Here is a 62,974-nt window from a genome sequence, read left to right as displayed (position 1 = left end):
ATTGAAATTAATTATATACAAGGCACAGTGTTTTTTGTGTCATTGAAGATAGATACAAAAAATGGTTCAAAGGCAGAGCCTGCCATGAAGGAGCTTATAGTCTAGTAAATAATATGAATCATAAACGGAAGACAAATACCTAATATGTATAGTACAATGTGCTAATTTGCATAATAATATTACCATTATATCTTGACATGAAGAGAATGGAGAAAGAAATCAGACTGAACAAAAATTAGACAGCTATTTTGAGACAGAAATGATTTTGGCATTCAAAAATGAAGAGCAACTGGACAGACAGAGAAATACAAAAATGCGCCATGGTGAGGGAAAAGTATAAATAAATGTAGGGAAATAGAAGTGCCTCAGGCATAGCTAAATTTGAATAAAGGACATCAGCCTAAGATTATGTAAAATCTAGATATTTTCATTCTTTTTGCTTTAAAATTAAATTTGAAAAATTTCATAATGGTATTTTAACTTCTTAACAGTGAGATTTCACTGCCTTCCTCCCTTGTGAAGCTAATAGATGTGTAAGTTTGTTTTTGTTTTTGTAATTGTCCACAATCATATCAAGTGCAGGAATCAAAGTCTGCCACCAATGTGGTGACTCTTGATGCCTTCCCTGCCTTCACTACTGTCCCATTTGCTGTTTGAGAAATTGAAATAAAATATTCCATTCTGCAAAAGGATCAACATTTTGGCATCCCCTGGAAGCTACAACTAGGCATAAACCAGTGAGTGATCCATGCATGCAGATGGTTTCTGCATTCATAAATGCACATAGTAAACCTATTTTATTAGAATAAGGGGATAGAACTATAACATATATATTAAGAATAAAAATATGTTTTACTTCCCACAATAGAGTCATAAGACTTTGTAGTATTACTTTGAGAGTCAATCACCATATCCCTTTTTTAAAATTATTTAATGCACAATTTTTATCCATTATACTTTATTCCTGGTATTCATTGTTGTAAAAATGTATGTTAATTATAATAAAAGGCAATATAATAATGTTTTTACACATTTGACTTATGTAATAGTTGCATAGTTAGTTCATTCATAATGGTTATTAAAAGTAGGTAAAGAGAGAAATTATTATTTTTCTGTAGGCAAAAAAAATTTATAATATATTTGTTAGAATTTTTCTTTTTTTCAGAAATAGAAATGCTAAAATCTAAGAAAAGAACTAGCAGATTGTTAATTATTTATATGGATAATTCATATTATATTTATAATTTTCTTCTTTTCTAATACTATGAAATAATACAGAAAAAGAATTAAGCCTTTCTTTCTTTTGTAAATACACAAATGTGGCTCCTAAGTCTTGTGGCAAAGTGCACAGTGAATGGTACATTTATTAAGTATATGTAAACCAAAAATTCAACAAGTTATTATATGGTTTTGCTTACCTTTTCTCCTTTTGGCTAATGATATATTTATTGCTGTTATTTACCTTTATCTGAGAGTTAAGAGTTAATATTTAAAATTTGCTAATTATGCTCCTAATTAAAACTTATAGTAAATATTTTCTGGAAAAGGAGCTAAAACTCTTAGTTCAAATAGAAAAATTCAGATTTTCTTTAGATTATGATACTAAATCACAGGGGTCCCAGGAATATAGTAATGTTACTTTCCAATAATTCTAAACATTCATTTGTTTTCATAGCCTGCTATTCTTTAGTGGATATATTATTTTTTCCAATTCCTCAATATACACTGGTGTTTTGTTTTAGAATTCTCTTTTGTTTTCTGGCATATATTTGTTTCTTCTTTGTTCAGCAATTTTTATATATCTTAGTCTTCTGTTTTGTTATATATCTGGTAGTCTGAGTTTATTCATATTTAAGAAAGGAAGATGGCTAACTGTTTTCATTTTCCCCTTCTCTTGTATGCTTATTTCTCTGCTAGCTCCCTCCCACCTGTAGGACTAGGATTAGAAGCTCAGAACTAGGGCGCCTGGGTGGCTCAGTTGGTTAAGCAACTGCCTTCGGCTCAGGTCATGATCCTGGAGTCCCTGGATCAAGTCTTGCATCGGGCTCCCTGCTCGGCAGGGAGCCTGCTTCTGCCTCTGACCCTCCCCCCTCTCATGTGCTTGCTCTCTCTCATACTCTCTCTCTCAAATAAATAAATAAAATCTTAAAAAAAAAAAAAAAGAAAAGAAGCTCAGAACTAGATAATGCCGTCACCCTTAGAGTGAGCTGATGGGGAAACTACTTTGAGTGCTAAAATGAGGAAAGGTTTACTTTGTGGCACTAGAAGCCATCTCAGAAATATTAGAAATCATATGCTTATGTTATGCATTAATTAAAATTATTCAAGTGCTATTTTTGGACACCTGAAAATATGATACTGGGCTGCATGCTCAATAAGCATAGGGGAAAGGGATGGGTTAGAAGTGAAGTGAGCGTGGGGCACCTGACTAGTGTAATATTTCAGTAGACTTTCAATTAACTCTGTTTTTAAGGGGTTTCTACTTCCACCTTGCATGACACTGCTCTTTGAGCCAGGTACCTCCATGGGATATGGCCTTTTCTCCATTATAGACTGTTCATGCCTTTTGTTTATTCTATTTTCAACCAATATCTTCATTTGCTGTAATTTTATGAGACACTTAGGAGAAAGAGGAAATAAGTTCTTATTTTTAATTATTTTGAACTGGAAGAGACATTTTGAGACACTTAAAAAAAAAAAATCATTGTATCCATAATATGGAGAATGGATTGTAGGAAGGAAAGGCTGATGCCAGGGACATAAGTGGGTTCAGAAAAAACATAGTGACAATAGAAATGGAGATGAAGAGAAGTAAGAGGTAAAAAGAAGATAGAATTTGTAGCATTGCATTTCAGCTTGTCACTGGCTATTGTGAATACACCGGAAAAATAATTTCTTCCTTTTGCATGACCAGTAGACATAATTTTCAAATAAAAATGGTATGTAGATCTCCAGGCTACATGTCTCTCCAGAATTATTTTCTAACTGTATACAAAATTAGATTCTAAGTAATTAAAACTTGATCTACTGACTTTAATTGATACATTATATTTTCTGTAATCTAATATGGAGCCAAGATGTTTGGATTTACATGTAAAGGGTATGGAGCAATTCATTGAAAAGCAGGAAGTCCTCTTCTAATTTTTCACTGTTCCTCATCTTCTTTCTATAATTTTATAAAATAATATCTGGGGCTCAACCTTTTAACTCATATTAATCAAACATTTATGGTTTTGATTCTGGAAGAACTACCTCACTCTTTTCAGAATAAGAAGTTTATCCCCCTGTTTTTGGTGTATTATTTTTGGTGTATTATTCTATGGGCTTTGCTTACATTGTTACTTTCCATAATGCTTCTGCAGGATAATAAGACCTCCCTAACAGACCTGACATTGTCACCCTCTTCCAGATCCTCATGGTTGCTGATATTTGCTCTCTGTATTATTTCCAAGTTACCTCTGTTGCATTAAAAAATTCTTCATTTATTTTCTCTGTTTCCTTTATTTTCATTATGCCCAAAGGCACTAATTTAGGACCCTTAACAAAATTCATTTAATACTACCTACTTTAAGAGCTGATAATATTTGAAGAACTAGATTCAAAGAAAATAACTAAACATGTGGGGGTTTTTTTGTTTTGTTTTTTTGGGGTTTTTTTTTTGGTAACTCACTATAGCATCGAGCATGCTCAATCACTACTCACCTCATAGGAATCTTTTTTTCTCTTAATTTTTATAGCATCACACTCTTTTTTCCTGCTGCTCTCTAGGCAGTTCCACTCTGTCCATTGTGGACTCTTCTTTCTCTTTGCAGTTTTGAAGTATGGCGTCCCAAGGCTTTCTTCCACTTTTTTTTTTTTTGACTTTTCAATGTTTGTTTTATTCATTTTTTTAAAATTTTTTTATTCTTATGTTAATCCCCATACATTACATCATTAGTTTTAGATGTAGTGTGCTTTCTTCCACTTTTAACACTCTTCTCTTTATGCAATAGAGTTTCCATGGGTTAAGTCATGCACTCATGGCTTCAGTCCCCAAATTTATTTATTTACTTTTTTAAGAGTTAAACATTGGAGGTTTAATCTTAGACTGTGCATATTATATAATGTTTCTATTTTATTTTATTTTATTTTATTTTATTTTATTTTATTTTATTTTATTTTATTTTATTTTATTTTGTTTTAATTCCAGTATGGTTAACATACAGTGTTACATTAATTTTATATGTACAATATAGTGATTCAACACTTTCATACATCATCCGGTGCTCATCACAAGTGCCCTCCTTAATCCCCATCACTTATTTCACCTATTCTCCCACCCACCTCCACTCGTAACCATCAGTTTGTTCTCTGTCATTAAGAGTTGGCTTGTTGGTTTGTCTCTCTCTTTTTTCCCCCTTTGCTTGTTTGTTTTTTTCTTAAATTCCACATATGAGTGAAATCATACGGTATTTGTCTTTCTCTGACTGGCTGATTTCACTTAGCATTATACTCTAGCTTCATCCATGTCTTTGCAAATGGCAAGATTTGATTCCTTTTTATGGCTGAATAATATTCCATTAGATACACATACCACATCCTTTTTATCCATTCATTTATCAGTGGACACTTGGGCTGCTTTCATAATTTGGCTCTTGCATTTTTTCCCCAAGTTTTTAAATTCTAGTTAGCATACCGTACAATATTAGTTTCAGGTGTAGAAATTAATGATTTCATCACTTACATACAATATCCAGTGCTCATCACAAGTGCCCTTCTTAATACCCATCACCTATTTAACCCATCCCTCTTCCCACCTCTCCTCCAGCAACCATCAGTTTGTTCTCAATAGTTATGAGTCTATTTCTTTGTTTGCCTCTTCCCCCCCATTCATTTGTTTCTTAAATTCCATACAGGAGTGAAGTCATATAGTATTTGTCTTTCTCTGACTGATTTTGCTTAGCATAACACTCTCTAGCTCATCCATGTTGTTGCAAATGGCAAGATTTCATTCTTTTTGATGGCTGAGTAATATTCCATTGTATATATACCACATCTTCTTTATCCATTCATCAGTCAATAGACCCTTTGGCTGTTTCCATAATTTGGCTATTGTAGATAATGCTGCTATAAACATTGGGGTGCATGTATCCCTTTGAATCAATATTTTTGTATCCTTTGGGTAAATACCTAGTAGTACAATTGCTGGATTGCAGGGTAGTTCTATTTTTAACTTTTTGAGGAACCTCCATACTATTTTCCAGAGTTGCTGCACCAGTTTGCAATGGGCAGAAGACATGAATAGACATTTTTCCAAAAGAACAGTTGGCTATTGTAAATAATGCTGCTACAAACATAGGGGTGCATGTATTCCTTTAAATTAATGTTTTTGTATTTTTTGGGTGGATACCCTGTAGTGCAATTGCTGGATCATAGGGTAGTTCTATTTTTAAATTTTTGAGGAAACCTCATACTGTTTTCCATAGTAGTTGCACCAGTTTGCATTCCCACCAACTGTGCAAGAGAGTTCCTTTTCTCTCCACATCCTCACCAACACTTGTTGTTTCTTGTGTTTATGATTTTAGCCATTTTGACAGGTGTGAGGTAGTATCTCATTGTAGTTTTGATTTGCATTTCCCTGATGATGAGTGATGTTGAACATCTTTCATGTCTGTTGGCCATCTGTGTGTCTTCTTCTTCTTTTTTTATTATGTTATGTTAGATCTCAACTCTCCACTCTCAGCAATGTACAGATAATCTAAGCAGAAGATTAACAAAGAAACAAGAGCTTTGAATGACACATTGGACCAGATGAACTTAGTAGATATATACAGAACATTCCACCCTAAAACAACAGAATACTCATTCTTCTCGAGTGCACATGGAACTTTCTCCAGATAGACCACATACTGGGTCACAAGTCAGGTCTCAACCGATACCAAAAGATTGAGATTATTCCCTGCATATTTTCAGAACACAATGCTTTGAAACTGGAACTCAATCACAAGAAAAAATTTGGAAGGAATCTGTGGGTCTTCTTTGGAGAAATGTGTTTTAATGTCTTCTGCCATTTTTTAACTGGATTATTTGTTTTTGGGGTGTTGAGTTGTATAAGCTCTTTATGTATTTTGGATACTAACCCTTTATTAGATATGTCATTTGCAAAAATCTTCTCCCATTCTGTAGGTTCTCTTTTAGTTTTGTTGATTATTTCCATCACTATGCAGAAGCTTTTTATTTTGATGTAGTCCCAATAGTTTATTTTTGCTTTTATTTCCCTTGCTTCAGGAGACATATCTGGAATAATGTTGCTATAGCTGATGTCAGAGAGATTACTGCCTGTTCTCTCTTCTAGGAGTTTTATGGTTTCAGGTCTCGCATTTAGGTCTTTAATCCATTTTGAGTTTATTTTTTTGCATGGTGTAAGAAAGTGGTCCAGTTTCATTCTTTTGCATATAGCTGACCAGTTTTCCCAACACCATTTGTTGAAGAGACTATCTTTTCCCATTTAATATTCCTTCCTGCTTTGTCAAAAATTAATTGCCCATATACTTGGATTTATTTCTGGGTTTTCTATTCTGTTCCATTGATCCATGTGTCTATTTTTGTGCCAGTACCATACTGTCTTCATGACTACAGCTTTGTAATAGAACTTGAAGTCTGGAATTATGATACCTCTGGCTTTGCTTTTCTTTTTCAATATTGCTTTGGCTATTTGGGGTCTTTTGTAGTTCCCCATAAATTTTAGGATTTTTTGTTCTAGCTCTGTGAAAATTGCTGTTGGTATTTTGATAGGTATTTCATTAAACATGTAGATTGCCTTGGATAGTATGGACATTTTAACAATATTTGTTCTTCTAATCCATGAGCATGGAATGTGTTTCCATTTCTTTGTGTTGTCTTCAGTTTCTTTCATCAGTGTTTTATAGTTTTTAGAGTACAGGTCATACATCTCTTTGGTTAAGTTTATTCCTGGGTATCTTATGGTTTTTGGTACAATTGTAAATGGGGTTGATTCCTTAATTCTCTTTCTACTACTTCACTATTGGTGTATAGAAATACAACAGATTTCTGTGTGTTGATTTTGTATATTATGACTCTAGTAGTATATTCATTCATCAGTTCTAGAGTTTTTTTGGTGGGGCCTTTTGAGTTTTCTATATATAGTATCATGTCATCTACAAATAGTGCCAGTATTACTTCTTCCTTACCAATTTGGATACCTTTTATTTCTTTTTCTTTTCTAATTGCCATGGCTAGGACTTCCAGTATGATGTTGAATAAAAGTGGTGAGAGTGAATATCCTTTTCTTGTTCCTGATCTTAGGGGAAAGCTCTCAATTTTTTCCCATTGAGTATGATGTTCACTGTGGGTTTTTCATAATGGCCTTTATTATGTTGAGGTACACTCCCTTTAAATCTACTTTGATGAGGGCTTTTTTCATGAATGAATAATTTGACAAATGCTTTTTCTGCATCTATTGAAATGATTTTATAGTTTTTATTTTTTTTCCATTGATGTGATATATCATTTTGATTGATTTGCATATAGCTAACCACTCTTGCATCCCAGGAGTAAATCCCACCCAGTCATGATGAATGATTTCTTAAATGTATTGTTGAGTTCTGTTTGTTAGTATTTTGTTGAAAATTTATGCATATATGTTCCTCAGAGATATTGGCCTGTAGTTCTCTTTTTTTGTGTGTGATGTCTTTATTTGTTTTGGTATCAGGGTGATACTGACCTCATAGAACAAATTTGGAAGTTTTCCTTCTTCTATTTTTGGAATAGTTTGAGAAGAATAGGTATTAACTCTTCTTTAAATGTTTGGTAGAATTTGCCTGTGAAGTCATCTGGTCCTAGACTTGTGTTTGTTGGGAGTTCTTTGATTACTGTTACAATCTCCTTGACGGTCATCGGTCTGTTCAGATTTTCTATTTCTTCCTGCTTCAGTTTTAGAAGGTTTCTATGTCATTTATTTCTGTTCTAATCCTGATTATTTCCTTTCTTCTGCTGGTTTGGGGTTTTGTTTGTTGTTCTTTCTCTAGCTCCTTTAGGTGTATGATTAGGATATTTATTTGATATTTTTCTTGCTTCTTGAGATAGGCCTGTATTGCTATTAACTTCCCTCTTTGAACCACTTCTGCTGCATCCCAAAGGTTTTAAACTGTTGCGTTTTCATTTTTGTTTGTTTCCATGTACTTTTGATTTTTTCTTTGACTTATTGGTTGACCCATCCATTGTTGAGTAGCATGTTGTTATCTTTCATTTTTTGTGGTCTTTCCAGATTTTTTTCTTGTGGTTGATTTCTAGTTTCATAGCGTTGTGGTCAGAAAATATACATGACATGACTGCTTTTTTTGAATTTGTTGAGGCTTATTTTGTGACCTAATATGTGATCTATTCTGTAAAATGTTCCATGTACACTTGAAATTAATGTGTATTCTGCTGTTTTAGGATAGAATGTTCTGAATATATGTTAAGTACATCTGGCCCAGTGTGTCATTCAAAGCCACTGTTTTCTTGATTTTCTGTTTGGATGATCTGTCCATCAATGTAAAGACCCCTACTATTATTGTATTACTATCACTTAGTTCCTTTATATTTGTTATTAACTGTTTTACGTATTTTGGTGCTCCCATGTGGGGTGCATATATATTTACAACAGTATATCTTCTTGTTTGATTGTTCCCTTTATTATTATATAGTGTCCTTCTTTGTCTTGTTTCACAGACTTTGTTTCAAAGTCTATTTTGTCCAATATAAGTATTGCTACTCTGGCTTTCTTTTAACATACATTTGCATGATAAATGTTTCTCCATCTTTTCACTTTCAAGCTGAATGTATTTTTAGGTCTGAAATGGGTCTCTTATAGACAGCATATACATGGGTCTTTTCTCTTTAAAGATTTTGTTTATTTGACAGAGAGAGAGAGAGAGAGAGAGAGCATGAACAGGGGAAGGGGCAGAAAGAAGAGGGAGAAGCAGATTTCCCACTGAGTGCAGAGCCTGACATGGGGCTCAATCTCAGGACCCCGAGATCATGACCTGAGCCAAAGTCAAGACACTTAACCAACTGAGCCACCCAGGTGCCCCGCGTCTTATTTTTTTTTTATACACTCTGTCACCCTATGTCTTTTGATTGAGCATTTAGTCCATTTACATTCAAGGTAATTATTGATAGATATTTATTTATTGCCATTTTGTTACTTGTTTTGTAGTTGTTTTTGTAGTTTTTCTCTGATCCTCTCTTTTCTTTCTCTCTTTCATGGTTTCCTGGTTTTCTTTAGTGATATACTTGGATCCTTACTCTTTATTTTTTGCATATTTATTACTGTTTTTTGATTTGTGGTTACTATTGAGTTTATATATAACATCTTATGCATATAGCAGTCTATATTAAGCTGATGGTCACTTAATTTTGAACTCATTCTTTACTCTTCACCCCTCCATGTTTCAGATATTTGGTTATTCTATTTTACATCCTTTTATTTTGTGCTTCTTTGGACTGATTTTTATAGATATACTTAATTTTGTTTTGCTTTCATGCTTCCTATTTTTCTTACTTCTACTTATGGTTTCTGTTTTTCACTCACAGAGTCCCCCTTAACATTTCTTGTAGATCTGGTTTAGTGGTCATGAATTCTTTTAACATCTGTTTACCTGGGGACTCTTACTCCCCTTCTATTCTGAATAATAGCCTTGCTGGATAGAGTATTCTTGGCTACAGATTTTTCCCTTTCACCACTTTGAATATATTGTGGCACTCCCTTCTGGCCTACAAAGTTTCTGCTGAAAAATTAGTTGATAGCCTTTTGGGGTTTCCTTTATGTATCTGTCTTTTCTTCTCTTGTAACCTTTATATTTTTTTTATTTTTAAATTTTTATTTATTTATTTATTTTTAAAGATTTTATTTATTTATTTAACAGAGAGAGACACAGCGAGAGAGGGAACACAAGCAGGGGGAGTGGGAGAGGGAGAAGCAGGCTTCCTGCAGAGCAGGGAGCCTGATGCGAGGCTCGATCCCAGAACCCTGGGATCATGACCTGAGCCGAAGGCAGATGCTTAATGACTGAGCCACCCAGGCGCCCCCCCCCTTTTTTTAAAGATTTTATTTATAAATTTTTAAAATCACTATTTGTTGTTATTTTATTTATTTATTTATTTATTTATTTATTTATTTTTGCTATTATAATTACTATGTGTCTTGGTGTGGACCTCCTTGGGTTGAATTTGTTGGGGGATCTCTGTGCCTCATAAATCTGGATCTCTGTTTCCCTCTCCAGATTCAAGAAGCTTTCAGCTATTATTTCTTAAAATATATTTTCTGCCCCTATTTCTCTCTTTTCTCCTTCTGGGATCCCTATAATGTGAATGTTATTGTGCTTGATGGAGTCACTGAGTTCTCCATGTCTATTCTCCTTATGCAGTATTTGTTTCTCACCTGTTCAACTTAATTTCTTTCCATTACTTTATCCTTCAGGTCACTGATATGTTCCTCTGATTCCTGTAGCCTACTCTTTATTCCATCCATTGTATTTTTAATTTCATTTATCAAGTTCTGCATCTCTGATATGTTATTTTTTATCTCTTTGTCAAGGATCTCACTGATGCCCTCCAACCTTTTCTGAAGTCCAGTGAGTATTTTTATGATCATTACTTTAAACCTCTATCAGGTATATTACTCATTTCTGTTTCACTTAGATCTCCTGCTGTGATTTTTTCTTGTTCTTTCATTTGGGACATATATCTCTGTCTTCTCATTTTTTTCTACCTCTCTGTGTCTATTTGTGTGTTAAGGAAGTCAATTACATCTTCTGCTCTTTAACATAATGGCATTATAAAGAAGATGTTCTGTAGTGCTCTGCAGTGCAGTGTCCCCTGTTCATCAGAACCTGGCACTTTAGGGAAGTCTCCTATGTGTGTTGTTTTCATTTGCTATTATGTCTGAGTCACTTTTCCTTTTAGTCTAGACACTTGCATGGACTTTCTGCCTGTTGTGGGCTGTGTTTGCTCTCTGTGATGTTAGTGAGACCCAGGCCAGCTGGCTCTGAGGGGACATGACTGAAGGAGAACTCATGAGTGGGATAGTGGTATTAGCCAAATTTGCACTGAGCCACTAGTCCTTGGCAGGATCCCCTGAATCATGGTGGGTACAGGGTGTGTGTACAGAGTTAACAAAATGTATGCTGAGCCCAGGGCCAGTAGAAGAACTCCTGGGTGGGGCGCACTGCTAATGGGTCAGTTAGCAAGTATCTGTGCAGTGATGCCTCTCAGAAGGTGGCCCTGTGTTTATGCTTGGGGTAGGGGGAGGAAAATGGCACCTGCCAACTCCTTTGTTCCTGGAGAATTCCCCGGTGTGCTCTGAAGTCAGTGTAAACAGATCTCCCTTCTGTTGTGCAAGCTGTCACTTCTATGTTGCCTCTCCTTGGGCTGTTGTCTCTTTAAGGGTGGGGACCCAGCTATCATTTGTCCTCCAGGTTCACCCAGCGCTGAGTCAGCTGACTTTTAAAGCTCCAAGCTCCAAGTCCAGCTGGTTATATGAACTCACAGAATTCAGCCCCTGTGGTTTTCAAGGCCAGGCATTATGGAGACTCATTTTTCCCAATGTGGGCTCCCTGGTGCTTTCCTCTCTTTGTGACTGCAGTTCTCGCCCTCCTTTAGGCAGCTCCCACCCACTGTTTCTGCCCATCCTAACCTCTCTGAGGCAGCTTCTTCTTTACATTTAGTTGTGGAGTTTGTTCTATCAGTCTTCAGATCACTCTCCAGTTTGTTTACTCAGGTGTGAGTGACATCTATTTATAAACATGGGACAAGGTGAGATTGGAGTCCTACTCTGCCATCTTCACAAGTATCTTCAGGTCCCAAACTTAAACCTTTGAACTAGAGCTTTCTCCTGGCAGATACCTATCCATATTTTTCACTTCAATGTTCCATAATCACCTCAAAACTAATCCAATAAGAGATGAACTTCCTTTCTTCTCTTCTGTTTGCATTCTTATGTGGATAGAGTATAAACTAGTAACAAAAAAGTTTATAATGTATACTAATGATAAATTAGATACAAAGTTATTTCAGAGTGTAAGTTTTGTCCTATTTAGTATTTTGACCCAAGGATATTTCTTTCTTTCTTATATCAAATGCTCACATCATTGATGTCATCTCAAATCAGATTATTATTGAATTATGTAAAGGAGAATATTGACAAGCTGGAATTTAAATATGTTGGGTAGTGTCATAGATCCCAGAAAATCTGATATATGTTTATAGGTTGGACATTATGACAAATAAATCAATAAAAAAAATTGAAATAGATATGCGTAAAAGATGGACTCATTTTGAACACAATTGAAAAGATTAAGAGTAGTCATAAAGAAAAAAGAGTCTATTGTTCTTAATTTTAATCCTTAATATTTTTGTTGTATAAATTCAAAAAAATGTCACTAATTTTCTCTTTGAGGCAAATCTGAAAATTTTCTTTTAGAGAGAGTTGCACTTTAACCATTGTGTGTGTGTGGTGGGGGGAGGTAAGTGTATGTATGTATGTATGTATGTATGTATGTATGTATGTATGTAATGGGTTTTGTTCAAACATTTCAGAAATATATAAGGTAATAATTAATTCCCTCATTATGCTGGTCCCAACTCTGAAATAATCATTATTAAAAATTAGTTTTTATATAGACGTAAGTCTATAAGATAGACCTCCATTCTGGCTGTAATGTTTTTTAAACATATAGCTAAAAACATTTTGTATGACCTTTATGATTGCATACCTGTGCTTCTGCTATAGCAAATAAACTTTAAACTTTTGTACTTCTCTCTCTTTTGTCTTTTCATGTACACCCCACATGTAATTATTTTTGATTTTACAAAAAAGTGATCATAATTCTGCTTACTTTTGCAAAGTAACTTGCTTTTCCTTCACCTACTATAATATAGATATTTTCTATCCTATCTGTCCATGTATCTATGTATTCTATCATCCATCATATTTACAATTTAATTTTTAAAAAAGAGAATTCCATTCTGTGTGCACACTATAATCTATTAATTTATCACTGTTGAGTATTTTACATATTTATTAGTAGTCTTTTTAAGGTAAAATCTGGTGTGATAAAAAGACCTGTGGACATGAAGTAAAGAAAATCATTTAATTTTTTTCTTTCATTTTCTATAATTTTAATATAGGGGAGTTGTACCTGGTCATCTCCTAAGTTATGCACAACTAAAGTCTTCTGTTTTCTGAGGCCCAGCTCAGGTCACTCATATGTGTGGAATTGTTTTGAAATACTCTAAAGAATTCTACCAATATATAGCTAATATTACTACTGTTATTGTGATTTTGCAATCACTCAGTGAATTGGAAACTTAAGTTTAAGACAATAGACCACGGATCTGCCCAGGCATCCCAGAGAAACTCGGCTGTATGCAAAAGGACTCAGATTAGTGGTAGGTTTATATAGTAAGTAAAGCCCAGCCAGATTACTGAAGGTTTTGAATGCCACATTTGGGATTTGGACATAAAAATAAAGTTTATAATATTTTGTTAGCTTTGAGTAGGAAGCTGTTTGCAACACTGGTTGCATATTTGTACTACAGGGAAGACTTTTAATAAAGAATACATCACCCAGAAGACATGCCTAGGGATTTTGGTCTAATTGGTCTGGAATGAGGCCTGGGCATTGGTACTTAAAAAATTCTCTCCACATTGGTATTTTTAAAAATGTGATTTGTACATTCAGACTGGACTGAAAATCGCCATGATAGGATAAAGTTGGTTTCTTCATATTTTACACTGCATTATCCCCACTTCTGTCCCCCCTCCTCGCACCATTCTGGATAGAATATTCATTATGGCTTTTGTGTTCCTATCACTTTATTATCTGAAAAGCCTATTTAAAAATGGTGGGATATCCTTGATCAGACTTACTCACCCTTGTCTGATGGTCTGGAATCACCAAAACTTGAAGAGATTTAGCTCCATGTATGTGCCACAGCTTTACCTATACATTTCCTGTGAAGATGATCAAGATGCAACATACAAGTGATCAAAGTGAAAGATTTCCTGCATGATTCTAAACCATTTTAGATTTTATGTAATGATTGTTTAGCTTTTAAATGAGGAATAGCAAATCAGATTTGGGAATCTACTTTCAAATATATGCTTAATCTTCATGGTTGCCTTTATTTAACTATTTGATAAGAGAATGTTACTCAGTTTCCTTGGAAATATAGGAATATATGCATTCACTGAATCGATTGAAAATGTATTCAGTCTGTTCATCAAAAACAGTAACTAGTAAACTTTTGTGTTGCGCATAATGCATATATAAAACAGTCTACAGTGCCTGGGTGGCTCAGTTGGTTAAGCGTCTGCCTTTGGCTCAGGTTATGATCTCAGGGTCCTGGGATCAAGCCCCTTGTTGGGCTCCCTGCTCAGCCAGGAATCAGCTTCTCGCTCTGCCCCTCCCTCTGCTTGTGCTCTCTCTCTCTGTCTCTTTCAAATAAATAAATAAAATCTTTTTAAAAATAAGTGAAAAAAACCCTATTCCTTGTTTAAAGAGGAAAATAACATCAAATTTCACCCTCCTATATACAAAATCAGTGCATTTTTTTTTTTACAGATTATAAAAAGAAGAAAGTGAATACTCAATAGAAATTTGTCTTTCCATGTTTCTGTTGGTATAGCTAAGCAGAATTGATAATGTGAAGTGTTGCCACCATCTGCAGCATGAAAGACTTATTAAAAGCATGTTCTGCATATGTATGTATCTGGGTTTTGAACAACTGCTTATTTAAAAACTAAGAACTGTTTAATTTCTCTATTAGTCTTTCTATGTATTTTCTACTGCTAGCTTTAAACATACTTAAAAATGTAATAATATATTTTAAAACATTCCAAGTATGTATGAACATGATATAGGTACCAAAATGAATACTGACATTATATTTATTTGATTATGCTGAAATTAATTTTGAACAGGCAATTAAATGATAGACTAAAATAGCCTTTATGATTCATTGATACCAGGAAATATTTTCTAAATCTTTTATGTTTAGCAAAGTTTTATAGAAATTACTCCAATAAAATTTAAACTTTTTTCAGATAGTTTTTTTTTTCAAGTTTACCCATTCCTTTCTTAATTGTTATATAGATTAGTAATACAGGTATCCACAAAGAGGACACCAGAGATAAACTGTCAGTGGATGAAAGATTTTAAGTTGTTGCGTAGATGTTGCTTTCCCAAACAGAGATAGCACATAGTGTTGATGAAAATATTATTATTCATTGAGGTCTTAGGGTGATGAGAACATTTCTCTCCTAGGTTTCTAAATTCTCTTTCTATGTATTTAAAAAAATTGTCCTTTTGCCATTTCTTGCTCATTCATATTCTCATTGTAGAAGGTAGGCAAAAGTTAACAGCCCTGTGAAACTTATAAGCTACTTAACATTACTGAGCATTGATTTCCCCACCTGTGCTTTTGTGCTTATAATAATAATTTTGTGGGTGCCTGGGTGGCTCAGTCGTTAAGCGTCTGCCTTCAGCTCAGGTCATGATCCTGGGGTCCCGGGATCGAGTCCCACATTGGGCTCCCTGCTCGGCGGGGAACCTGCTTCTCCCTCTCCCACTCCCCCTGCTTGTGTTCCTGCTCTCGCTGTCTCTCTTTGTCAAATAAATAAAATCTTTAAAAAATAATAATAATAATTTTATTGTGTTGTTGCATTGCAGTTAACTGAGAACTGCATGTGAGAAGTCTAGCATTATATCTACAACATGCTCATTAATGTTAGCTTTTATATATTCATGAAACAAATCATTTCATCATGTTTAGTTTTGTTCAAGCAAAATACCAAATTTTCATATTTTAAATCTCTTATATTTCTATTGTAATTGATCATTAAAAACTTGATATTTATAATTAAGTGGAAAATGCCCAGAAAATGCATTTTCAATTATTTTGATAATGTTATTTGGCAGATAGTCATAAAATACTGGCTCAGTCAACAAAACCTAGTATGATTATCTCCCTTTTCTTTGGCAAGATTTTTACTTTATTTCTTCTCTTTAAAATAAATTATAGGTTCCTTAAATTACATAACTTAAATTACTTAAATCTGTGATGCCTCAGTTGAACACTTAGACAGATGGATAAACTACAATACATGTCACTAAGTACAATAATCACTTGTTTTTATGACAAACAAAGTCATAGCATAAGAAATAAACAAAATCCATTTGCATTCAGAGAATTTTTATTAAAAAGGCCTATTCTTTTAAGATAATCCACAGATTCCAAAATTGCTGAACTTGAGAACTCAAAATATTATAAACAATAAGTTCTTCCCCCCCCATTTTAACAATTAAACTAGGACAAAATGTTAAAATAGGTCAGTTGTGAAGTATTAATATTTTATATCATTTGCTATGTTTTATCCTCATTTTGATAAGAAACAACAAATCTAAATGTAGACAAACCTCAATGAATTAGAACTGCTATATATGCTGCTGGGCTATACTCTGATTCTTCAGATCATCTATCAGAACCTCTCTTTTGTAGGGAAATGTGGGTGACTTATCTAACAAGTTTTAATTTCTTTCTTCCAGGATGTTACAGATGGAGAAGGAAATTCAAGTTTTTGGTTTTTTTTTGTTTTGTTTTGTTTTTTTCCAGTACCTGTTGGTTCACTCAGACTGTTTCTGAGTTCAATCTAGTTTCTAAATAATTTTCAAAGCCATCAGAGGCTGCTTTGGTCAAGTATAGACAAAACACAATGAGGAGAAGCTATTCTTTGAATCATGATGTAGCACTCCTATTGGAGGACAGCTGCAGCACTGCTGAGTGGGAAGGAGTGGCCTCATTGCTCAGGAAGGGCCTAGTTTCATTAGGTGCATCCTCAACTCATGGGGCCTCTTCCTTCTTCTTTTTTTTTTTTTTTAAGATTTTATTTATTTATTTTAGAGCTAGAGTGAGATTGGGGGGTGGGGACCGAGGGAGAAGGATAAGCAGACTCTGTGCTGAGAGTGGAGCCCAATGTAGGACTCAATCCCATGACCTTGAGATCATGACCTGAGTCAAAATCAAGAGTCAGAGGCTTAACCAACTGAGACACCCAGGGTGCACCAGGGTCTCTTCATTCTTGATAATAATTACAGTGTTTCTAACTCCTTTGTCCTTGTGCTGTGCTCTAGGTGTAGCATTTTCTTTTTCTTAAGTAAAGTCTACACTCAACATGGGGCTCAAACTCACAACCCCAAGATCAAGAGTCTTGTGCTCCTCTGGCTGAGCCACCCAGGCGCCATGCTCTTGGCTTGGGATGTTCTCCGAGGTGTTCACTTCCTGGCTTTTACCCCACCTGGCCAGAGGGACACACACTCATCTCATGCGTTGTTATCTACTCTCTAAGGGCTCTAATCTCTCCCCCTAAATGTATTGAATGTTTCCTCTTTTTGTGCCTTGATGTACGTTCTTTTATCATGCCACCTGTGACACTGTATGCACTCGTTATGGTGAATGGTATAGCCATCCCTTTAGCTTCCCACAACAGAGACTGGGGCTGGATAGAAACTGGGGCTTCTCCTTGAGTTCTTAATATTCCATATCTTATATCCAATCAAGTGCCAGGTTTTGTTAATTCCTCTTCCATACCTTGCCTTGCAAGACTATATATGATCTAGTCCCTGGCCACGTATACCTCGGTTGCACAGGCTACCGGTGTTTCTCAAAGTTGCCCTGCAGGCTCGTGACTCTGAGCCCTTGAACTCACTTTTCCATCTGCCTGGAACTCTGTTTTTCCACATATTCTAATGAATTGCTGCCCTTTCCCCTTTTCTCTGCTCCAATGCAACAGCAGTTCCATTTTTCTCTATTTCTTTGTTCTGAATTACTTTTCTTCATGAAAAAACTGATTGTTCATCATAGCAATGAGTAACAATCAAAACCAGTATTAAACTTGTTTAATCAGTGATTGATTACAAAAGTGCGCACATGTGTGAAAAAAATTCAGTAACATTCCCTGCAATCTACTTTTGAAAAATCAGGTAATCAACGACAGCTTTAGTCCAGTGAACATTTCTGAGAGTCAGCCAGTCAGAAACAGTCTTACTCTGGGAAACACATTTCTATAGCTAAAGTTAACACTCCAGCTTCTATACTTCACACTTTTCCAAAACCCTGTGTAAGCTTTCTCCTTTTCTTGTAAACTATGTCTTATAAGCTCAGCTCTCCCTTGCCTGAGCAAGCAATAAATTCAACTTACTGTTTTATATATTGAGTGATGAACTCTATCAGTATTTATGATCACCTATGATTATGTGATATTTGTTATCTGTTGGTTTATTGCCCATCTGTATTAGAACATGAGCTCCAAGAGGGCAGGTACCTTGTTGCCTTCTTCACTGCTGAAATTTCATGCTGACATAGATGCCTAGTACATAATAACAACATCATAAATATTTGTTGAATGCATCTTTAGAGTAGGAATAATTGCTACTTAGCATAATATCTCACCTTCTTAATATGGTGCTTAGTATATAGAAGGAATTCTGTAAAATATTAGTTAAATAAGTGAATGAATATGTTCACTGACCAAGCATGTTTTAAAATATTTTTTAGGGATGTCCTTGAAGTTAACTAGTGATTATTCAGATCTCTGTGGGTCCATATATATGTCATATATACTCACCTCTCTTCAGAAATACACTAGCTGAAAAGATGCCCACCTGCCTATTTGACATCTCCTTTTGGAAAACTTATGAATTACAAAATCAGTATGTTTAAAACTGATTCCATGCTCTTTATCCCCAGACAAGCCTCTTCTAATTTTCTCTCTGTCAGTAAATGGTGTAGGTTAGAAATTCCTTCTTCCTCAAATCTTCAATTTCACCCCAGCATCAAGTAATGGTGATTTTACCCCCTAAATTTATCTTGAATCTGTTCACTTCTCCCCCTTTATGTGAGTGCCACAAGTTTGGGCTACCAATAACTGTCACCTAAACTACTTAGTAACCTGCTAATTGGTCCATGAGCATCCTTTCCTGCACTCTCCCCGATCTAATCTTTAATCCGTTAACTCTTTTTTTTTAATTTTATTTATTTTTATTTTTTAAAGATTTTATTTATTTATTTGACAGAGAGAGAGACAGTGAGAGAGGGAACACAAGCAGGGGGAGTGGGAGAGGGAGAAGCAGGCTTCCCGCTGAGCAGGGAGCCTGTTGCGGGGCTCGATCCCAGGACCCTGGGATCATGACCTGAGCCGAAGGCAGATGCTTAATGACTGAGCCACCCAGGCACCCAGTTAACTCTTTTCTTATGAATTTTCATCAGATGCTTTGCTGATGAGACTGAGTCTAGAATCTTTAACATGGCCTTCAGGCCCTATTCATCCTCATCTTGTACCATATTCCTCCCCACCGTCTAAACTTTAGTCACTGGCCTTCTTCAAGTCACATGAGATTGTCATGTCCTCCTCCATCACAGAACTTTTGCAAATATTAGCACCTAAGCCAAACACATTCTTCCTTCTGATCCACTTATTCTTTATATATTAAATCTACCATCATTCCCTCACAACCTGACCAAGTCATACCTCTGTCATACCTAGCACCTTGTCCATCTCCTGTAAACACTTGTGTTTGAAGTCTAACCTTTGTGTGTGCCATTACTGGATTAATGACAATCTCTTTTAACTATAAGCTCCACCAAAGGCAGGGGTACTATATTTTTGGCATATGGAGGGAGTCAGTAAATATTTATTAACTTAATGAAAGAGTGAAAGAGAAAGAAAGAAAGAAAGAGAAAGAAAGAAAGAAAGAAAGAAAGAGAAAGAAAGAAAGAAAGAAAGAAAGAAAGAAAGAAAGAAAGAAAGAAAGAAAGAAAGAAAGAGAGAAAGAGAAAGAAAAGGCATTTGAAGCTGGTCAAGTCTTTCCCAGTACATTTCAGAATAAACAGTGGGGAGCCTGTGTTCTGAGAGGGTGGTGGGGTCAAGGAGAGGTAGTAAACCAGAAAACTGTGACGTACAGAGGGCCCTCCTCATTCTAGAGCTGCATACTTTTTACTGAAAATGTTACTGAAGAGTGAGTCTTGCTAGTTGTTCACGGACTCATGTTTGGTGGGAAAGGAAGGAAAAAGTAGAGCACAAAAGACATGTAAAGATCAGTTTCACCTTTAATGAGGAAGAGGAGATAGGATGGATCTTAATTTGTTGTAGTGTGCAATTCAGGAGCAAAGTAATACAGGAGGTTTTTGTTTAATATAGCCAACTTTGAAATAAGCACTGTATTCTAAGAAGAATTTTTATCTTTAGAGAGTCTCCATTAGAAGCAGGCATTTTAAACCATTTAAATATTCTTTTTTAAATCCAAATGTTTGTCATGTTAAAATGTAGTATTTATAATTTTGCCCCACCATGAGAGTGTCAAATGCTGCTGTTATGACATAAATTACAAAAATCAGTTTAGAAATCAAAAATACAAGAAGATATGAAAGCAGATTCATCTTTAAGGAGAAAATTTGAGGAGGGGGAAAGATAGGGTGCCAGGCAGTCTTCCACATACTGCCTGATCTTCCTTTGTTTTTACTGCATTTTGTTCCCCCACCAGGAATTCATATGAAGCATGGTGCCTGACATGTAATAAGCCCTCTGAAAATGCTAGCTATTTTTCTCCATTTTATTAGTTAATAAGCATCAGCTTTAAAAATGTCCCTTCCTTAGCTGGTTATGGATAAGTCACACACACATTAGTTAAAATAGATCAAGGGGAAAGAGAGGAAACACTGCAGTCCCCTCAACCGTCACCACAGCTCTCCAAAGTAACACATGGGAAACCTGAGAAAGTTGAGAAAGACTATAGGACCAATGTACAGAGGCGTGGCTAACACAAGCAGACTCAAGACAATGTCTATCACACACAGGATGGCCGTTTGCTTCTGTGACCCTACTGTTCCAACACTCAGGTCATACCAGTGACGCTGAGAGAATGGATGGGACCGCCAGGAGAAAGATTGGGTTTGAAGCATGGGTGTTTTTTGGTGTTAATGCTTAAACTACTCTGCTCCACCCAATCTTCTAGGGTTTGCTGCGGGATACCAACAGAGGGGGCTCTCAGAAAAGGTGACTGTTTTCCTTTCCATCTTATACAACCTAGAGGCCTGATCCCAGAACCCAGGACTAAATTGCTATTTGTGAGCTATCTTGGGAGCTTAACTGATACATACAGTGTTATTTCTAGATGAGAGATTCCTAGTTCCAATTAATTTAGTAATAGATACTTGGAACACATTTCTGTTTCTAAGTGGGGGATTGCCTGGAATTTCTCTGAACACCTTTATAAGTGGACAGAAATTTGGGTAGTCTTTATATAATTCTAAATTAGAGTCCAAATGGCTCCAGGGTGCTCTGCTTAAAACAAGTCTGTTTCCTCATTTTGGAAAGGGAAGAACTATCATCATTCCTAAAAAAGAAATTCTAAAAATTTTTTCTTGTGTGGGCTTTGGAAATGAGTGGATAACCAGATGTAGTTATCTAGAGGACTCTGAAAACTTTAAAGTAGAAGGCATTAATTAATTGAGTTGACTGTATGCCCTGACTTCTGCATTTGCCTCATGTGTTGTTTGTTTTTGTTTGCTTATTTTTAAGTCCTAGAATCGTGAATTTTTCAGAGCCCTACATCCCTTTCTTGACTGAACTCACTGTAAATAGGTAAAGTTCCTGCTCTATATCACTGCTTTTACTAACTGAGAAGTCTATTTATATGCTTATTTAAATCTCTGGTGTGCATATGTGTTTATGGCATGCTTTGGTTTGTAAATATTAGCTTCCTTATGGAAATATTAGTTCCTTACCACTAGAACAAATTGATTTCCTCTATCTTCCACCTCATCTCTAAGCATATTATTTATCCAACTTTCAGCTTTTCTGATATAAAGTAAAAATGTCTCACTACAATAAGATTAATAAACAAAGTCAAAAGACTGCTTATGAAAAAATATTTTAGAAATCCAGTCCTTTTGATTAGTAACCAGCCTTAGTACCAGAAAAAACTTCAAAGTGCTCTCTAAACATTGGATTTTCATCAGTGATGCTGCAAGCCTTAGTTCTCATCTTTCATGCTTACCCATGCAATAACTTCAAAAGGATTAAAAAGAAAGAATGGCAATCTCTCAAAGCAACTCTGTGCTCGGGCCAGTAATCTTGTCTTTAGCTATCATGCATTTACAACCAAATAATTGCTTCATTACATTATGCTTTAATAAATATAATAATTAACATTTGTTACCAAAAAAGCAAATATGCAAACCACTTAAAAATGAAATCCAGGGCCCACGGGATTTCTAGGAGAAAATGAAAAAGAGCGTCAAATATAGATATCTTCAAAGGGAAAGAGATCATTTAAAGTTTTCTTTACTTACTGAAATATATTCTTGCATATTTTATTGTTTTTGTCATCTTGCTTGTCATAATCCAGCCAGTGAATGTTCAAAGAACATAAAATCCTACAAATAAATAAAGTGAATATGAGTGCATTTACAAAAAGGCAACAACTAAGATCAGGAGTCTCACATGTAAGCTCTGATTATATCATGCAATTATGTTTCCCAGTGGTGTTCCAGCAACATGCGATTTATCAGTAGGAGGAAAATCAAAAAATTTTAAGCTTGGCGACACTTACTAGTTTTCAGAATACAAGTTACTTGGAAATCTTATCCGAATCAGCAGGGTATCATCAGTCAAAATCCTGGGTGATCAAGACAGTGCAGACTTGGTTTGCAGGGTATTGTGTTGGTGCAGGAAGTTGCAATAGACACTGACTTTTGAACAAGTATTACATACATCATCATGGACTATGTGGTTAGTGACTAGGTATTCATCTCAGGAAGTACTGAAAACTATACCAGAGGGAACTTGAGAAGGGGTAGTTAGAGCTGTGGGTTGTGGAGTGGAGGCATCGAACCAGAGGAGACCAAACATTAGGTAGTACTTGTGAATTTTGCTGTTTGGATCAGTGAGTATTCTCATACCAGCAGCTTTCTGAAGGTCTCTCTCTCAGCACAAGGTAACAAAATGGAGACAGCATTTAAAAATAAAAACATAATTCTTCCTATCAAATTATATGTAGAAGTAAGTGATTTATCTTGGCAATACATGTGAGAAATTGTTTTAAAATCTATATTGCGCCCCCCCCCCAAAAAAAAAAGGAAAAAAAGAAATGGATGGGAGCATTAGATATTCTCAGTGAGAATACTTCTCCCTGAGACAATGGAGTTAAAAAGTTATCTTTTCGATGACTGGGGTGTTATCTGGATCAGAGCTTCTCCAATTTATAGTGCATAGCAAATTGTCGACAGTACATTTTTACTGTCAGCCTGTTATGTAATATAAGTGGGTATGGCAGATTAAAGATTATCTGTTTTTTAATATAAACATTAAGTACAGAGCTTAATCAGAAAGGCTAAATTGAGGTTTTGGGAAAAGAGCTGTGTGTGTGTGTGTGTGTCTGTGTGTCTGTGTGTGTGCATGCTTGGAGGGATTGGTGTTGAAGTGCTGAATGATTAAAGATGGGAAAGGTGAGCAGGAAGTGGCAAAGTAAAAGCCCTGTCAAGTGGATAGAGGATAATATGGAGAATAAGGAATGGAAGAAATATTAGGTCATAGGCAAGATTGACTGGAATTGGTTAGATTTATAAATGCAAATGGGAATTGAAGGTAAGTGACTACCTGGTAAGTATAAAAACCTAGCAATCCAAATACACAAATTCTACCTCCTACCAATGATAGGGAACCAATGAGTTAAAATTCCTGGAAAAATATATATTCTATATCAAACCCTAAATATCTTTCAGTAATGCCATTAGGGAATTATTTTTAGTTAATCTACTTCCCAAGTGTCTTTAGAAAAAAATGAGTAGATAGAGCCATTTTCCCCCACAGCAGCACACATTAATATAACCATAAGATTTAAGATCCTAAATGAAGAACAACAAAATATAAGAGGAAGAATACAGGTTTATTTGAAAATTCCATGACTTTTTGTCAGAGCATTGATAATGGTAAGCAATGAGGGAGATATTAGAGGAAAAATCAGGAACAGGAGATGGCCAAGCATTTGGCACAGGTGTTACTTGAATTCTGTTCTCCTATCACCAATATCCACACCAAGAAGAAAATATTTTAATGGGTTATAAGTTGTTAAAAAAAAAAAAAAGGACAAAGACATAGTATCTTTGTAATAATGGAAACTGATACATATTAACTCATCCCTGTGAATCCATGTACTCACGTTCATATTGGAAGGGCAAGACAACTGTACTTTTCACATTCTGAATGTCACTTAATTCATTGTTAAACAATGAAACAGTCCTGAACTTTACCCAGGATAAATAATGTGATATTTACATATTTTCCAGTGAAAGCGAAAATGAGCCAAAAATCTAAATTGAAATTGAAAGAGAAGGGTAACTAAGCCTTTGAAGAAATAATGAGTAGGATTTGACAGGGCAGCAATTCCTGAGGAAGAGGGTATGAAGGCCAGTGGAGAAGGGCTGCCTATTAGAAATGCAGATTCCTAAATTCTGACTTCTGAAGAGTTGGTCCCAAACTAGCCTTCTATGCAGAAACCTCCTTGAGGTAAACATGATGCTGTGCAAAATGAGATTGGCTCCATAGTAATTAACAAGAAAAGGGAAATAAATCACTCATACTCTTTAAGACCATACTTACAAAGAGAAAACAAGCACCGATCATCGCTGCTTTGACCGTCACATCTAGATCTGCGGGAACATGAATTCCGAAGTTGTCAGCATTGGTAAAGACATCATTTACAAATCCTGACCAGTACTTCGAAATCTTCCCAATTGTAAGCTTTTCATTAATGGTCTTCACCTTTGAAAAGAAAATAAGAGATGTTAAATCTAAACGTGAAACAAATGGTGTTAAGTATCTTAGTATGTTTGCTTCGAGAGATTTGAATTATTTTATTCATCATCTGTGACAATTCCATGTCATTCATTCCTTTATATAAGCATAAGTTTGTAGATTTAACTTTATAGTTCACTCTTGAGGAATTTTGCTTTTCTGACAGTTGTCTAATTTATCCTAATTCCTTTTTTTTTTTTTTTGCTTTTTGTAAGCAGATTGAGAATATAATACCAATAAATAATTAAGGTCAGGCTACCACAAGATGGCAGCAGGTACATAGTCTCAATTACATGATCTAACATTGAAGGTAATTCTATTACCTGAGGTCCAGATTTCAAACCTGAATTCTTCAATTAAAAAAAAAAAAAGGAAAGAAAAAGAAAATATTTTTGATAAAGATTTTAGATAAGATTTTCTAGAAGAAATTTTCCAGATATAATTTGTAAACTTTTAAATTTTTATTGCTAAGATTTTATAATTACTAACATAAATATTATCAGCCATTGCTTAATCTCATTTTCATATTATACTATATATTTACTAGGTAATTCCTTTATAACTAACTCGAAGTCCTATTTTTCACTAAAAAAAATTCTCAGGGCAAATATATTACACAGGAAATGCAAACTAATTTTACATCAAAAATCTATAGTCCAAATCTATAGTCCTCAGCTAGAAGGAGTCTACAATTAAACTTTATCAACTATTTTGCTTGCCCTGTTTCTCATTCAAAGGCTGAAAGTGATTCAATATAAACTTTCACTTTCTGTATGGCAGGAGAAGATAGAAAATAGAGAAAGTTACTTAGGACATCCATTACTACAAATACTAAAACTTTTTCTTCTTTTTTTTTTTTAAGATTTTATTTATTCATGAGAGAGAGAGAGGGTGAGAGCGAGGGAGAGCATGAGCATGGGGTGGGGCAGAGGGAGAGAGAGAAGCAGATTCCCCACTGAGCAGCGAGCCTGGCATGGGCTCAGGCTCAATGTGGGGCTTGATCCCAGGACCCTGAGATCAGGGCCTGAGCAGAAGGCAGATGCTCAACTGACTGAGTCACCCATGTGTCCCGGTACTAAAATTTTCAAGTCTTAATCATAAGGCATATTTTTATCCTTTAGTTTTTTTGTTTTTTGTTTTTTAATTTAAGAGAGAGAGAGTGGGGGGAGGGGCAAAGGGAAAGGGAGAGGGACAAGCAGACTCCCCACTGAATGAGGAGACTATCCTTTAGTCTTAGGAAAGTCATGCCAAGTCCTTTTAGAGTGGACTGGAGTTAGAACAGCTCACATCGCAAAATTTACATCATATTCTGGGTGAACAGTGTTCCCTGAAGTCCCTCAAACTGAATGTCCTAGGTGGGATATACATGAATGTATAAAGAATGAAGGAAAGAATAACAAGTATACACTTTAAATTCGATCTGCTTTGCCTAAAATGTATTTCTAGGAAAGGCAGTTAAGATAGTTCATATTCTTACAACTGAATTTGCAACTTTCTATTGTTTTTTAACATTGAATTTACACAAATATGTTTAGTTAAGTGTAGATTATTTTACAAAATGAAGTTAGCAGGTGTTCTGGTCATAGGTTTTAAATTAGTGATATTTTAATGGAATGTGGTTTTTAATGGAATGTGCTTTTTAGATGAGATCTGAACTGGGATATGTAACCATCAGAGCTACAGGAAATAAGATATAATTTAGGGTGATTCTAAACTGTATGTATTTGCTTTGTACCATGGGTGCTGTAATTCCACATAAATCAAAAAAGTTTTAGCATGTTTTTTAAAAAAAATCTTGAGCTTAGTATCACTGAAATTATGAGTTATTATTGGCATGTACAATATGGGCTTATTACATTATTTCACAAGTATATTATCTTCTAAATTTATTTCAGAGATATTTCAGGATTTGAATATCTTAAAATTGAATTATGTTGCAAAAAATCAGGACCTAAGTGAAAACTTCCTTTATTCTGTCATCCATACCTCAAAATCCACATCACCAAAACAGCCACATGTTGCACAAGGACCATCAACTTTCAAAATATCTTCTTTGTTTGCATTTTGGATTGTGAATTTAGGCAGAAAGGGGTCCCACTTCTGTGCAACATAACCAACTATAGTACCAGGAGGGGCTTGGATTTCTAACTGTAAGAAGAGACAATAATAAAATAAGATTTTTTCCAAGGTTATTGTATTTTTATTTTACAACAATGTCAATTTACTTCTAAACAGTAACTTTTATGAAATTATTTTTGTATTCTACAAGATATTCTAAATATCTGCTACAAAAAAACACAGCAGTGGATTTTTTTTTCCCATTATTTTATAGAAACAAAGAAATTCACTGTATAGATATGCTTGGCATTATAAACTAAAGGTCCATGTCTTTAATCATACTTCCCTGAAGACAACCTATCCCAGAATTGTCTTCTGACCATGGGACGCTGGCTTCTTTGCCATTTTTGTCCCGAGTATGGCAGTTGGTCAAGCACTAAAGCTGTTTCCCATGAGGTATTTCCAATCTACTCCCTCTCCTGTGTTGCCACAACACACATCTATTTTTATCCCTCACTTACCAATTATTAGCTATTCGTGATTGTTTTCCCTTCAGGCTGTCAACTTCTAGCTTCTCTGTGTTCAATTAAAAACAAATGCTTCTTGTGAAGGTACCATTTTACATACCAATTTGATTTCTGTTTAACTTCTTCCAAAGCATTATAGACTAGCAATTGCATTTTCAGGCTTTACTTTAGTATTTTCCCCATTACCTTCATTTCCTTAATTTCTGTATTTTTCATCATACTGTATCTCAAGGTATTTATGTAGTCAAATCAAATGTGTTGTGAAATAAACTAGAGGTGGGTAAAAATGAAAATTGTTTGCTTTTAAATCAAACCAACTCCTTATAATCTGTTTACCTTTTGTCTTTTTTTAATTTATTAAGTTCATAGTCTTATGTGTATGTCTGTAGTGTTCTTGGATCAACAGAGTTGGTTTCACTGAGAGTGCTTGGAATTATGTAGATCTGACTGGTCAAATCACTAAGTTGTACAGCTGAAAGTAATGTAACTTTGTGTGTCAACTATACTTAAATTAAAAAAAACACTAAAAAGAAAGAATTATATAGATTTGTCCTGGGATCACTCTTAAAATAACTGGTTTGATTTTGACCACATTTTGAAAAATTGTTAATGGGTATCAAGATACATCTTACCTTTCATTTATGTGACATTGGGCTACTATGAAATAAAACATCAATTATCAGAAACTTTCAAATAGATATATTATACTGACTATACCATCTTAGAGCATATTAGATCTTAAATATCCTCAGTAGGAGGATGAAGATTCTTGGACTCCATGTATGAGGACCTGCTCCATTTTATCACTTAGCCAGGCAACTGCCTATAGCTGGAGAATTAGCTTCAATATATATTGCTAGAAACTTCCTCAGTTAACCCCCATCCATACTAATATTTCTCATCATGCCAAGTAGAGTACTTAAACATAGGTCCTCAATAGAGAAACCATTTTTTTTCTTTTTTTGAGAAACTGGGGTTTGAATAAGAACAGTAGATCAAGCCCCATTCATGATATTTTGTGGATATGTAAATTACCTCCAATCCCTAAAGCCCCAGTTTTCTCAATTGCTAAATGTGGAAAGTAAAACCCATTCTCTCTAGCTCATACAGATGTTATGATATCAAAGATGTTAAAGTAAGTAAACGTTCCGTATCGACTTAACGGCATTATGTCAATGAAAGTTATTATTGTAGATCTATTAGATAATGATGAAAATCTATTATATATTAAAATAATTAAATGACTCCCTTCAGAACAATAACGTAGTCTTTGTCACAGTTTGAAGTTTGTCATAAATGGATGAATGGGATGTGAGATTCTGTACTAAAAATAATACCTAACCAAGAGAACACCTTGAAAGAGTTTAGTATTACTCAGCACTTTCTGAACTTTGCTACAGTTAGAGAATGCAAAGGGTAGATTTGCTTAATGGTGGATCTCATAGATATTACAATTATGTGCCTAATACAGAGATTCAAGAGGATGTGTCCTATTCACATGACACATTAGCTGTCTTTACCCATTCACGGAAGCCACTATAGTTTTTTGTTGGAGAGAAAAAAAAAATAAAAACAACAAGCTAGTGAATCACCAAGTCCTTAAGCTATTCTGATCCTAAAGGAGCAAGAAGCATACTACTAATTCAAACAATCGAAACGTGAATTGCCTTATGGCTCCAGATGAATGCCATTTATTAAATAATTGCTAATCTTTTCAAACATAGAAAAATAAAAGTACACACACAGCCAATGACTAACCTCTTGAAGGTAGCAAGGGAACCAGCAGCTGTTACACCTCAGAGGCCTGTTGACTGTAATCACCTCCCGACCTGAGTTATCTGTGATCTTCAGAGTGCAAGATCGCAGCGTGGAACAGAAGGTACGATTGAAGCAGATGCTTTCTTCCACTGCAAAGTAAACTCTTTGCCCCAAGCTGTTTTTAATCTCATATTTGTTGGAGGTCTCAGTGCCAAGGATCACTAAGGGAGGAAAAAAAAATTCATCAAAACAGTACTATTGCCTAGTATCAAATCTTTAAATAAGTAAAAGGGGTAGTATTATTAAAAGGAAACAGAATCACTGACTAATTATTAAGTATATGGTATCTTCTTCACCCAAATCTACTTCCATGCTCTAAAATTTGAGGACTTAGCTATGGAAATCAAAGTACTGAGAACAAAGCTGTGCAATGACTAAATTTTGATTTCAGATATATGACCTACTTGGAACATGTAGTTCCACTTTTCAACTGAAGAAACAAATCTGTAAAGAATCGAATCCTCAAATAATCCTTCTATCATTGCTGTGGAATTTATTGGAACAACTCACAGCATAGTAATGATTTTGTTTAAGATCTATTTAACAGTATATCTACAGCTGCATGCTATTCTGCTGTTTATTACAATTTTGACATATTTTAGATATAATATAGAATATTACGGACAAAAAATACCCAAGTAATTTGAATTCAGTTAATCATTGTTGTAAATCTGTGTATTGTTAAATAACAAGCCATTTGATGAATCACCAATTCAATGATAAAACAACAAATTTTGTTCGATGGGTTTCTATTATTTATTTATTTTTGGTTTTGTTTCAAGTTTTTATTTAAATTCCAGTGAGTTAACATGCAGTGTAATATTAGTTTCAGGAGTAGAATGGGTTTTGTTATTTAGTTTCAACCTTGATTTCCATTTCTGAAATTAGTAAGGAAATAAATTATTAACAAGCATTGAAATGATCAAACATCTTTTATTAGTTTAAGATAAAAATAATGTTAGATTCCTGATAACAATATTACCAAAGATTTGGAAAGTTTTATGCTTTTAGGTTTATCTATATCAGGCTAACAATTTACTTTGAGTGTTTATTTTAAAAAGGAGACCTACTGATCTTTTTTATTTAATTTTTTCCTCAACATTTAACTTTATTATGAGATATTTAAATATAACAAAATTTCTGAAGCCTAAAATATTTTTTTTTAAAGATTTTATTTATTTACTTGAGAGAGAGAATGAGACAGAGAGAGAGCACGAGATGGGGGAGGGTCAGAGGGAGAAGCAGTCTCCCCGCCGAGCAGGGAGCCCGATGTGGGACTCGATCCCGGGACTCCAGGATCATGACCTGAGCCGAAGGCAGTTGCTTAACCAACTGAGCCACCCAGGTGCCCCACGCCTAAAATATTTTTAACAGTTTTAATAAATATAGAATATAGTACACTTACTTCCAAGAAGCTCCACCTGCTGGTGTATAATTATCAGGTCTAACTGTTAAAGAATGACATAAAGGAAATAAAAGCATTACATCACACTTTGAAAACCTTTGGAGATATTACTATTAACCTGTTTAACACATTAAATTTGGTAATTTTCATGTTCTCTACCAGGAAATGGTTGAAAACAGCTCACATTTTATAATGAAAAAGATGATATCTTTTGTATTCAAGTAAAAATAAAAAAAACAAATACAAGAACCCTGAGAATTCCAAGCCAGAATTGCCCAGAATAAGATTAGGAACTGTGGTTAACACTGTGTTCTTTCTGTGACAAAGGGATAAAAGAGTAACTCGTGGAAACAATACCTGAAGATTTTTAAAGAGTCTCTGAATAATAATGCCTAAAAGTTTTTTAAACTCATTTTTTTAAGCAATGATCTGAATGCCTGGCCTCCCCTCTCCACCCTGCCTAACTTCTCTTTCACTCTCAACTCATTCCTCACAGAAATAAAGTGTCTTTGTTAAAGCGGAGAGAGGTCATTCTGTAAATTGTTCTCACTCATACTCTCCTCTGGACTAGAAAAACAACAACAACAACAACAACAACAACAATCAGAAATCCTACTGGTGCCAACGAAATACCCATTTAAGCAGAATAAGTTTTGCCATTAACAGCTAACATAATAAAATTTGCTTTATGTAATTAAAAATGAAGTTAGTTTACAGAGATAAAGTACTCATAGATAGTTGAGAAATGACTATATTAAAAAGTATACAATGCAAATGTTTAAAGGAAATATTAAAATATGTTCTTTGAATGAATTTTATTTTTCACTAAGGTAAATTCATGAACCCTGAAGACCATTGTCTTTTCCAACACTTCATTTTCTCTTTTGCCTCTAAATTTCTTCACTTCATTCTCCCTTCACTTTAATAAACTCACTGGTGACTATTAAACTGAAATAGTCATTAGTAATATTTGGTATTGATTGGGCCTTACAAACCCGGAAAATTTGAAGTTACATTATTTCCTGCATTCTCCTTGTATATCCTGAGGTGCAGGTAAAACTAATGCCAACTAATGTCACATCCTCTATTTAAATCTTATTATTGGTAAAAGAGTTCATGTAGCCTCTTTTTTTAAGGTCCACAAAAAATATTTTCCATACATTTATGATTTGAGAGATTCTAAAACCTATTTTAGCAATTTTTTGGTATAGCAATTATTTGGCAATTTTTAAACACTAGAAACAGTCTTTTGTAGATTTTGTATATTTTGTATATTTTCCTGTTTATTGAAAAATGTACTATTGTTAGTTCTGTTCTCTTTTGAGGAAAATGGAGGGTTGGGAGAAGAGAAAAGTCACAAAGGACATCCATGATTATTTAGCGGTGGGTCCATTAGCAGTGGGTCCATTAGAGGTCCAACTTAGAGAGGGAGAAGAACTGTGGGGGCAAGACTAAAGTTTGAGTCTAGGAACTTTAATGTTAGTGCCATGGATCAAATCTTCGTCTTGAAACTTAAGAGACTATCAACTGAGATCCACTCCACATTGCAAAGGGAAGTCGTACCCCTCTGCTCTCTAATAATTAGAAGTTGTTTATTTAGTGGCCACCACGAGGTAGTCACTGTGGTAGATATTTTGACATAGCGTTTGATTTAATCCTCACAAAAACTCAGAGAGGTAGACATCATTACATTTTACCCGTGAAGAAACAACCCCAGAGGGAATGAGTAGTTGGCCTGGGATCGCAGAGTTTGTAAATGGCTGGGCTGGGATTTAAAGCCAGATCTTTCTGCTTGCCACCAATTCTGACATGCTTTCTACTCCGTTGTTGTATTGGCATCACTAAACTAATCTTAGGAACTGGGATAAACAATTCTTAATCGATACTGTGGAACTTCTGAGTACCTTTTCTTCCTAATTTCTCTAACCTTTTATACACCCCAAACTCTGTGATAGTATTTGATTTGATCTGTCTCTGTGGGAAACCCCCTTGGATTTGAGGGTCTTGTTTTGATCTTGCAGTTTCCTTTAAGTAGTCCTGGGCCACTTATAAACTATGGTCCAAATAAGCCCTTTCCACCCTTTGCTATTAAATGATGGGCTAGGAATTGTTGGAAACTTTAGACAGATTGAATCATATATTCAGGTATCAGGGCAAGTGAAGCACTGAAGTATGAAAGCCGTAGAGTGGAAATCTAATGACAGCCTTGGATATATAGCTTAAGAATAAATTCTCATATATAATTTATTAGGTTTACAGGTATCACTGATTCCATTTAATATATGTACTTCAAAATAAATTATACCTATACATGTGTCTTTGTAGACTTTAACTCACTACTCCTACCTCTAGATGACTAAATTATAATAATTGTCCTTTGACACTAATAAGATAAAATGATATTGACTATTATGAACATGTTAATCCAAAGAGAGATCTCTAGTTTATTCTTAGGTTTAGCTCTACATGAATGACTTAAATACACACACACATATACATCCATATATATATATATATATATATATATATCATACACATATACATATATGCACATGTACACAAATATATATGTGCATGTGTATCTATGTATTTATATGTTTATATACATACCTGAAAATTTATTTTCAAATTGTTAATAGAAATAAGATTTTCATTAGTCATTGGATGGACTTGATTAAAGGAGAATAGATGAGTTTTTACTTTGATTTTTTTTATTTATTTTTTTTTTATTCGTGAGAGACAGAGCGAGAGAGAAATGCAGAGGGAGAAGCAGGCTCCCAAGGAGCAGGGAGCCCAATGCGGGACTCGATCCCAGGACCCTGAGATCATGACCTGAGCCGAAGGCAGACGCTTAACCATCTGAGCCACCCAGGCGCCCCTTTACTTTGATTTTTTTAATTTAGAAGGATTTTGTATATTTTGTATATTTTCCTGTTTATTGAAAAATGTACTATTTTCAAATGCTCATGATGTTATTTAATTCTTATGGTTTTTGGATAAAATTTAACACATAAAATTCATTATATATCTATATATCTATATATCTTACAGACTTGTGGTATAAAACATTTAAAATGCTCATTTATCCTGTTGTAAGTACACTGCTTTAAAGCAAGCAAGTGTTCTTTTAGTGTAAGGTGAATAAATTACCTTTCCCTTTGAAGTATACTATTTACCAATTTGTGGCATATTTTTATTTTCTGAAAAAGATTACCAAAGGTATTATGTCTGGAAAATTGACTTCATTTTAGAACTGAAGCCAATGAGTTCATATCTCTATTTATGGAATGTAAAAAATATATATATATATTCATATCAAGCATCTGGCTCCGGGTGTGTCATCATTCATGGATGGAAGAAGAATATGTGATGACCATATGTGATCATCAAACCTCAGCCCTCTGGCACTGGTATATCACTTTTATACTTGGCAAAACCTTGTCTGACAACATTCCCAAACAGCTTGCAGCAGTTAATCAACTCTAGTCAGCTATTACAGCTGATCCTTTCTGCAGATGGAAGATGGTAGGTTAGCTTTTCCAGCTCCTTTACATATCTCCCTGAGCTCTCCCGTCTCTGAAGTACATTTGTCTGCCAGTGGGTTTCTGGAGAAGGCATCTGCAATTATAAACATTTTCCCAGGAACATATGCTGCATACAGCTTAAACCCTATCAGGCATAACAGAAATCTCTTGTACCTTAAGGGAATTAACACAGAGATTTGATTTTGATAAAGGAGATAGACTTTATAGTTTGAAAGAATGCCAAACAAGCTGAAAATAGCAGCAGATGTGCTGACATCTCAATATTAGTGTATTTCCAATCTTTTGCAGGATAAAATACAAAAGCAACAATAATATATATAAATATAATCGTTTTTTATGTGCCACATAATTCAGATGATGGGATTTCTTGATTGATTTATTATAAGGCTTGAATCACTGCTCACCCTCCAATGACTGTATCTAATAATAATATGATCTTTTAGGCAAATCAGCCTGGAGATGCAACAGTATCAAAGACAATGATGTTAACTTGGTAACTTGCTTTCCCTTGGATTTATAGGCACCTTCTGAGATTCAGTTGAAGACACTGAATTCTCAGATCATTACGGGAGTCTCTCCTGAGTATTTAGATCCTTAACAACCTTTCTCTCTTCTATGCACCTGCACACATTACAACTGTGTGTTTATCTGGCTTTAGTACATAGCCTTGCACTTTCTGTCAACATTTTTGCATGCCATTTAGGTTGCAGAATGTTTGGGTGAGAGGGACTAGGTTTTATGCTTTTTATGTCTTGATAATAGCAAGTACTCAATAAATATCCTTTAATTAAATAGCTGTAGGTGACTAGACATGTCAGACAATTCCTTGAGGATAGATTTGCTTATACCTTGAGCAATGAGCAGAAGGAGGATAAATGTGCTAAACAGCTCCATCAAAAATGTTTAGTGTCATCACTCTGCCAAATAAATAAGGAAAATAGACGTGGGAATAAAAGAGAATAAATTTCTTTCCAAATAATAGAGGTAATTTTTTTTTCATAATTTCATGATTTATACTGCTTTTCTCACTTCAATAAGTGATTTGTTGAAGTTCTTCAACCGTGGTTGAAAAGCAAGAAACCAAGTCTGTATTCATTTTAAGGGGTGAAAGTGTGTAGAAATAAAGAGATAAAAACACCTGGCTTAAATATTCTAGACCAGGAGGGAGACTGCCTGGCGGCGGGAGAGTTGGCTGCCACACTTGGTTCCCTGGGTTGGCAAGTGAGACGTGAAAGCTGTGGTCAGGGTCTGGAGCTCCAGGAAGAAAGCCAGGCAAACCTCTACTTCTTTGGTTCTGTGCATCTGCAAGAGAATGAATTTTTAAATGAATATTTAAATTTAGGCCATTTCATTGAGTTTTTCTCATAGTATTTGTTACTTCTGAATTCAGAGGGTCAGCGGTCTCCTGCATCTTCCCTATTCACTGTTGCCATCACTTACCCCCTAAGCCAGAGAAAAAGGAATGCAGAAGACAGGTAATAGTAGTTCTGAGAAAATGTTAGATAATTTGGGCAAAATAAATGATACCAAAAATATATTTTTGAAAGCAAGTTAAACTGTTCAAAGAGCTGAAAAATTATAAACTCCAAAAGAAAAAGAAATGGTAAAAAGAACTAGGATATTCTTTACTCACAAAAGGATAAACTTAGACATCAGTTTTGAATCATAATTATCAGTTTCAAGGCATATTCTCCCTTCCTCAAATATTATGAGGGTACCTTGTAATTTCTGAAAATATTTTGTCTCTTTTTACCAATCCTACTGCTATGGCTAAGTTTAATTCAGAGGTCCTACTGTTTAGGCTCTACCAGACCACCTGGAAGGCTTGTTAAAACACACATTCCTGGGCCCCACTCCAGAGTTTCTGCTTAAGGAGTTGGGTCAGGAGTGAGGCTTGAGAATTTGCATTTCTATTAAGTTCCCAGATGAGCTAATGCTGCTGTTCTGACCACATACTTTGAGAACTAATGGTTTAATTCTACATACTATGAGAATATTCAAGCTAATTTATGAGCTTAAGGGCAGTATAATATCTAATGAAGCTATGATTTCTCAGTATTTTGTATAAAAGCATCCAAACATTTTTGACAGTGTGAATCCTTTTGTAGCTTACTTAATATTACAAAAGATAAAATAATTACAGAATTCTATAATGTTTGGCTTTGATTTTTTTTTTTTTTAGAGAATCACCTGTTTTCTATATTATTGCCAGGTAAAACTGTTACTATTCCAATTATCTGTTAGATTAAAGTGTAGATATTTGCTATTTATCCTGCATTAGTCAAGGAACCCATGTAGTAGTATGCGTAAGACGTAATAATGTGTGGAAAAATCTCATTTTTAAAAAAAATTATAAATTACTGCCTTTCTACTATCATTTTTCCTTTTTCTTTTCACATGATTGCCATTTAGATTTCTCCCTCATTAGATACCATTTTTTTCAAAGCCCATCAGAGTTTTTATTCCTCTTCTTTATTAATCCATAAATTATTAGACTTCTCACATTTGCATTCATTTAGTTTGACAACACTATGCTGTCCTAGATTGAGCGTAGGTATGGATCAAGATTCGTGATAGGAATTTTCAAATATTAGAGGGGCCATTATGAAAACAAGTAATTCCCACTATTCTAAAGACATATGAATGGAAAGGACAAGGAAAATGGTCTACTATAAGGAGACGTTTATAACAGTGGCACAACACAAATTTGAGTAAGTACTCTTATTGTACATATACTAAAGTTGGAGTGACATCTATATAATTCACAGTAGATTAGAATGGTCTCTCAGTCTCTCCCGAATTCATGTAAGTTGTGTGTATGTAGGGGTGTATTTTTCAGAATTTTTAAGTCTCTAAAAAATAAATTTGAAGAAAGGACTGAGTTTCCTTTGGACATAGTAAATTCCCCCCTAGTAAGAAAATTCAAGCATAGCCTGAATGTTAAGAACAAGTTGGTCCCAAATTTTTAGAGCCTAGCCTGAATGAGTTCTTGGAAAGGGATTAAACAAACAAACAAACAAACAAATAAAACAAAACAAACTGGTGAAGGAACATGGGCATCCAAGGAATGGTCCTTTGAACATTGACATAAACTATTTGCAGTAATAATCGGCTCTAAGTTTGTGTATACATGTAGTGTTAATGAGAAACAATTGCCAGGTGATTCATTTGTTTATTTAAACTTCAAGTTGTAGGAATGGATGAAGATAGGTATTAAAGTTTGTATTGGTCTGTGACATTTAGAATTTGGACATGCTTTAGTGTTTGGACCATATGGAAACAAACTTGTCATTTGGCCTCATTAAAACAGAGGTCCATATAGAGGCACTTGGGTGGCTCAGTTGGTTAAGCTGCCGACTTTTCACTTCAGCTTGGGTCATGATCCCAGAGTCATGAATCATATGAAATTATATTAAAAATATAATGTTGGGGCTCTGTGCTCAGCAGGGAGTCTGCTTCAGGATTCTCTCTCTCTCCTTCTGTCACCCCCTCGCTCTCTCTCTCAAATAAATAATTGAATCTTTAAATAAATAAATAAATAAATAAATAAATAAATAAATAAATAAATAGAATAAGATAGAATTCCATACCAAGAATATTATAGCAGTTTGCTTCCCACAGGACCCATCCTGAACTTCTCAGATCTGGGCAGACAAAAAGCATAGGGGCTCAAGTACTCCTCTTGCTCTGGAGAAGGTGGCCTAAATGAAACCTCCATTAGCAAACTGGAGAGGAAGACTGTGTAACATCATGTCGGATTTGGGAGAAGAGCTGATGACCAATACAGCAAGGTCAACTGGGAATAGTAATATGGAACAAACAATCTTTTCTTTAGCTTAGTGCCAAAAGCACTGTTGTCATCGACTTTCAGAGAAAAATAGAGGCAAAATTATGATCTGAGGAAAACCAGTTCATAATGATAAAATTTAGGATAGCAGTTCATCCTGGGTGTGAAGGTATATGACTGTTGACCAAAAAAGGGAACTTTATGAGGTGCCAGAAATGTTCTATTTTGTAATTTTGTTGGTGGTTACACAGGTGCATCCTTGTTTTAAAAAATCATGAACTTAAGTTTGGTGTTCTTTACGCACTTTACTGTATGCATGTTATCCTTCAATTAAAAAAAAACACATATAGGGGTCAATTTCTAATAATAGGTGACAGAAGATAATTAGATTCTCTCTCATCAATTTTATTGTTAGAAAGATTAGCAAATTACTCCAATTCTATCTTGTAAGCTATGTCTGCCGTGACAAAATGTAGATTATTGAGTGTCTTGGAAGTGACACTACATTCTGGACCCAGGTCTTTGGGTCCTGAGACCTCAAAGCAGGTCCATAAGCAGTGATGCCCTGCGGGCCCAGGGCAAATCATGTCAAAAGTCTGAGTAGAGTCTCAGCGGGAAACTCTTGGAATCACCATTGTGACATCACTTGCTTCCTTTTCTGAGATTTCAGTTCATATTGGAGCAGCTTTTAAAGATAGCTTCTGTTCAGTTTAGATCATCCTGGAAACTCCCGTCTTTCTCAAACTTAAAATTTGGGACCAACTTGTTCTTAAATTGTGTTTATTTATACTAAATCAGGGGACTCCAGACCACACAAGTATTTCTTCAGTTCTAATGACATCCAGTATTCAGACTGTCCTTTGGTTTAGTGGTGCTGATTAAACTGCCCACAAAATGTGTGAAATATCCAATTACCCTGTATTCCCTGGGAAAATAATAATTGCCAACACAGTTCATGGGCCAGAGGACTTTCACAATGTTATAAGTATGTCCTGCAACGTATTCGAAGAAAACTGTCTGCAAACATGTTTTAGGTAAATAATGATGATAATCTGACTTGCCCTCTCAAGCCAGATTTCTGATTCAAAAGGAAGGTTCATTTTTCATTTCCTTTGAATAGAGTCTCTAACAGATGTTTTGCCCACTTCATGTGCTAAATAATTTGAGTAGGTTTCAGGAATATTAGTTTTCCACCCGAAGTTTTGCCTCTAAGTTTAGTGGTTGAGTCTTTATCATTATTGAACATCACTGCTTTTTTGGTAGATTAATCATATTTTGATCTTACTATTGCTTTCCAGTCACAAGTTTCTACAAAGACTCAGACCACCAGATAAAGAAGGAACTCCTTTGAATTTCTATCTGGCTTTGAATTTCTATCTACTCTTTTAAAAATGTATAACTAGCTTATAAATATTTCACATACTCTGCAACTCTTTACCTTACAGGCTACGGTTGTTGCTGTAACTCTTATAAAGTGATGAAGTGTTTTGTATTAAGTGTTGGTGTCAGTCTTAAATGAAAGAAAAGACTTGTCAAGATTTCTTTTGTTCGCTTTCAAATATAAAAAATGAGGCACACATATATTAAAATTCATGATTTTGTTGTTTCATGTCTATAATTTACAATTTGCTTGAGCTTTCTCCATGATATTCAGGGACTGGTGTACATTAAATGTTGAATTGTTCTATATTAAATAGCATCCCAAAGTGTGTTTTGATAAAGAAAGCAAATAAGCATACATGCTTCTTTGAATGCTTCATTAATTTAATTTAGGATATTTTAAATTGGTGGACTCTACCATCCTATTTGTAATTAGGTTAAAAGGTTTCTGCCAATTATACTAATCATAATTCTTCATGCTAAAACTTTTTATTATAGGCTAGAGTTTAATGGTTTGTTGTGATAATGGAATGAAACACACTATAATCTCATTTTTAATATAATTTCATAAGTGTTTTTAGTGAGATTGAAATTTATTACTTTCAAAAACAACCATATATCTTGTCTTTTGAGAAGTTATTTGAAGTAAGACAGTACTGATGATATTTATGCAGTTTTAGGAAGTTGAGGGAAAAATTCCCAGCTCCCCCCCCAACAAAGTCCCTAATTAATCTGCTTACTCAAATTAGTTATTTTCTGTTTGCTTTTATACATATAATTTACTATCAAAGGATTTTGGAGGATTTTTGTTTCATAATTCAGTAATATTTACTTCTAGTCCATTAAATTTATTAGAACTTACCAATAACACATATTCAATTCTTTAAAATAAATTGCTGTACCACACATTTTAAACAACAAATAGGAAATTTTAAAAATACTGAACTGTACTTTAACACTTTTTAACTTATGTGTGAAAAGGTTTCTTCAAATCCCTTTAAACTTGGAATATCAACCTGTCCTTGTGTTTGGCATTAAATATTACCCTTTTAAATTCTGCTGTGCAGCCTTTCTTATTAATTCACTATATTTATATTCATGATAACTAAAACATTGTTTATATCTTAACTTTTACATTGAATCAGATAGTGTTTTTTTTTTAATTTAATGGAACATGCTCCTTGAAGTTAAAAAATTCCAGTGTTCAAAAGTGATAAATGACAGGTTTTAAAGTATCAATCTTACTGATTGTAAAATCCCCACAACTGAGTATTTTTAGTCATAAATAAAGAAAAATTTGTTAGCTAGCTATATTTACTCTTACCTTTAGAGGCCATGAAGATGTCTGAGTCACTTCTTCAAAGGCAGCCAGGTTAAAAGAAAAAGCTTTTCTTGTTGCAGCAAGGAGAAAAAACACAGCATGCATAAAACTTCAGAAGGTGTCTGTCTACTTCATGTCAGCTTACAAATAACAGAGGAAGGGAGTGCCTTACTGTTTCCAGAGTGATGTATTTTATCACTTTGGACAACAGGGGGAGACGAAGCTATCACCAAAGGTAAATGCTGCTCAAACCATCCTATCTGAAGGAACAATTTAAAAATAATAAAAACAGGAAAAGAAAATACGCAATACTCATTTTAAGAGTCTGTTTGCAGGTAGTTACTGTTTTTTTTTTAATTTCTTGGAATATATACCCTTGCATTCACTATTACATCAGAAATTCTCTATTTTTCTAGTTTCTAGAAATCTTCTGTGCCAGAGTCTATGATACATTATTCTATCCTGTGTAAGTTTCTGACAGTTCTAAATACAGTATTTTAAATTTTGAAGATGTTTGAACTTCAATATTATTTTTCTCTCAGGATTTCTTCATGTTCTTTCCCCCAAAAGCAAAGAAGCAAGAGGAGAATTATTCCTTATTATTTATGTAATAAATAAATCTGTATTTTCATTTTTTAATTGAATTTGATGAATCTGAGGCATTTGAAAATATAAACCTTCAATAACCTCACAAAGTTAATGGAAACATACAGGAGATACTTATCTACATTGTATACTGAGGGGGAAGAGAAAACATGGTCCCCTTGACTGGACAGCTCATCTTTCTAAACGCAGGTGACCAGGTGACCTTGGAAATTTTGCTCCCCAAGTCAATTGCCCTGGATGGCATGATTTGTAAAGGTTGAACTTGCAAGATATACTGAATTTTAAGCAACACTGTCTACTTCTAAAAATAGTTAAGTGGCCTGATAAGCCATAGGGCATGATGAAAAATTATAAAGTCAGCCTCACAGGTTGTTGATAGCCAAAAGTTTATGTTCTTATTTGGCAAAGAGGTATTTCTTTTTATTGTTGTTGTTGTTTTGAGGTATTTGGGGTTGAAGAACTGCCATTACCTGACTTGTCATTTGCAGGAAAGGTGAATAAATATGATTAGTATTTTTTTTAAGATTTATTTATTTATTTGAGAGAGAGAGAGAGGGCGCTCTCAAGCAGACTCTCTGCTGAGCAGCCAACAAGGGGCTAGGTCTCAAGACCCGGAGACCATGACCTGAGCCAAAATCAAGAGTTGGAGGCTTAACTGACTGAGCCACTCAGGTGCCCCAATATGATTAGTATTTTAATTAAATTGTATGTTTCCTAGATTTCTTACCATTTGTCATGGGCATTTGAAGAAACTTTATTCCAAAGAAACTAAATTGTTATTAACACTATCAAACCTGGTATTTTATTTTTTTAAATTTTTTTTTAAGATTTTATATTTATTTGAGAGAGAGAGACACGTAGTGAGAGAGGGAACACAAGCAGGGGAATGGGAGAGGGAGAAGCAGGCTTCCTGCTGAGCAGGGAGCCCCATGCGGGCCTTGATCCCAGAACCCTGGGATCATGACCTGAGCTGAAAGCAGACTAACTGACTGAGCCATCCAGGCGCCCCTCAAACCTGGTATTTTATTTTATTTTTTTTAATTTTTATTAATTTTTATTTTTTTTATTTTTTAAGATTTTATTTATTTATTTGAGAGAGAGAGTGAGAGAGAGAGAGAGAGAGAGCATGAGAGGGGGAGGGTCAGAGGGAGAAGCAGACTCCCCGCCGAGCAGGGAGCCCGATGCAGGACTCGATCCCGGGACTCCAGGATCATGACCTGAGCCGAAGGCAGTCGCTTAACCAACTGAGCCACCCAGGCGCCCAAACCTGGTATTTTAAATTATGGTCGTAATGGATGAATTAATTTTGCTTTTCCACAGAGCACCAGTTTCGAAATGAAAATCTGAATGCATTCATTACGCATGTATTTTGGCCCGTAGAGGCCAACCATCCATGTATGTGGATATGGCCATATGACTAACTCATGGAATCTCTCACTATTTAACCTGCAAGGGAGAACTTCCGGGCCACCTAACTTGGTATAGTGTAGGAACTGCCCGTTTCTTTCTTCACGCTTTCTCTCTCTGTCCTCCCAAAGACAGCACCGATATGGCTTTTTCTTTTCAAAGACCCGGCAGATACCAACCTGAGGTTTCCTCTTCCCACCATTCCTTTCTGTTTCCCAGCCGTTCTCAAAGAGAGGCTCACGAGCTGTGCTGACGGACCTCTGGCACATTCACGGACAGTCCTACTGCCGAGAGCTCCTGCAGCCAGGTGGTGGTGCTCCAAGAGCTGGCTTCGCCTCCTCTCCTGCCGCTGTTGCTGCTGTCGTTTCAACTCCAGCCGCGTGGCGCCCTCAACCCCCCTCCCCCTCTCCGGGCACCTGCCGCCTCGGCGGGAGCACCGGGACCTCCCTTCCGCACGCAGAACCCTCACACCCACCTCTCTGCTCTGTGCTAGGAAGCCCTGGGCTGTTTCACGCAGCATCAAGACCAGTTTCCCATTGCCATCGGGCTACAGCTTTCTGGTCTGCTGGCTTGATGCCACGAAAGATAGCCCATACAAGGTGGGTGTGCCCAACAGACGTAACCCGGGGCTCGAAGACAACACAGCGGGATCCGTACAAAAACGGAGACTTAAAAATGAATATCAGGGGGCGCCTGGGTGGCTCAGCTGGTTAAGCGACTGCTTTCGGCTCAGGTCATGATCCTGGAGTCCCAGGATCGAGTCCCGCATTGGGCTACCTGCTCAGCGAGGAGCCTGCTTCTCCCTCTGACCCTCCCCCCTCTCATGTGCTCTCTCTCATTCTCTCTCTCTCAAATAAATAAATAAAATCTTAAAAAAAAAAATGAATATCAGAAGACATAAGTCAAGGGGCCTGCCCCCTCGCAGGACACAGCCCTCTCCTGAGCCTCTGCTCTGCCGCTCTGCTGCTTGGGCATGCTCATTTTCTCAGGATGTTCTGCCTTGCCTGTCCTTGTCCCTTCTAAAAGAAGGGCCCCTATATCCACCCCCAACTTCAACTCCTGCCAAAAGGAAATGGAAAAAAACTGCATCATAATTTCATTACAATTGTCCCCTACCCATGGCCTTTCTGCAGGACATATCACAGCTCTTCCCGAAGATCTGTTTATTCAATACTACATCCTTGTGTATAAGTTTCCCCATTATTTATTTAATAGTTAGATACTTGACTCAAATTCTCATGTTTGAAAAGGCTCACCACAATAGTGTCTCTCAGTACAAAGGGAGAGACTGCAAATTATTTAAATCTATCTAGTGGCAGATAAGCTCCCTGTTATGACAAAAACAGCATTAGGCTTCAGACAGAATCTGCTGGGAGAAGGATGGGGAATGGAGTGAGATATAAGCCCACAGGTCTGGGGCAGGACCAAGGACCAAGTACTGAGAATAATTAGCTGTAGGAATATTTCATGGTTATTTTGGTTTTACTATAAAATTATGTGTTCCTAAAAATTAAATATATACATATATAAACATATACATATGTACATATATAATCAAATATATATATACGCACACACATATATATGGAATGAGAGGGAATTATTTGTTTTTATTAATTTATATAAATATTATTGAAGTATAATTCCAAAACACATTTTATTCACTTGAAATTATGTTTTCTAAAATTCATTGCAATGCATAAAATTACATTTGCTTTTAGCCACTCCCTATTATTACTTTTTATGGGTATAATGGATGTGCATTTTATTACATTTTATATTATTATACTTTTGGCCATTGTCTTTTTAATGGGAATTTAGATTGTTTCTATCATATAAGGCAATGATTTTTATGCACATGTATAGCAGTCTTTTGAAGGTGTATGTCAAGAAATGAAAATGCTGGGTTATAGAGTATGAAGATTCTCATTTTTACTAAATACCATTGCAGAATTTACCAAGTACTAAGCATATACTAAGAAATTACTAAGTATCAGTGAAGATCATTGGAGAATTGACCTCCTGTGTGCTTGTACCAATTTACATTCCCAACAGTAATGGGTAAGTATTTCCATTTCTACCTCCCCCTTGCAACACTGGTGTGGTCAGTAGGTGGGGAATTAACTAGGGACTCCCAAATATGGATTTATAAGAAGGCAGCATCCAGAAGTCTTAACTACATTATAACTAAGTAATGTAAACACTTTTGTATGTATTTATGTTTTCAGCTGTTCCTATCATACTGTATCATGTAAGAATAATTAATAGCAAATTTTATGAATAACTGGTTATAAAAATAACATTATTAATGTAAACTTGGGGAATGTTCCTTTCCTAGGAATGTGTGCCTCCTACTTCAGTTGCCATTTATCCACATTTTGCAAAACCTCTACCAAAGTGCATTTCTTTACTAACTTATTCAAATCTGTCTTTTTGATACAATGCTCTATTCCTTCATTCAATAAACATGTATTAACTTTTTACTATGTACATAACATTATAGAGTATACTCAGGTGTAACGAAAGGGCCCCCACTCTGGGGGAATGTGTAGGCCAGTGGAGTGTCACATTATAGGATTGCAATATTCTTTTTATTTTTTAAAACTAAGAGTAAGTTACAACCTCCTGAAAACAAAATGATGTAACTCATCCTCTCTCTGAAAAGTGAAACTAATTGGAATCAGTAATGCATCATCCAAAAGAGCAGTTCCTTGTTTCATACACACATGTCTAATTTTCCTTTCCTCTGTTCCTTTAAAAAAGGAAAATAATAACTATTAAGATATTTCAACTTATATAATGAAAGGATAGTAAACTGCCTCTTAGCTATTAATAAAAGATGGATTTCTTACCACCTCTCACTCTGCATACTTAAAAAGGTATTGATCCAAAGGATTAGGAAAAAAGGAAAAGAATCCTGGTTATTGAGAAGAATCTGTGAAACTAAGATAAAGCTGGTTCTGGAGCAAATCTAGAGGGGTCTCCATTCACCAAGATGACATGGAAAAGACTCCTAATTTAGAGTCTTGTGCACAGACTCCACGGGACAAATGGCATCACATAATCAGTAGATTGTAAAGCCCAAGGCAGAAGCAAAAGTTTAGTTTGTGTATAAAAGTTCTTCTTAAATTTTCAGCCTTACACATTTTTTTTTTAGGTGGGACCAAGTTAAGCGGAATGGAGTTCTTTGAAGTATTCTGTGTTTATTGTGCTTTGTCTTCAGGCATTTGCCTGATCTGTTATGCATAATGCAAACTTTTAATAGTTCATAATGGTATTTTCCTTTAAAGAATCTAAAAGTAGGGGGAATTCTGACAGGTTCTTGCTCATTCCAGGGTATATTACTAGAAAAAGATATGGGAATTACAAGCAGAAAATTTGTACAAACATATGGCATATCAATAACTATTTATTTTGATATCCTTCAGGAGGTACGTTTATGCATGTATCAGAGAGAGAGAGAAAGAGAGAGAAAGAGAGAGGAAGAGACAGAGACAGAGAGATAGTGAGAGAGAGTGAGAGATAGAGAGCGAGAAAGAGAGAGAGACAATTAGAGAGCGAAATTGAAGCTACTAAGTAGATTGAGGAGAACTAAAATGTTAAAAATCTTCAGAGACCTCAGTGCTCCCGGCCAAGAGCTACTTGACCGTTTTGAAAATCTCCTGATTTCTACCATTATTTTCCATATACTTACCTTGTGCCTTGCTCCTTGTGGTCACTTTGTCCTCCCAACATCTGCCTGCCTCTCAGACATCACCCAAATCCTGCACCAAACCGCTCGGTGCCTGCCGCTGACAGCTCAGCAGCGCTCTGCCTCCGACTGCCTCCGCTGACGAGGCCGCATCCCGCAGAGCCCGCGCCGCTGCAGTTCAGTGCGAGCTAGAGCTCACCGACTGTTTTCGGCGGCACATCTTCTTCGCATTCCCTGCAGTGAACGTAAGCTTCTGCAAGCCTGGATCCCCCCAAGAGCACTGCTCCCAAGAAACCGTGATAATTATTATAACAACTATACATGAAACATACAGGCAGAGTACGTTAGAGTTAATTTATGCTCCATAGCGCATGTTTAGTGTTTCCTTCTGCAGCTGTGTATAGGCTAGCTCATCCAGAAAATGTTACTACATTTAAATGCAGGCTCTGCTACGTGGTGGCTGAAAGAGTGGGATGTGTCCTGTAGAACATGAAGAATGTTGCTTCACTGAACGGGAGTGGAGAAGGAAGGCCTGTTTTTGTTACTTGTGTATATTCTTTTTGTTGGTGGTGCCTAATGCAGGTCCTGACCAGTTGTAGGCCTTCGTGCAATGTTAACTGCAAGAATGATGGGATAGAGGTCACCAACAGCATTGTTTCTTGTTTGGACCGTTTTCTTTCATTATTTTGTCTACCAGCAAATGTATGTGAACTGTGAAGAATGGATGAGAATTATGATTGTGCTCCTGACTTCAAATTATAGTTGTGATTTGAATAAGATTTATACAAGTAAGCTATTGTGTTTGGGGCATATCTAGAAATAACTCTGTGTTTGCCTGAAGTGAAGTGTATTTATGCTTTGCGTAGTATTGTTTTTTCTTTTGAAATCTCCTTCGTTATGTTTTTCTCGAGTCACCAAGTAGATTCTGGTGCAGTAGAAATATATTTTGTCAATAGAAATATATTCCGAGGCACATGTGTAATTCAAACTTTTCTAGAAGCTACATTAAAATTCACAAAGAAACAGGGGAAGTTAATTTAAATAATATATTTTATTTAACCGGCTATTTCAAATATATAATTTCAACATGTGGCACTGTCCAATTTCCAACGACTCAGTATCCACACGTGGCTAGTGACTACTGTATTGGACATGAGACTCCTAGTGTATTTTTCCAGCAAAAGACTTGGCTGGTGACAGATCAATCGTATGTGTTTGTTTAAATATGCATGTGCTTTAAAATAATTTTGAACTTCAATTTTTAATTTATGTATTTTTAAATAAAAGTAGCACATTATATATTTTTAAATAAAAGTAGCACTTGAAAACGGATTCAAGTTATACTGAAAATTATAAAGTAAAAGGTTATCTTCTTTCCCACACCAGTTTGTTCCCCCCAGATAATTAGTGTGAACTCTTGCATATGTATTTTCAGGTCAAAAAATACACTTAGAGCTTTGCGCAGTGGCAGTATCGTAGCCAATGAGGTTTATCCGAGGCGCGATTATTGCTAATTGAAAAAATACACTTAGAATATGAGAATACTTTTATATTTAGAATATGGCAATATATTTAGAATTTCTACCCATATGAAATCTTATACAAAGAGACCTGTACTGTGCTCAGCTTCAGCAGTAAACAGAGAAAAATTAAATGTGATATCATTATGTACTTCTTAGAAAGGCAAAAATTAAAAGGACTGACCATGCCAAGTGTTGCCAGACATGGAGCAATGTTAACTCTTAGTATGAGTGTGTGTTTTGCTACAATATGTTGAAAACAGTTTGGCATTATTTAGCAAGTTTGAAGAGACACATATTCAATGCCCTTGCAATTCCATTTCTAGGTATATACCCCAAAGAAACACTTACTCATCTACAGCATGAGAAATATGCAAAAATATCATAGAAGCATCCATTGTTATAACCCCACATTGGAAAAAACCGTTGGTCAGCAAACTGGCCCCCTACCACAGAGGGCAAGGAGAGACCAAAGAAAGAGGCATCCACTCCTGATTGGTAGGTGGTAGTTTGAATAAGCAATAGAATTTACTTACAAGACTTGTCCTGGACTACTGCAAGACGAGTAGATCTCTGCACCTTCCTGCCAGATTCTTAAGTGTATATAGAGGTCTTTACTGGGTTTAGTCACATACACCGTCCATATGGTCTCAATACCTTACTCTCTCAAGTCTGTGTTCTTGGGGCAGCGTCTTGTGGGGAAGGCAAACAGGATGCATATTCCAAGGAAGGGGGAGGGATGAGGAGCTTCCTCAGGGACTAGCTAGAGGGTTACCCAGAGATTACATCCTCTTGATGACCTCATTTAATACAACAAAAAGGTTCAGTCACCAAAAAAATTGGTAAATTGTTGCATACTTATATAATGAAATACTACAAATAAAGTGAATAAACTACAGCTATATGGATGCAAAATGTGTATTTCTTTCAATCGTGATATTGAATGAAAGAAGCAAGCCACAAAAAAATGCTTATATAGGATGATTCCATTTCTATAAAGTTTGAAATAGGCTAAACCAAAGGCATACATAGATACTACAACTGTATTTTTTTAAAAAAAATACAGCTAATATCAGATTTGTAGTCACCTTTAGGGAGGAAAGAAAAATATGTGAATAGGCAGAGACCTACAAGAGGATCCTTAGGTCCTGACAACATGCTAATTTTTAACTGGTGTGGTGTTTAGACGGGTGCTGCCGATCTAGAGAGGAAGCTGGTGGTATTTGATTATATACTAAAGTACCTACTTCATTGAAATTCTTCCACAGGTCCACAAAGGGACACTCATGACAGTGAAGAGTTGAAGGCAACTGAGGTATCCATAACTGGAGCAATGGGTAAGCAAAATATGATAGATAACCTGCTGTGGAATAGCATACAGCTCTTAGAAATAATTTATTAGATGTATACACATTAACCTGTATAGGTAGTGGCAAAAGTGTTTATTAAAAAAAAATAAAACAGAACAAAGTTTACTCAGTTGTTGGGATCTACTGATAATTGCTTTTCTCTTCTCAATGATTTTAGACCTTGGCTCTCTGTCACATTTTCTAATACTACTTCTATCTCATATCTTGAAAAATAAAATATACACGTAAATGATCCCAACAATGCCATGCCCTTTTATCTTCCTCCAGTGATCTTGGTTCCTATTCTACCTCAATCTACCTTAAAAAAAGATATATCTTCTATGGGTATATCTTAGATATTTTTGTTACTAGTAAATGCAGTCCTTCCATAATATCAAATTCATGTATCCTATCCTCTATTTCTGGCTCATTCTCTCTGGTACTTCCGCTGAAACAAACTTTTGATGCACCAATGCCTTCAATCCTACCCATCATTGGCTCCCTTTGATGTCCTCATTCTCTTTTTCACTCAGCCTAAATTCCATGGAAAATTGTTATAATTACATCCCTGAATATACACATTTCTTATTTCATAGTACTCACTTAACCAAAAAAGAAAAAAAAAAAATCCTGATTAAGTACAACCCTTCTACTCTAGGCCTGTACCTAAATACACACAAAGCACACAAAACAATGCTTATTAGTTTCACTTTTATATTTATGATCTCAAAATCAAGTGGCTCTCAATGTTGCTGGATTATCATTTCATTGACCCTCTTGGATGACTATTTCATATCTTCTCTCAAACAAGCATCAATACCTTCTATCCTATCCTATTCTCAGCTTATGATTATGCATCCAACTTCACTGAGAAAATGGGAGCAATCAGAAGATGATTTTCAAAAATTCCCACTACCATAGGTAACCACCTGCCAACAACACACATGCACATAGTCTGTCTTCCTCCATGTAGCCATACATGATTTATCCACACTGCTCCTTGTAAGCATGCACTGCATCTCAGCCTCTCTTGCAAACTCAAGGACACTTAACTAGTAATTTCCTCTTTTCTCTCTCTTATATCAAGTTTTCATTCTTCACATTAGTGTACAAACTGCCATGATGACTTCCATATTAAATTTTTCTCTTCTTGACCCATTCCTCTACCAGCCATAGCTCATTTCTTTGCTCCCCTTCATAGCAAAACTCCTCAAAAAAAATTTCTGTATTTGTAGCCTCTGATGTCTTACCTTCTATGTTCTCCCAATCCACTCCACTCAGGCTTTTGCCTTAACCATTCCACAAATAACTACCTTTGTTAAGGTTAAAGATAATTTCTATATTCTTAAACCCAGTCATTCATTTTTGGTTTTCCTTTTCTCCTTCTGCTTGACCTACTGGCAATGGTTGACACAGTTGATCATACCCTTCTCCTTTACACACTTTCTTCAAGGGGCTTTTAGCATTATATTTTTCTTTCTTTCTTTTCTTTCTTTCTTTCTTTCTTTCTTTCTTTCTTTCTTTCTTTCTTTCTTTCTTTCTTTCTTTCTTTCTTTCTTTCTTTCTTTATTTCTTCCTTTCTTCTTTCTTTCTAATCATTCCTCAGGTCTGTTTTGCTGGTGATACTTCCTGTTTCAAATGTCTATTTTGGGGCACTCCAAATCTGAATCCTTAATAATTTTTTCCCCATACATTCACTTCCTTGGTGATCATGTCTAATCTCATGGCTTTAAATCTTTTATAGATGTTGATTACTCCAAAATTTCTAGCTCACGCTATTCTTCTGAACTGTCTACTTGTAAAACAACCTCTCAAACTCAGGTTCAAACTGAACTTTTAATCTGCTTTACCCATCTAGTCCATGATAATCTTACCTCTCTAGTTAGGCCAAATCTTGTGGGTCATTCTTGAGTCCTCTCTTTATCTCATACCTTCCGTTTTATACAGGAAATCCTTTGACTCTTTCTTCAAAATATATCAAGAATCCAACCAGTTCTTACCAACACTGCTTCCATCTTAGTCCAACCAGGATATCTTATGACTGGATTATTGCAGTAGTCTCATAAATGGACCCTGTTTCTACCCTTGCCCCCTAGAATTAATTCTCAATACAACAGCAAGAATAACCCTTTGAAAACATAAGATCAGATCACTCTTCTCCTCAAACCTTGGGATGAGCTAGACAGACCCTGCACCATTTGATCTCTATTGTCACATCTGATCCTCTTCCCCTTATTCACTCTATTTTAGTCACAGAGGCTTCCTTGCTATTCCTAGACCATACCTGGGATTCTTTTACTTTGGTTTTGCTCAAAACATTCCCTCTACTAGAATATTCTTCTGCAAGATATTTGCAGGTTAATACCCTCATCTCATTTACATTTTTGCCCAAATATCACTTTTTAAACAAAGTCTCTACTAATCACTGTATTTAATATTCCTACACAACCACTACCCCCCGGAAGTCCAGCAGTTTCTTTTCCTTTCTTGGCTTGAAAATTATAGATTCTATTTCTATTCTTTAAAGCCTAACTTTACATATTAAGCATGTATATATAATAAAGTATAAAGTTATTTTCTGTAATTGTGTATCTTAATAACATTTGGTCTTAGTTCTGTATATAAAATTTTCAGTGCTTAACCCTTTACCATAGCTTCACCATATCATGATGGGCGGCTACATGTGTCCTCATGTTGTGTTTTCAAAAAGGGCTCATGGGTTTGTGTTTTATGAATTCGTGCATATTTGAAAATTTCTTTCTGTTGTCTTTACACTTGCTTGACAGATTGGCTGGGTATAACATTCACGAGTTATGTTTCATTTCCCCTTAAAACTTTGTAGACTCTGCTTCTATTGTTTTTTTAATATTTATGTGGTTGTCTGAAGACAATAGGCATTTCCTGCTTCATAAATGCCTTGCTTTCCTTGTCTAGGTGACTGAAGAATTCTTTCTTTAGCCTCACAGTTCAAGAAGTTGACTATCACATGTTGGATGGTTGTTTTGTAACACTGCTTTGGGAAGCACTAATCTTTTGATCCTTACATTCATATATTCTTTTATGTAAGGAAAATTTCTTTTAAAAATATTTATTTTTCTGCTCCATTTGTTGTGGTCTCCACTTCAGAGACAAGAATTCTCCTAGGTTTCTTCATTATCACCTGCTCTGCTTCTATTACCTTCTTTCTAATTGTTTTAAGCACTTTGTTTTCTCTGCATTCACATTATTATCTCAAGAATCTGTTATCTTTCCTATTATTCATTTTGCTATGTAACTTCTTTTAATCTAGTTACCTGAGTTTCCTGTTAGTTTCAAATTATTTCTTAGTTCTGTAATGCTGTTTTTGCTCCCTCAATTTGGTCCTTAGCTCCGCATTTTCATTTCATTAAGCTATTTTACCATTGTAAACTTAGTATATTGATATCTTGGATCTGTGTTTTCTTTAATTTTTTCTTTGGCAAAAGCAGTTAGAGATTTATCTTTATTTTCTTAGGTAACTTTTTCTTTTAAAGATGATTTTTTAAATTTCATTTCACTTACACCATCATTTCTTCCCCTCTTTCCACCAGTGTCTTCTTTCCTTTCTCCCTTTCTTTCATCCCTCTTTCTCTCTCTCCCCTGCTGTATTCCTTTTTTTCCCCCTTTTAATAGCCTTTGCAGTGCTAACATGCTTCTTTCTTTCATCCATCTCTGTCAAGGCCTTCTGATTCCTTTGATACAGTGTGGATAAATCCTCCATGATTTTCCTTTCCAACCTGATATGAAATTCACAGAGATTCAGTTCAAGGTCTCAGTATTTTGTAATCTATTACTTTTATGTAGCATATGACCATGAAAGTCAAGAGGAGAATTCAACCTAGACTCTGTGATATCTTATTCAGAGGATTTGGTTTCTGGCTTCCTTTTTCCATTTTTATGAAATATTTTGTATCAAGTCTCATTGTTCTCAGTTGCTGTGTATCCTGTTTCTGTTCTGTGGTGGATAACCTTCCATCCCAAGTAAAGGGACCCTACAGCCCTCCATCGCTTCTGAGATTGTTAGGCAGGTTAGTTCTCTTGTCACTTCCTCCAGGAGTCATTGCCATATGCTCCCCAAGCACTGGGACAGAAACACAGTTGGAAACTTGCTTTTGCCCGCAAGATTTCCAGAATGACTAGTGTACTGCCTGTGGGCATTAGAGTTTGAGGGATTGGGGCACTGCATGGTAAAGGTGATTAAGAGACTGTAATTAAGGTGTCTAGACCCATGGCCTTTGGTGCACCCATTTCACTAGGCTTCATTCCCCTCTCCCAGACAATCTCTCTCGCTTTTTAATTCTTTGTCTTTGACTGCTTTGCCTCCCGGCTGGACACAACTCTGGGAAATAGAATTCATTTTATTTTTCCTTTAAACATCCTTCCTGCTGGGGAAATCTAAATGAAGAGTCTTAGATGTTTTTCATGTTTCTTATGAGACTCTGATGTGGTAGGGAGGGGCTATGTATCTAGATCTTTTGTTTACATTTTTCCTAACCCACCTAAGCAGCTCTTCAATTTGTCCTTCAAATTGGGAGAAAATATTTTAAAATCATGGGATTCAAGGAACATAAAGAGATCTTAAAATCATGGTTTCCTAACCAGTAACTTAGGTAGTTTTCAATTTCTGTGTTATTTTTGATAGTAAGTACTGATAGTTACTTGGCAAGAAGAAAAGCAAGTTGAAAATAAAATGTTATGACTGAGTACATGCAACTAGTTACGAAGATATTCTCTGACTCTAAATTTCTTACTGCCCTTATAACTGTATTTCTTTTGTACTTTTTTTTTCCTGCTAAAGCCCACAACACAATGGAGAGATGTCAAAAATATTTATTTTAGTCTTTTGGGTCATTCAGAATTTAAGTCAACTAGTGATTTTTTATGCAAATTTTAAAAAGTTCTTTATAAACAATTTAACATATTTTGGTCAGTTAATCAGGAGCAGGAATTTTGTTTTACAGTTTCATGCTGTTATAAATTGAGATATTCTGTCCAATTTTTTTATGAAGGAGCAAAGGGATGTTTCATTAAATTTCAAAGGCATGTCTTGTGTCTGACCATCAGTGTGCTATTATTACACTTAATGTCTTGTTCCTCATGAGGGAAATCTTTTTCTTTTTTAATCCCTGTCACTTTCCAAATCATCATTTTTGAGAATCTACCAATCAAAGGAAATTGTGATTCTTTGAGCCTCTCAGCTGTACTCTTTGTAACCATGGAAACCAAGCCAAACTGTTACCATGGTAACCTTCCTGAAGCCATGATTTCTCTCATTATCAGTTTTTCCTAAGATTAATAAATTCATTGGAAGTTTAACATGAATAATGCTGTATTTGTGTATAATTCAGGGCTTATTTTTAACTCTCATTTTAAATTATATATAACTGAATGTGTGGTTCATGATGGAGGAACAAGCACATTCAAGTGGCAATATTTTAAGCAACTGATTGAGTGTCTGAAGAGAATTAATTTGACCTTGATGCTGGGAATATTTTCTCTTTAGTGGCATATACTTAGTAGCTTAAGGTGCATTTTCCCTCCCATACAACTTGGCTCTGCAGTATTGTATGCCTTGACATTATAAATGGTATTTTTGGTCTTCAATTTGTATAATCAACCTATGGATAAAACACAGAGGACATAGTTAAGGATAAATAACAGAAGGTAAATTATAGATATCTTGGGAATGTAAAAGCAATTGTATCTTTATGTATATAATATGTGGTGAAAGAAAGTGTGATTTGATTAAAGAGCTAATTTGACATTGTTAGTCAATTGCTACTGTTTAAATTGGTAATTCAGGAAACTAGCATAAACATATTTCAGAATAATTTTATAAATATTTCCAGATATTTATAATATTTAAATATTTGAATATTTTAAAATATCCAAATCCATCCAAAGGGGGAAAAATTAAATTGTTAAAAAGAAAAGGGGACCAGGATTGAAGGTTAGGATGTAAGACTCATCATTTTAAACTTTTATATGGTTTGATGTTTATGTTTTATATACTAACCATTATAAATAAACATCAAATCAAGATTTTTGTTGTTCTGTAGTTTAGAGTGGTGTTTTTCACAGTAAAAAGGAATGTCTAAGAATTTTTATTTCTCTCTAAATTGAATACAAGCATGAGCATATGTGCTAGATTTTCTAGGAGAGTCTTATTCCTCATAAATACTTCATTCCAGATTGTCTCTTTGTTTCCTTTTCTTCTATGAGGGAGAGAGTATGGACTCATATAATCAGTGGAACTAAGGCCCTAGATTGGAGCATCAACATGTAGAAGGGCTAGCATGCGCATTGCCTCTATGTGATTGAGCGTGGGACCCCTGGGAGTCTGGGTACCAATAGGAGACAGATGGAACCTTCAAAACAGAACAAGATCGAGAATCTTATTTACGAAGACATTTTTAAATTTGTGGCTGTGGGGACCAACGACGAATACCCCTCAGTTCACTAGTCAGCCCCCAACGACAAGTGTGTGACTTAGAGTAGGGACCTAGAAGAAGACAGTCACATGGGGTTGGTTGCCAGGAAAGGGATGAGACAGGGAGAGAGCTATTCTGACCTTACCCTCACTCGGCCTTCTCATCTCCTGGCTCTTCCCTGGCTAAACTCCAACAAGAAGCCAGAAGACACGAAAGCTCTGTTTTGTAGAACAAGTAAGTCAGTTTCTCTGGGCAGAAAACAGGATAGGGATAAGTGGAGATGGGCAGAGAATGGATTTTTAGGGGCAAAAAGAAGATATCTCTCGTGTAACTCCCATCTTCAGACCTTTTGTGATTTTGTTAGAACTGGGATTTTATTCTCATTTGTCAGAAAAATTGTTGTAATCAATATACAAATCTGCCATGTCTACAATGTGAATGGTCTCAGAAATGGCAACGTTGTATACTGCACCACCAGCAAGGTGATGAGTTCTTGCATTATGTTTGAGTAAAAATTTAGAATGAGGAACCTGACCAGACTCCATGCATGGTGTCTTTTATTTACTGTGTCACAATAATCAATAAAAGGGAGCTACTATGAATTCACATTTCATAGCATCACCAGGGGTCACATAGATGGAATCCAGAAAGTGGAGCTGTTTCATCAACATGGTGTAGGTTCCCAACCTCACCATTGGAAAATTCTTTCAAAGACCATTTTCTACAGAAAATTTATACCCCCTCGTTGGGGAAACACAACAAAATGATTCTTACTGTAGAAACAATGACCATACAGATTTCTTCTTTAAAAAAAAAAAAGTTGGGGGCGGGATGCCTGGGTGGCTCAGTTGGTTAAGCATCTATCTTTGGCTCAGGTCATGATCCCGGGGTCTTGGGATCGAGACCCATGTCATGTCGTTGGGCTTCCTGCTCAGTGTGGAGTCTGCTTCTCCCTCTTCCTCTCCCTCTGCAGCTCCCTCTGCTATTCCCCTGCTCTCTCACTCTCTCTCTGTGTCAAATAAATAAATAAAATCTTTAAAAAAAATTTGGGGGTCATCACTAGGGTCCTGTTTCACTTGAAAAAGGGAATATTTGAAGGAAGAAAAAGGGAAGAAAGGAAATTCACATGCCTTTAACATCTTTTGCATTAGATTTTGTGTGACGGAATTAAATCTATATATTTAACTTAATTTAGTTAATCACAGCAAATTGATAAGGCAAGTAATTTTTTTTTCCTTTATTTTAAAACTGCTCTGTGTGTTTTCTACAAAATTTGGTTCCAATCTTATTCTGATTGCTGTTCAATTGAGGGCGATTAGGAGGCATAACCTACCTGAAGCTAGGAGAGGAGAGGAATGTGAGAAGGTAATAGACTACCTAGATCAGTGCATTTCAAAATCTGTCTTGGGAAATCCTCATGTTCCAAGAACAGGCCTCTGAGATTTCTAATGTGTGAGGGGCAGGGCAGGATTTGGGGGCACGAGTGAGGCCGGCAGGGAAGACTTCAGATTCCTTTTTTTCCTCAAACAGAGACTTTTGGTGTGATCTGCTTTCAAAATTTTCTTTAAAAAAAAAACTGGCCTAGAAATTCTAAAAATTGTCTGATCAGCTTTTTAATATTCACTCAAAATAACCTCTAATATGTTAGCGGCATAAACATTTCAGACTACATTACAGTTAGGTAGAAATGAAGCAATAATCAGCTTGCTAGTCACATAAAAAGCAGTATTGCTTATTTTGCTGCACAAAGGTTCATTAACTCATTTTAAGCCAGACACTTCATTAAACAAACATGTGATCAGATACAAGCAGTTCTTTCAGAAAGTGAAAGCGAGAAACCCAGAGTAGAATGTGACCTCCCTGGGTAAAGATTCTTGTCATGTTCTTTCTTAAAACCTGGCATTTGTCTATTCTTTTGGGGCTCTCTTTTTGATTGCAGTCTTACATTTATCAAGAGAACAGCTTTGAGGAATTTGTTGAATTAATAAGCAACGATAATCTATCCATTTATTGTATGAGTTCTGCATTTTGATGGCAATGCTGAGTCTAGAAGGGGTCTGTAATTTTGCTCAGGCATGTGAAGGTGTGCATTCTGCATACTCCGTTACACAGACAGCCTTAAGTGACCCTGCCACCAAGACATCTTGAAAGAGTGAGGGAAAAAGAATTTGAAATAGATTTTTTCTCATATGATCATCTTTATTACATGTGTTTTTTAACTGAAATATAATTGACATATAACACATACAAGCTTCAAATGTACAAAGTGTTGATTTAGTACATTTATGGATTGCAGTATGATTACCACCAAAGCTTGAAGGTATCATCCCTATTATGTCCCATAATTATTTCTTCTTTGTGGTGGGGACCATTAAGATCTAATCTCTTAGCAACTTTGAAGATGGTGCTGCTGTGTATTGTTCACTGTGATGCACCACTGTGCATTCGCTGTCCAGGCTTACTTATCTACCAGCTCCATGTTTGTACCTTTAAACAGCATCTGCTCAATTCTCCCACCCCCTTGCCTTTGGTAACCACCATCCTACTTAGTTTTTATGAGTTCAACTTTTTTAGATTCCACATATAAGTGAAATCATACAGTATTCATCTTCCTCTGACTTATTTCCCTTAGTGTAATGGCCTCAAGGTCCATCCAGTTTGTCCCAAATGGCAGGATTTTCAGTTTTAATTTTTGTTTATAAGCAAAATGGGTTTACCAAAGTAGGAGACTATAGGGGCTCTCACAGAAGAGGCTCCCCCTTTTGTTAGGGTGAGAGTTTTTAGTTTTAAAAATTGTTATGCTTAGCAAAAAAAAGGGGGGGCAGATAACAAGTTTTCACCTAATTTATTCTCTGGCTGATTTAATCCATTTATATTTACATACATTAGCATACAAGAGAACTCACTGAATGAAACCAGTTATTTAAGTTGAGGCAAACAATAATGGCAAGGAAAGAATGGGGGAAATTGTAATAGATTTTAACTATAAGTATTTATAAAAGGTAAAGAAATTGAAGTAAGAGCTTTTATGTTATTTCTGTTTAATTTTCCCCTCATATTTTATATTCTTTATAACCAGGAAGAATCTGAGAACTGTTACATTGGCCTAAGTTGCTTTTCAGAAGGCTAATTAAAGTAAAAAAAAAAAAAAAGAAAAGAAAAGAAAGCGAATACTCAGAGTTGTAAGGGGTCTCCAGGGCTTAGGTGCTTCACCTCCTTACCCTCAGGCATATTTTCACAAGTAATTTGGACAGATAAACCTAGAGGAAAGGTGATTCCACAAACCATTTCTAGTAATTCATTGTAATGTTTAATTGACCTGCCCTTACCAGCAGGAAATTCTTATATCTGTGTGAAATGCTTTGTGCAAGCACTTAAATATCACATGAAAGAAAATCTGAAGCAGAATTTATTCCATTTATGTCTGGGTCAGTTACAACCAGAACCTTTGTCTCCTTCATTTGAATAGAAGCTTCCTGAAATATGTCAATATTTGCCTTCTCCACTTCCTCCCCTACCCACTATCACCATTCTCTACTTAGACAAGGGCAACCTGGCTTCTGCTTCCTAATTCAAAGACCATCACTTCTCTGAAGTAACTGTTTCCAAGGTAACACATGGCCCTTTGGTTTCCAAACCTAAAAATGCTTTGAAATTTACTCGTTTGACCTCTCTTGGCACTTGACTGGGTCGACAACTCCCTTGTCTCAAAACACTTTCCTCCTTTGACTTAATGGACTTTATGTCCTCCTGGTTTTGCTTTTACATTTCTGGGGATTTTCTGTATTTACCTATCTTTTAATTTTAGTGTTACCTATGCCCCATCCCATCCTTGATCTCTCTCTCTCTCTTTTTTTTTTCTCACCCTATATTTTCTCCCTGAACAATTTTATCCACATGCTGGTTTTAGTCTCTATCAACTCCAAATCCATATTAGTTCATCTTTCTTCTGGTCTTTAGATTTATATAACAAATTTTATAAAAGTATATTGATTAGTCAAAAAGCTCTGATGTTCCATAAATTGCACACACACACACCATCACCACCTGAATGAAAAAAATCATATTTTCAACACAAAATCTCCATTATGTGCCATTCTATTGGCCAGTCTTAATGCTGGACATAAGACTTAGAATCAAGTAAACTACACACATGGCCTCCAGGAGCTTAGGTCCAGAGACCCTGAGCTCTCTCTTGGGTTTTCCTCTTACGGGCTGCTGTGCCATCTTGTCCTTCCTCATCATGGCTCATACCACATTGTGCCATATCTGCCTGTTTCCTCATGTACATCTCTCACATATAGTGACAAAAGGACAGGAACTCCTTCTGTCCTGTTTATGTCTCTTTCTAACTTAATATAGATTTGTTGACTTAAATGAATGCATTTTCCCAAGTGCCATATATCTACCTAAGCATATAAATTCGACGTAAAAAGAAAATTCTTATTTGCCTTCCAGAGTTTCCATTTTTGTACTTGTGTAATTATTTTTCTAGCAGGTCAAGAGCATTCTATTTATTTTTTTTTACCAACCTTAAAAATATAACAGTCAGTTATTTTACTAGCAAAAGGAGTTTACTTAGGAACAACAGAAGAATTGCAATTGGGAACAAGCAAGCTACGACAAACCATAGTCAAGTCCGAAGAGACAAAGAGATGGACAGGCTTTATTATATTTTAGGAGGAAAGGGGGAGGGTTATTTTGAACAAAAATTCACTGGAGAAGAACAAGAGTTTGAGGTTGTGGAGGTCTCTTGTTGGCTGTAAGTGGTGGTTAATGCGTTGTTGACAGAGCTGGGAGAGATCTTTCTTCTTTTCTTAAAAGCAGGAGATAAAATTACTGTGTGGAAAGTGTCCTTCCTTGTCAAGATAAGGATTATCTTCCCTCTTGCTGGTTATGCAGGGTGTAACCAGTGGTCTGTGTGTAAGAACGCCCCCTTCAGGGCTTCTCTGCTCCATTTTATTTATTTATTTATTTATTTATTTATTTATTTATTTATTTATTTATTTATATTTTATTATATTATGTTAATCACCATACATTACATCATTATTCCTTTACTCATTTTCCCACTTGCAAAGTATGCATTGATATTTATGAACAAAATAGACTCATGTAAAACACAGATGACTTTTAGTGAATGTATGGCTTCTGGGACCAAAGAAATGTATTTATAGAAATATAACCTCAGATGTTAAAGGACTACCAACTTAAGAAATCATCTAGAATTTATTTTTTTGTACCATTCCATCTAGGTTATGAAAGAAGTCACAATTTTGTTGAGTCTGTAAAAAATTCTTACCGTGTATTTCTATCGGGTCTGTTTTTGTAATGGAAAAAAACTCCTTTACTGATATTAGCCTATGAATTACAGTGAAAAATTCTGATCATAATTTCTAAGATTTTTACTTGTGTTAAGGCAACTGTATTCTGTAAAGTGTTTGACATTGTATACAGATGTTCGTATATGTACATAACTTAATTATAGGGGGTAGGCTCTGTAGCTTTTGTCAGATTCTCAGAGAGATCTGTTTTTCCCAAAATGTTAAGAACCGCAATGATATACTCTTTGTTCTATATTATATCTGGAAATTATTAGTAAAAAAGAAAAATTTCTCAGAGAAAATGTCAAATGAATACCTTACGCCAAAAAAACCCATGTTTTTGTTTTTGAAATTTACACTACACAGAGATGCAAGCTCTCTTGATGCTGACCCTACAAGGGCATTTCTATTTGTATCTGAATAGATTCATTTCCAAAATTGGAGAGTAGCCCATCTTCCATTACCATGTAGCCCACAACATGCTTGAGATTGCTAATTAGGGTGCAAATTGTGGTGGTATTTCTGGTGACCTGGACATGTGTTCAATAGAAACAGAAATGAGCCCCTCAACTCATTTCACATAGGCCAGAAAACATCTGCCAGATGGTTATAGCTTTCGGTACCTATTAAACTGGATCACATTTGAACAAATGACTTAGATATATAGTGTTTGAAAGCTTATTCTGAATTTTCTAACATATCCATGGAGATTAGTCTTAATGAAAAACTACATTAATTTACCTCATGTATTGTGACTAGCCAAAATGGATAATTCCTTCTCACTTTTGCCAAAGTCAGCCCCAAAATGCCTTTATCCACTTTCATATAATGTTAACAAAACATCTGGGAGATTTATTGAGATAAGGATATCTATTAGGACATCAAAATTAATTTCGATTCCCTGAGGTATCTTATTTTAATTAACAAAACCATGATCCTGTTCTATTAATTAGTATGCTGAAGGAATAAGTTTGAGATGAATTTAATTCTAGTAAAGCATTTATCTTCTAAAGTAATAAGAAGAGCATTAACCATCTCAATCTAATTTGTTTTATATTTTTAATAACAGTCTTGAAATTCTATCCAGAAGAATAATATAACTAATATTCATTATTTTCAATTTAAAGCTCCATTTTGGGTGTGCATATTTCTTACAAGCCTCATTATTAGTGGTACCAGAGTTCTAACATTGTATCATTTAAAGATTATTAATGTGAGCACAAGTTCATTTAATAGGTTATATTATTAAACTCTCTGTTGAGTGTAAACCTCACATTTATTTTACTCCTACTGTTTTTCCTCACTAACTTATGAAAGTGTCTGAATATGCTGAGTACAACTAGGAACAAAACACATAGAATTTGTAAATAACTCCCTGTTCTGCCCAAACATATAATTTCTGTGTAATCATATATTTTACTCTAGATTCCTATTATTGATATATCCTTGTATTTTAAATACAGCTAAAACATTTTAGACAAAATTAAATTAACAGATTAGATTAATAGTACATCTAGTACCATATTAAGATTACTACTATAATGGAGCATGCTGAACAATTTTAAACTTTGTCTCATGTCAAGCCACAAATGATGGCTTCAGGTGGTATAAGATTAGGGGAACTGGATTGTAAAACCCTAAATGGCATCCTTCTGAAACTCCTCATAGAACTTTTTCACTTACATATCCGTTTTGTTGCAAACAGGCTTGTATTTGAAGGCATCCTAGAATGGTTTTCAAATAGAACACTGGAAAATAGAGTGTATGTACTTAATATCAGAATACAAGAAAAAACCCCAATATTTTGTATATGGTTGCTGTTTTTCAATCTTTCATACTTAAAACCTAAACCATAAAGAATCAGATAATAAATATTTTAGGCTTTGTGGGCC

At 35.4% G+C, this 62,974-nt stretch overlaps 1 protein-coding gene and 1 pseudogene across 1 annotated transcript; one reads left to right on the top strand and one right to left on the bottom strand.

Moving 5' to 3' along the window:
* Positions 1-22,437: 22,437 nt before the first annotated feature.
* On the bottom strand, positions 22,438-40,752 carry LOC123834646 (phospholipid scramblase family member 5). Its single transcript, XM_064575876.1, has 7 exons — positions 40,740-40,752; positions 35,387-35,550; positions 30,704-30,746; positions 29,239-29,459; positions 26,882-27,043; positions 24,701-24,862; positions 22,438-22,476 (listed from the first exon to the last, which is right to left on the bottom strand). The coding sequence occupies exons 1-7, from the start codon at positions 40,750-40,752 to the stop codon at positions 22,438-22,440; spliced, it is 804 nt and encodes a 267-aa protein (XP_064431946.1).
* Positions 40,753-47,893: 7,141 nt separating this feature from the next.
* Positions 47,894-48,017, top strand: LOC123834913 (U4 spliceosomal RNA; annotated as a pseudogene).
* The last annotated feature ends 14,957 nt before the right edge of the window (positions 48,018-62,974 follow it).

This window comes from Mirounga angustirostris, unplaced genomic scaffold, assembly GCF_029215605.1.
Source record: "Mirounga angustirostris isolate CCGP_5_RB_7025 unplaced genomic scaffold, mMirAng1.0.hap1 SCAF_1, whole genome shotgun sequence".
Classification (NCBI taxonomy): Eukaryota; Metazoa; Chordata; class Mammalia; order Carnivora; family Phocidae; genus Mirounga; species Mirounga angustirostris.
Note: the sequence above shows the minus strand (reverse complement) of the source record. Positions and strands in the feature narration are given on the sequence as shown.

Excerpts from the sequence above, each read along its gene's own strand:
- LOC123834646 (XM_064575876.1), bottom strand. Across the intron at positions 27,044-29,238 it reads TCCCTTGCTACCTTCAAGAG|TTAGAAATCCAAGCCCCTCC; the intron begins GTTAGTCATTGG and ends CTCTTCTTACAG. Across the intron at positions 22,477-24,700 it reads TCGGTGCTTGTTTTCTCTTT|GATTTTATGTTCTTTGAACA; the intron begins GTAAGTATGGTC and ends ATTTATTTGTAG.